This window comes from Triticum aestivum, chromosome 7B (assembly GCF_018294505.1).
Source record: "Triticum aestivum cultivar Chinese Spring chromosome 7B, IWGSC CS RefSeq v2.1, whole genome shotgun sequence".
Lineage (NCBI taxonomy): Eukaryota > Viridiplantae > Streptophyta > Magnoliopsida > Poales > Poaceae > Triticum > Triticum aestivum.
The window spans coordinates 537908219-537980307 of record NC_057813.1 but is presented as its reverse complement, the minus strand read 5'-3'; the positions used below and the strand labels follow the sequence as shown (position 1 = coordinate 537980307).

Here is a 72089-nt window from a genome sequence, read left to right as displayed (position 1 = left end):
GTTTTAATCTTGTTGAACATAATGTCACTTTATTTTTGCCATTTTCTTCTTTCTGTGTTCATCTCATTTTGCCACTGCCTCATAGTCTCTTGTACTTGTGTTCTCATCTTCTCAGTTCTCCCATCTATTTCCTCACTTTGTTTAAGGGACAAACATCCTAGAGTCACACCATTGTAATCCCTATCTTCTATCTTTGTTCTTTTCCTGTTGTCTTCTTCATCCTCTCTGTCTTCTAGATCACTGATGTCTTCATTTTTCCTCTTCTCCTCTTTGTACCATCTAATTTCCACAACTTTCTCAACTTCTGTTCCAATTCTAAACATGAGTAAATCAGGGAAGTGATTTCCACATGTGAAGGAATTTTCTCTACATCTCTGATTCCACACTTTGCCCTAATCTTTTCTTCATTGATGGTATCCATGTCAATTTCCAACACAGGTCCCACTACAGCAGCAACTTCATAAATGCCAAAAAAGTGTCTGAAGCAGTCAGGCACTTTGCTGAGTTTTATCCAAACTGTATGCATTTTTCCAATGGCTTGATGATCAAGAGACCATGGTTGCACTTTGATCACTACTTCTGTACCCAGCAAATTAAAATCATTAAACTTTGCAAGTTCAACCAGCTTTGCCTTTTTGGGAAACCTCATCATGTAGCAATTTTTCCCAAATTCTTTAACTCTCCATTGCCATCCCCAATCAAACATCTCCCCAAGGCTTTGATCAGTTTTGTCTCATTTATTTGTCCTTCTCTGATAACCACCACTCCCAGGGGATTTGTGTGTTCTGCCACTAGCATGTCTTTAAAACTTTGAACCAACAGAATTCCCAAGCCTTTAGCTGCATACCCCATATACTTTGGCACAGGCTTCATTTGTTTCAGCAAGTTGCACTCCCTGTGATGTGATTATCCCTTCCATAAATCAAGCAATGCCCCACTCTGCAATCTCTGGTAGTATGTCTGGGATCCTTACACTTGCCACAAACATGTTTGTTAAATCTGTCCACTCCTCTTTTATTCTCCTCCAGATTCTGTTGCCAATTGCCTCTTCCTTCTTGTCTTCTCATCCCCACTTTTTCCTTTTTTCTCTGATTTTCTCCTCCACTTTGCATGTCTGTGGGATTTCCCATCACTCCTTGTAATTGAACCTTTTCGTTGCTCTTCATTCCTTGTACCAGTTGAGAGAGCAAGGATGTTAATAATTGTTGCTGCTGATTTTGCGCTTTGCTAATCATCTGTTCTGCCTCTCCCTCTTTTTCTTCTCCAGATTTTCCTGCCTCTAGACCTTCTCTCCTCTTGGCATCTTCCACTGCCTCTTTTTCCCTGTTTTAGCTTGCCAAATCATTTTTTTCTCCAATATCATCACCAGCAAACACCTCCTCCTCTTCAATTCCTCTGCCTACCCCTGCCCCTACTCCAAATCTTCCCCCTCCTCTGCCAAAACCCCCAGATATGTCGAAAGAAGTGGTTCTGCCTCTGTTCCATCCATTTCCTCTCCCTGTGTTGTGGAATCTTCCTGCAGCATCTCCCACACCTCCTCCTCTATTGAACCTAGAAGCTCCATATCCTCTTCCAAAGTTTCCACCCATATTTCTCTCTGGCAGCGGTGTGGGGGAGGAGAAGGAAACCCTAAACACTGGGGCTGCATCTCTCTCGCCCCCATCTCCTGCTTTTTTATACCCACCTATCCCCCATTCTCCTTCTGGGCCAGGCTCTTTTTTAGCCCATCTCCCCTCCACCAGGAAAGGCCCAGGTCCACATCAATATCAACATCTCTTCTCACAGAGCCTCCAAAAATAATTGGAGGTCTCTTTTGGATATTCTCTGTTTCCTTTTCATTTTCCCCCTTTCTGGAACCGAATGTGGTCCAATAGGGGTTTTCTTTACTACTAATTCCCCAAAATCAATCCCATCTTCCTCATACCAAGGCAAAATTGATGGAACATTGCCATTTTCCATATGTTTTTTCACAATATTGGCATCTATCCCTTTAGGGTCAATTTTTTCACCAAATTTTTAATCCCAAAGTCTCTCACCCCTTTCTCTGCACTGAGAACATCATCACTATTGTTGTTCATCTCCACATCCCAGGGCTGAACCCTTTTTTGTTTCTAGCTTTTGATCTAGATCCTTTCATACCTTCAACTAAAACTAGAAGGTGACCTAATCTAACATATTTGGAACAACAACCAGCCAGATTCGAATGGTCCGAGCACCAAAAATCAACGGCGGAACATGCCGGCGGAGCAACAAGAAAACAGAGGGGGTGGGGAATGCGTTCCTCACCGTCGATTCAGAATCTAGAAGCCGGCCTAAACTAACCTAATCCAACCTAATGGGAACAAAAACCGGCCAGATTTGGAGGCTCCGTACACCAAAAATCAACGGCGGAACGGCGGGAACACACCAGCGGAGCAAAGCAGGAAGACAGAGGGGGTGCGGAAATGTGTTCCTCACCGCAGATTCAGACACCGTCCACCGTGAACTGGACCACGCCACCACCAGCAACCGTCGCGGACAAGGGAGAGGGGAGCGAGAACATAATTGAATGCACACCGCAGCGCGAGAGGGGGGAAGAAGTAATGCGGGTGAAGGGGAAGATGGGGGAGTGGAGAACGTGGGCATTGGGCGAGAGGGACGGTTCTGGCGGCCCCGCTTGTCATCGACTCCCAAACACTGTAACGGCTATCGCCACACGCGCTTCGCTCAGAACGGACTACGTGCGTCATTGGATTCCAATCGAACGGCAACGCGATCGTGCGGATATGTTACAAACCACCAGTCGGTAGGATTTTAGCTTTTATATATTTGTTTTGAAAATGCTTGGATATAAGAAAAAACAGAAAAGAAGAGGCAATGCAGCCTCTTTGCCGTCTGCCACCGACGGCAAAGGGCTCTTTGCCGTTCGCCACGGACGGCAAACAGTCCACGTGGCAGCAACCTCTGCAACCTGTGAGCTATACCATATGGTTCCTTTGCCGTCTGTGGCAGATGACAAAGGGAAGGCAATGTTTGCCGTCTGCCGGTAGATGACAAAGGCTGCCATTAGCCACCTAACGTGGCTAACGCCTATTCATTACCGTCCAGATTCTTCGTCGTCTGCCACGGACGGCAAAGGACTTGTTTACCGTCATCCTCTTTGCCGGGCAGCTTTACCGTCGGTGGTAGACGGCAAAGAGCTTTGCCGTCCGCTTTTGGTGCCTTTGCCGTCTGCCATGGCAGACGGCAAATAAGCTGATTCCTGTAGTGACATACGTCGATCGCCGGCATCTGCGTGGGCGGAAAGCCCTCTAGAATGGCCCAGCCGGCCGTCGAATCCTCCTCTGTCCCAATAGGGTCGGACGGCATAATCCGCGTCGACCCTCGGATGGAAGGGGTGCAGGGTTCCAGTCGCGGTGGAGGAGACAGCTGCTCCACCATGTCCGGAACTTCTTGCGACGCCGCCGCCGTCTCCCTCTCTCGCTGTCGGCGTCGCTGCAACTTTTGGGTGCCGTTCTCCGCCTTGCAAGACGGAGCGGACGAAGCGACGCCGAGGGCCGAGGCGGACTGCGTCTCCGTGACGGAGGTCGGGGACGGGCTGGACGACATCTCCGGCAGCAGATCGGGAGTGGTGGTAAGAATGGGGAGCAAGGGTGGAGGACGGCGAGGGCTCGAGCGCGGGCGCGGGAAAAGTTGAAGGGCGGCGGGAGGAGAAAGAAGGGTGGATTTGGTGCAATTTGAGGTGGGGTTGGGCTGTCGGGTTCGACGTGGCGGGCGTGCCCGGACGCCCCATATCCGTCACATATTTGGGCTGGATATGAAGAATGACGGTCAACCCGAACATTTGAGGCCCATTTAAAGAGTCTGTCTGAGTCGAAATTTTGTGACCGGTCAACGAACGGACGGTCCGACCGCACGTATGAGGCGGGTTTGAGGCGGCCGGCTTTAGATACTCTAAAGTATGCCAACCAACTAAACTAACTACTAACGAGCCCAACGGTTCCAACGTGCAGAAAAGCCACCTCCCCGATTGACAAGTCGCACACTTCCTATCCAAGAAAGAAACTTCTTTTTTAGATGGCCAAGAAAGAAACATTGAAGGGGACGCAGCGACCATGTCCATGGGGTGGGTATCACTTCGCGCAAAAAAAAAGGACCATGAGATGGGATCGATGCTTGTGTCCCCTGAAAGGTTTGGTTCCCTACCCGCAAAAAAAAGAGGGGTTTGGTTCCCAGCAGGAGCCGTCAGGCTTGAGAGTTCACAGCCGTTGAGGTCACTGTCTGCCGGCCGCGGCGCTGGTGATAACATTTTCAGATAGGGATCAGCCCTAATTAATTACCAGTACAATATACTCCAGAATGGGCGCTGGTATGCTTGCATCAGCAATTCAGCATGTTGCAGAACCGCGTTTGGATTCGGGGATTGATTTGAATTTTGTTTTAAAAATCAGCGTAGGAACGACGCGAAGGAACCTGGGGAATTGATCAATTTCGGAGGCGGAGGCGGAGAGAAACTTTGGTGCGGTCAGGTTCAGAGCATGTGGTCACGCCCCACTTTGAGCTATCCGTTCTGGAGTATAGTATTTTCCTCCATTCACGTGAGTCCCGTTGCATCGATCTCTTTCACCAATGTTGTCACTAAACCGACTGATGAAACCCGCAATCAAGGCGGTGCTGGAAGAGACACAACTTTTGAACTTTCAGTTTCTTCTGTACACTACTAGGGAGCGCCGTACCGTACATACGGCTTTGGTCCGCGGTCCTTGTTACGACTCACGGCAGGCAGGTCGAGAAATACCATTCGAAGTGTACCACCTCCAGTAGGACGACGCCCGTACATGCCAGCAGAGACATCTAGTAGGACTGAAGAAAAAGTGTGAAGGGTCAAGGGTGTGATACGTGCGTGCGCGTACATGCAGGGTACGGACAGCAGTACATCTTGGAAGCACGACCGGGTCACACCTACAGTCCATGCCCCAGGTGGGAAAGAAACGTAAGAGTAGCGAGTAGTACGTACGGACGGACACGGTTTATTATATTTTATTCTTGCCGTTGATCGAACACTGGACTGGACCCTCTGCTCTATGTTGGCAACGACAAAAACGTGGAATGCTCGATCGGGCGCATGAGGAGAAGAGAAGACCACGCGAAGAAACCTGCTTCGTTCGCCCACCGATCCGCTACAGCCGCGCTAGGTTGTCTGAGATGATTGGAGTCAACGATCGATCGGAGACATGGAGCACGAGGCGATCGACGTACGCTAATACAGTATGTAATTCCGTTCTGTCCTGGCGCCGCAAGATCGATCCAGCCTGCACTGCACGTGGTACGAGGATTTCGCGCGAACTCACGGCCCCCGATCCAATGCACTGTAAATCATTAAAAGCAAATGCGGGAGATGCACACTGTACTCCAATGACCTCTGCTGCCCTGCACAGGTAGCGCGCGCGCGCGCACGAAGAAGAAACCCACCCGGAGCCGGAGGATAGTACCACTTTCCGCTTCTCCCTCCCCGTACGTTTTGCGCGGCACACGGTTTACAGGCAAAAGCCTAGCTACAACGCCGCACGCGCAAAAGCCTAGCGCGATGACCTGATCGTGGCACACACATCCCCTCTACTGATCGTGGCACAAGTTGACAAATGCGGCGCAGCCAGGCAGTAGCACCACCGCACCGCATGCATGGCATTTCGTCCCGAAACAGGAGAAAGCAGCCGGAAAGTGAAAGGGAACCCCGTCGCGTCGCGTAGGCTGTAGGCTGATAGTACTCCCTCCGTTTCTTTTTAATCCGCATATAAGGTTTGGTCAAAGTCAAGCATTATAGAGTTTGACTAACTTTATATTAAAAAAATATAAACATTCACAATATGAAATCAATATATTCAGATGCACCATGAAACATATTTTCATACTATATAGTTTTAGTACTGTAGATGCTCATAATTTTTTATGTAAATTTAGTTAAATTTTGTGTAGTTTGACTTTGACTAAATCTTATATGCGGAGTAAAAAGAAACGGAGGAGTACAAACACGATACGCGCTGGTGGAGCGCGCACCAGCTGTGGCGGCCGACGGGCAGTGCCGCCGCTCGGGGCGCACAGCGCCGCCGCACCCCGTCCCCAAAAGCGCAAAGCGGCACACTGCGGCACTGCGGCAGCAGAGGCGTGCGGTGCAGCGGAGGAAAGAGAGAGAACCCGCGGTTTCGTGCGTGACGGGCTCGTGAGTCACTCACGCGGACCGAGCGAAACGCACGGTAATTAATAAGAGGGAAAAACACCGAAAAATATTGTATACCCAGTATACGTAGGAGTAGGTCGTACGTATGATAGTGCGTACATATCCGAAAACAAGGTGCGGCGATGCGTTCGGTTCGCCGCCGCGTCAGCGCCCACGCCCCAACCCCAGCATCCCAGCCGGCCGTGGTTGGTTTTTGCTCGCGCTTCGTCCGTGGAGACTTTGCGACCCGTTCCCTTCGGAGGTGCTATTTTACAAGATGAAGCAGGTGGCTTTCTTTCTTGGGGGAGAGGCTAGGCAAATTTGTAGTTTGAGTATGAATGAAATAAACTATAGTAAAATTCGCAAGGTTGACTTGGAAACAAAATATATTCGCTGGCCAGGCTGAGTTTTGTATACATTAACTAAAATTGTAGAGCTTTTCCCGAAAAGTTAAACTAAGGGTGGAGCTTCATGGGATGAGTCCGGTGTTTTGTACCACCCCCGCCCCACCCCCCCCCCCCCCACCCCACCCCCCCAGTGCGTAAATAAATATTTTCTCTGTTCCTAAATATTTGTCTTTCTAGAGATTTCAATAAATGACTACATACGGAGCAAAATGAGTGAATCTACACTCTAAAATATGTATATATACATCCGCATGTGATAGTCTATTTGGAATCTCTAAAAAGACAAATATTTAGAAACAGGGGAGTATAAGAGTATATGTTCTTAAATTTCTTTATTATAGATGGTCATCTAGCTGCTGAGATTAAAGCTCATCTGGTAGTCAGGAAGTTTGTTCCTCTAAAAGTTAGCGTATATCAAAATAGGGTAGCACATCAATCGGCACACTATAGCCACATTGAAGCTTGTATTGCGGTATGGTTAAACTCGATTCCTCCATGCTGTGAGGACTTGTTGTCTCGTGATTGTAATCCTCTCGTTCTGGAATAAAACTTCCTTTCTCTCGAAAAAAGTATTTTTTTACGTATCTTGTTTGCTGCAGGGTCGAGACTGTAACGCCCCGAGACCGACGCTCCAGAAGACTTTCAGTTATTTCGAGTTTTATCGTGTGATTTGTTTTGTTTGTGCATTCATCATGCCATCTCTTGCATTGCATCATGTCATCATGCCATCATTTCATTAATTTTTAAAACCTCAACTATATAAATTGCATAGATGGTTGATCTATTTAAATCGAGGGAAGAGTGACTTCTCTTTATAACATATCGTCCCAATATTAGGGAGCTATATTAAATATTTCTTTATTTTGGAAATCACCATAACACACTTGCAAATAAATCTCAATGCCTTTGTTATCTCAATTCTTGGTCTCAACTCTGCCCATAAATTCTTTCGTCACTTTCCGGAGCTCCACCAAAATCTCAACATTTTTGGACACTTTAAAAACCTAGTCCTAGTTCAAACCCATTTGAATTTCAAATGAGTTTGAATTTAATTCCTGCAATCATGTCCATGCCATTTTTCTTGGACCAAGCACATTTTGCGAGTCCGGGAAAATTAACCGCATGCCCAAATTCTTCCTCTAACCTTCTTTTCTCTCCTTTCCTTTCTTCCAGTTCTCTGTTAATGAAAAGAGTAGAGAGGGAGAGAAGAAGCCCAGCAGCCTTGCAACCCAGCAACCAGGCCGGCCCATTTGCATCATGGCCCAGCCGCACCCCGCTGTAAACCCTAGCCCCGACCCCCTCCTCTCGATCGCTCCCTCGTTCCCTCACAGCGCCGCAACCCCATCGCTCGATTCCCATCTCCCTCGCAGCCTCGCACCCGACCCCTCTCAGCCCCACGCCTTGCCTCCCATGGCGCCCGAAACCATGCCCCGTCGCCCCTCCGGTCGGTGAGTCCAGGCCGCCCAGCTCGCCCCGCCTCATTCCCGGATGGAACCGGTGTTCCTGCGCCTCCTCCTCGCCAAGTCCCCGTCGCCCGAGCGCTCGAGGAGAGGAGCTCCTCGAGCACCTGCGCCCGCATCCGTCGTCCTCTGCGCCCAGCGGGAGCCCCGCGCCGCTCGTCCCCTCCATTTGGCCGGAGTTCGTCGGAGCCCCAGCACCGGCCGCCTTGCACCCGCGAGGACCACCACCTCCAGCGCGCTTCAAGCCTCCTCCTGTGCGCCTCCACCCTGGTTCCAGCCTCAACGACCCATCCCCGACCTCCTCCTCGTGTGCCGCCTCACCAACAGCAGCCGCGCCGCCCGTGTGGCTTCGCCTCCCGCAACCCCGCGACGTCGCCTCGCCCTTGTCCCCCGTCACCTCACTGCCGCCTTTGTCCGCTGCTGTCCGCCTCCACCTTGGCCCGACAGCCCCATCTTGCTCATGGTTTGCCGCTGCCTAAACCATCTCCGGCCAGGGCTCCTTCGCCTCCTTGCTGCTGCCACTCGAGGCTCTGGTGTTGCTTCGTTTTGGATCGTCAAGACCGACTACACCTGCTGATGCGTCAAGTACTTTGGAACGTCTACGCCTTCGTGGATTTCGCCAAGTTCACCGAGTGCCTAGTACGACTACAGGGCCGGAACGCCAACTACATGGATACGCCAAGTTCTGCTTCGAACGTGTACCACTACCGTCGACCCTCGAAGATTCCATGATGCGTCAAGTTCCACTACCGTCGACCTGAACATCTACGAAAACGTGTACAACTACCGTCGCCACGTGAACAACTACTTCCACTACCGTCGCGAGAACGACTACTTCGTCTACGGCCCGTGTACCACTACTTCCTTCGTCAAACTCGACCCGCTCCGAAAAGGCACGCTTCGAAGGTATAACCCCGAGACAATGTCCGTGGACCGAATGCATGTGTTGTATGAGATGAATCGTATGTTTGCACCGTGCCCGTTTGATCCTTGCAAGTTCCTCCTCGTTTGCCATGCCCTCGACCCGTGGGAACCCGGTAACCGGGATCATCCCACCATCTTTTGCATGTCCCAAAAATCCACACTTTCTTTTGCACCGACATCCCGATGAGTTGTCGGATCATCGGAATGTTGCCGTGGCATCATTTTTCGATTCGTTGTCGTGGCACCCGTTTCGTTCCGCCATGGTGACCAAATGCTTCATAACATGCTCATGTCAGCATTTTCATAAAAATTGCATAAACCTTGATTATGTCATCTGCATCATGTTAACAACATTTAAATGGTTAAAATTGTGTTTGCTTTAAATTGCTAAATGACATATGGGGATTTTCCGGAATTGTTGTTTGTTGTTCCGGCCTCATTTAAACTTGCCTAAATAGTTAGTTTAATTATGCTTCACCTTTTGCCATGTTTAACAACATTTAATATTGATGAGTAGCATAAACGAGAGCGAACTAAATGATTGATTGTGGTGTTTCATCAATATGCAACTCGTTGCATATTGAGCTCCACTTAACTTGTAGTATTGTTTGTGTACTTTGCCATGCCATGCCTCTTTAAACCGGACATGCATCATACTTGATTGTGCATCATGCCATGATTATGCTTGTGTGTTTACCATGTTGCTTGCTTCTTTCTGGTTTGCTTCTCTCGTTAGCTTCGGTTTCGTTCCGGAGTTGTGAGGATTCGTTCGACTACGTCCGTTTGTCTTCTTCATGGACTCGTTCTTCTTCCTTGCGGGATCTCAGGCAAGATGACCATTACCCTCGATATCACTTCTATCTTTGCTTGCTATTTGCTTCGTTCTATCGCTATGCTATGCTACCTATCACTTGCTCTTCAAGCCTCTCAAATTGCCATGTCAGCCTCTAACCTTTTTCACCCTTCCTAGCAAACCGTTGTTTGGCTATGTTATCGCTTTGGCTCAGCCCCTCTTATAGCGTTGTTAGTTGCAAGTGAAGTTGAAGATTGCTTCATGACGGACATGATTATGTTGGGATATCACAATATTTCTTATTTAATTAATGCATCTATATACTTGGTAAATGGTGGAAGACTCGACCTTATGCCTGGTGTTTTGTTCCACTCTTGCCGCCCTAGTTTTCGTCATACCGGTGTTATGTTCCTTGATTTTGTGTTCCTTACGCGGTTGGGTGATTTATGGGACCCCCTTGACAGTTCGCTTTGAATAAAACTCCTCTAGCAAGGCCCAACATTGGTTTTAACATTTGCCACCTAAGCCTTTTTCCTTTGGGTTCTGCAGACTCAAGGGTCATCTTTATTTTACCCCCCGGGCCAGTGCTCCTCCGAGTGTTGGTCCAAACTAGAGCACCGTGCGGGACCATTCCTTGGCAACTTGGATTACGTCGGTACCTGTACGCTTAGCTTATCCGGTGTGCCCTGAGAACGAGATATGTGTAGCTCCTATCGGGATTTGTCGGCACAGTCGGGTGGTCTTGCTGGTCTTGTTTTACCATTGTCGAAATGTCTTGTAAACCGGGATTCCGAGTTTGATCGGGTCTTCCTGGGAGAAGGAATATCCTTTGTTGACCGTGAGAGCTTGTGATGGGCTAAGTTGGGACACCCCTGCAGGGTATAAACTTTCGAGAGCCGTGCCCGTGGTTATGTGGCAGATGGGAATTTGTTAATGTCCAGTTGTAGATAACTTGACACTTGACTTAATTAAAACGCATCAACCACGTGTGTAGCCGTGATGGTCTCTTTTCGGCGGAGTCCGGGAAGTGAACACGGTCTTGGTGTTATGATTGTGCGTAAGCAGTTTCAGGATCACTTCTTGATCACTTCTACCTTCTCGACCGTTCCGTTGCTTCTCTTCTCGCTCTTATTTGCGTATGTTAGCCACCATATATGCTTAGTGCTTGCTGCTACTCCACCTCATTACCACTTCCTACCCATAAGCTTAAATATTCTTGATCTCGCGGGTTTTGAGATTGTTGAGTCCTTGTGACTCACCACATACTATCACAACAGTTGCAGGTGCCGATGATACCAGTGCAGGTGATGCAACCGAGCTCAGTTGGGAGCTCACGAAGACCTTGGTCGTTGCTATGTTTCGTTTTATGTTGATCAGTAGTGGAGCCCAGTTGGGACGATCGGGGATCTAGCAGTTGGGTTATCTTCTTTTCTTTTGGCTTCGTCCATAGTTGGACTATGTGTGTACTCTGAATGATGTATGATTTATTTGTTCATTGTGTGAAGTGGCTTGTAAGCCAACTCTTTATCCCATTCTTGTTCATTACATGGGATTGTGTGAAGATGACCCTTCTTGCGACAAAACCACCATGCGGTTATGCCTCTAAGTCGTGCTTCGACACGTGGGAGATATAGCCGCATCGTGGGTGTTACAAGTTGGTAATCAGAGCCATCCCCGACTTAGGAGCCCCCTGCTTGATCGAATTGTTGGCGTTGTTGAGTCTAGATCAAAAATGTTTTGAGTCTTAGGATTATATATATATCGGAGAGTAGGATTCTTTTTACTCCTCAGTCCCTTCGTCACTCTGGTGAGGTCTCCTGACGTAGATGTTTTGACTTTCCTCTCCTCAAATTTCACTAATTTTTTTAGGATCACGCGGGTATCTTGGAATCGTTCCGATGGTTTTGTGGCGAGAACATTGTTCTTGGTGCCTCCTGTCTTTTATGTGGCAGTGACCCGGGGAGTTGAGCTTCGAGGTGTTGTCGTCATAATTTTATCGTTGAAGTTCTGGAATACCTGAGTTTTGCCGACATCAAAAATCTCTTTTATGCAGTTGTTGGTGAGATAACCTCGACGCCACACAGTACTGGGGCGGGAGTTCGGGAGTATTGCCATAGCTTGTATAACGGATGCTTTTCGAAGGTTGAGGTACACGATTTCCCAAGGTTTCTTGGTTATGTGTTGACGGATGGATACATCTTGGATGTAGGGATTGATAGTTTTGGGTGAGATATGTATTGCTTCCCCTGTATCCCCAACACCAGATTGCATAACCAGAAAGTTTCAGGAGTTTTATAGGTGGGAATTCAAGTAGCTCCTAGAATATCTTTCCGACAGATGCATGATATGAGATTGGGGTTCGACGTCTAGTGGTCCGCCTATCCACGGTCGTTTTTACAATGGTCTCGTTGTGTCTTAAAGAACCCTTGGCTATGTTGGTTCGGGGACACTTCGTATGTCATGTGCACTGCCTTGTACATGATGGTGTTGTACGATCGAGCCCGTGTGGGCCCCACCACGAAAACTTCGAACGAAATCTCTATCATATGTTTGTTCTGGCTTATTCTGCAAGCCAAATCCTTTGTTTTGTTTTATTTGTGGTATTCGAGTTGCTTCGATGTCAAATGTTGAATCCATACCTTTCCTAAACGTTGTTCTCATATTGCTATGTGAATACTAATCCTTCTTGATCATCAAGGTCGTCATGTTAATTCTCTTCCAACCGGCGTGCTTCTTTTCAAGTGGATCCAATCATTTCAATATTTGCGAGATCAATTCTAAGTTTTCTCAACGGTGTTTGTTTCATCCGTCCCAAGTTGTCTTTGTTTTCCCGCCCTCCCACCCTGTTTCTTCAAGGACTCATATATTTTAATCAAGTATCCATTTATTCATGTGAAGTCTCTTCACTCTTTGCAATCAATGTTCTTACCGGGTGATTCTCACGAAGATACTAACGGAGCTTCACGTTTATTATTCTTCCTCTCTTTTCTTCTCCGGTGGATTAATTTCAAGCTTTGGTGTTGATCATATCTCTTCCTTTTGTTTCACATATATTCCCATGTGAATTTTTTATCCAAGGCTCTCTTATTTATTTACCTCTCCCAGTTCATATCCGGAGTGTTGAAGATATCTCAGAAGAATCATGTTTCTATTCTTAATCCGCTCGAGTTACTTCAAGGTTTTTTCTCTTATTCAAGCTATTTAATTCTACCGGTGCAATCTCTATTTCAAGCAATCATTTCAACGGTGTTTCTTTTGAGTGGGCCCTAACCCACAGTTCTCTTCCCAGGATCTTACCTGACTCTTCTAATTATCAGGATCGATTCTCGAATTCATTTCCAAGTTTGACGTAAGAATGAATTTTCATCAGTCACATGCCTTCTCCAAGGTCGTTTTCAAATTCTTTTCATCTTTGGCTCATCCTTTTTTCTTTTAATCCTTCTGGAGTGTCTCAACAATTCATGGTGGTGTTTCTCGTCGTCATTCTCGATTTTTGAAGACTGAAGAAGAGTTCCTCTTAAATCCTTACCCGTTCTTCCAGAGATTCATGGTTCTAGTGTTATGCCATCCTCTCATAATTGCTTTCGATTGTGAGAATTCTTTTCAGCCATCCGGAGCAATTCAGGAGTCTTTTCAGTTTCATTCTCCACAGCCCATCTTCTCAGAATTATTCATTCCAGCTCTCAGTTCTCGTTCTCCAAATCTTAGCGGTGCATCGTTCAAGTTTACTCTAGTCACCTCATGATCTCTTTGTTCTCTTGTATCTAAATCCCCTCAAGTATCTTCATTCGTTTTCCAATTCTTCCCGGTGAATTGTGCCTTTGCTGCTTTCATTTTCAATTCTTACGGTGGTTCGTTCAAGATTTCACTTCCTTCGTTATCATATCAAATATTCGTTTCCAAATCCCATCGTGGTTCCATCAATACCTTGTCAAGTTTACGCTATGTGATCTAGTTTCTTCTTTCCAGAGTTGTTCATCATGTCATTTTTCTCGGTTCGAGATGCTTCATCTTTTCTTTTCCGAAGTTCCAAGTTCTCTCGGCTATATCATCACGAAGCTCCTTCTAAATCATCGCAAGGCTTCACCTTGTGTTTTCAACTTCTCTTTCTTTTTATCATCCTTTTATTACCGGAGTTCTTCATGGAGGCTCTACATGGTGGTTCGCCAAGGATTCCTTTCATCCTTCAATTGTTCTTCAAGATTTCTCTCGAAGTTAAGATCTGCCAAGCTATACTCTAAAATAAACATGGTGCCCAACACATGTTTTGTTTTCTGAGGAGTTCAAGTATTTTTCTTCTTGCATTTCGAAGTGCAATTCTTTCTACCTTATCTTTTGAGATGGTGATATGTCATTCTTGATAATTTCCCTTCATGTTTCATGATTCCCATGTTGTCAAGAATGAGGTATTTTAAATCCATTAATCTCTTCGTTGGAGTTATCTTGTGTCATATTTCACCTAAAGCCTTCCCTAAGGAATGTTGCTATTTGTGGTGCTTATCAATGATACGAGTTTTCTCCTATCCTCTCGGTGAAAGAAGTTTTCATCTCTTCTTTGATCGCAAGCAAGCAACTGTTTTTTGTTAGTGGCGGAATTTCACCTCAAGTGTTGAGATGTTTCCATAAGCCCACTACAAGCTTGTGTTTTTCGTTGTTGATTTTCCAACAATTCCGTTCAATCCTTCTTTGCAAGGGTGCTTTCCGAGTTCATTTGTGGCAGAAGTTGGCATTTTCTTCTCCATTCCTTTATTCCAATGATCTATCTTCTATTCTTTCTTCCGGAGGCATGGTAATATTGCTCTCTTCACTCATCATCTCGAATTGTGAGGATCGTGTTCTTTTCATGCTTATCCATTTAACCGGAGTGTTGTGTCATCTCTTCAAGTTCTTTTCATCTTATCAAGTTTTGCCTCTCTTTTCAACCCGAGTGCTGTCTGAAATCCTTCTTAACCATTGTGCCATTCTTTCAATAGTTCCGGAGGCAGTGTGTTGTTGATTTCATCAAGTATCATCCCATCTTCTCAAGTTCATGTTAATTCCTTCCATTTTCAGTCAGAGTACTATCCAAAATTATATCATTCTTATTCATTCTTATCTCGTTTCAACCTGAGTGGTTTCAATTCCTTCTTGTTCATTGTGCTCGTCATTCATAGCTTTGCAACCTCCAAGGTTCACATGGTGTTCTTTGTTTCTATTTTCTACCGCAGTGCTCTCAATTGTGTTCAACTCCGTTGTGTTCTTTCTTTCAACTTTTCAACCTCTCAAGGTTCTTTGGTTTCACTTATTTGTCGAAGAAGCAACTTAGTTTTACCTCTTCTCTTCCTCTTCTGTTTCTCTCCGGTGCCATCCTAGATCTCGGGACGAGATCCTCTTGTACTGGTGGAGTATTGTAACGCCCCGAGACCGACGCTCCAGAAGACTTCCAGTTATTTCGAGTTTTATCGTGTGATTTGTTTTGTTTGTGCATTCATCATGCCATCTCGTGCATTGCATCATGTCATCATGCCATCATTTCATTAATTTTTAAAACCTCAACTATATAAATTGCATAGATGGTTGATCTATTTAAATCGAGGGAAGAGTGACTTCTCTTTATAACATATCGTCCCAATATTAGGGAGCTATATTAAATATTTCTTTATTTTGGAAATCACCATAACACACTTGCAAATAAATCCCAATGCCTTTGTTATCTCAATTCTTGGTCTCAACTCTGCCCATAAATTCCTTCGTCACTTTTCGGAGCTCCACCAAAAATCTCAACATTTTTGGACACTTCAAAACCCTAGTCCTAGTTCAAACCCATTTGAATTTCAAATGAGTTTGAATTTAATTCCTGCAATCATGTCCATGCCATTTTTCTTGGACCAAGCACATTTTGCGAGTCCGGGAAAATTGACCGCATGCCCAAATTCTTCCTCTAACCTTCTCTTCTCTCCCTTCCTTTCTTCCAGTTCTCTGTTAATGAAAAGAGTAGAGAGGGAGAGAAGAAGCCCAGCAGCCTTGCAACCCAGCAACCAGGCCGGCCCATTTGCATCATGGCCCAGCCGCGCCCCGCTGTAAACCCTAGCCCCGACCCCCTCCTCTCGATCGCTCCCTCGTTCCCTCACAGTGCCGCAACCCCATCGCTCGATTCCCATCTCCCTCGCAGCCTCGCACCCGACCCCTCTCAGCCCCACGCCTTGCCTCCCATGGCGCCCGAAACCATGCCCTGTCGCCCCTCCGGTCGGCGAGTCCAGGCCGCCCAGCTTGCCCCGCCTCGTTCCCGGATGGAACCGGTGTTCCTGCGCCTCCTCCTCGCCAAGTCCCCGTCGCCCGAGCGCTCGAGGAGAGGAGCTCCTCGAGCACCTGCGCCCGCATCCGTCGTCCTCTACGCCCAGCGGAAGCTCCGCGCCGCTCGTCCCCTCCATTTGGCTGGAGTTCGTCGGAGCCCCAGCACCGGCTGCCTTGCACCCACGAGGACCACCACCTCCAGCGCGCCTCAAGCCTCCTCCTGTGCACCTCCACCCTGGTTCCAGCCTCGACGACCCATCCCCGACCTCCTCCTCGTGTGCCGCCTCACCAACAGCAGTTGCGCCGCCCGTGTGGCTTCGCCTCCCACAACCCCGCGACGTCGCGTCGCCCTTGTCCCCCGTCGCCTCACTGCCGCCTTTGTCCGCTGATGTCCGCCTCCACCTTGGCCCGGCAGCGCCATCTTGCTCATGGTTTGCCGCTGCCTAAACCATCTCCGGCCAGGGCTCCTTCGCCTCCTTGCTGCTGCCACTCGAGGCCCTGGTGTTGTTTCGTTTTGGACCGTCAAGACCGACTACACCTGCTGATGTGTCAAGTACCTTGGAACGTCTACGCCTTCGTGGATTTCGCCAAGTTCACCGGGTGCCTAGTACGACTACAGGGCCGGAACGCCAACTACATGGATACGCCAAGTTCTGCTTCGAACGTGTACCACTACCGTCGACCCTCGAAGATTCCATGATGCGTCAAGTTCCACTACCGTCGACCTGAACATCTACGAAAACGTGTACAACTACCGTCGCCACGTGAACAACTACTTCCACTACCATCGCGAGAACGACTACTTCCTCTACGGCCTGTGTACCACTACTTCCTTCGTCGAACTTGACCCGCTCCGAAAAGGCACGCTTCGAAGGTATAACCCCGAGACAACGTTCGTGGACCGAATGCTTGTGTTGTATGAGATGAATCATATGTTTGCACTGTGCCCGTTTGATCCTTGCAAGTTCCTCCTCGTTTGCCATGCCGTCGACCCGTGGGAACCCGGTAGCCGGGATCATCCCACCATCTTTTGCATGTCCCATAAATCCACACTTTCTTTTGCACCGACATCTCGATGAGTTGTCGGATCATCGGAATGTTGCCGTGGCATCATTTTTGGATTCGTTGCCGTGGCACCGGTTTCGTTCCGCCATGGTGACCAAATGCTTCATAACTTGCTCATGTCAGCATTTTCATAAAAATTGCATAAACCTTGATTATGTCATCCGCATCATGTTAACAACATTTAAATGGTTAAAATTATGTTTGCTTTAAATTGCTAAATGACATATGGGGATTTTCCAGAATTGTTGTTTGTTGTTCCGGCCTCATTTAAACTTGCCTAAATAGTTAGTTTAATTATGCTTCACCTTTTGCCATGTTTAACAACATTTAATATTGATGAGTAGCATAAATGAGAGCGAACTAAATGATTGATTGTGGTGTTTCATCAATATGCAACTCGTTGCATATTGAGCTCCACTTAACTTGTAGTATTATTTGTGTACTTTGCCATGCCATGCCTCTTTAAACTGGACATGCATCATACTTGATTGTGCATCATGCCATGATTATGCTTGTGTGTTTACCATGTTGCTTGCTTCTTTCCGGTTTGCTTCTCTCGTTAGCTTCAGTTTCGTTCCGGGGTTGTGAGGATTCGTTCGACTACGTCCGTTTGTCTTCTTCATGGACTCATTCTTCTTCCTTGCGGGATCTCAAGCAAGATGACCATTACCCTCGATATCACTTCTATCTTATCTTGCTAGTTGCTTCGTTCTATCGCTATGCTGTGCTACCTATCACTTGCTCTTCAAGCCTCCCAAATTGCCATGTCAGCCTCTAACATTTTTCACCCTTCCTAGCAAACCGTTGTTTGGCTATGTTACCGCTTTGGCTCAGCCCCTCTTATAGCATTGTTAGTTGCAGGTGAAGTTGAAGATTGCTTCATGATGGACAGGATTATGTTGGGATATCACAATATCTCTTATTTTATTAATGCATCTATATACTTGGTAAAGGATGGAAGACTTGGCCTTATGCCTGGTATTTTGTTCCACTCTTGTCGCCCTAGTTTCTGTCATACCGGTGTTATGTTCCTTGATTTTGCGTTTCTTACGCAGTTGGGTGATTTATGGGACCCCCTTGACAGTTCGATTTGAATAAAACTCCTCCAGCAAGGCCCAACATTGGTTTTAACATTTGCCACCTAAGCCTTTTTCCTTGGGTTCTGCAGACTCAAGGGTCATCTTTATTTTACCCCCCGGGCCAGTGCTCCTCCGAGTGTTGGTCCAAACTAGAGCACCGTGCGGGATCATTCCTTGGCAACTTGGATTACGTCGGTACCTGTACGCTTAGCTTATCCGGTGTGCCCTGAGAACGAGATATGTGCAGCTGCTATCAGGATTTGTCGGCACAGTCGGGTGGTCTTGCTGGTCTTGTTTTACCATTGTCGAAATGTCTTGTAAACTGGGATTCCGAGTTTGATCGGGTCTTCCTGGGAGAAGGAATATCCTTCTTGACCGTGAGAGCTTGTGATGGGCTAAGTTGGGACACCCCTGCAGGGTATAAACTTTTGAGAGTCGTGCCCGCGGTTATGTGGCAGATGGGAATTTGTTAATGTCCGGTTGTAGATAACTTGACACTTGACTTAATTAAAACGCATCAACCACGTGTGTAGCCGTGATGGTCTCTTTTCGGCGGAGTCCGGGAAGTGAACACGGTCTTGGTGTTATGGTTGTGCGTAAGCAGTTTCAGGATTACTTCTTGATCACTTCTAGCTTCTCGACCGTTCCGTTGCTTCTCTTCTCGCTCTTATTTGCGTATGTTAGCCACCATATATGCTTAGTGCTTGCTGCTACTCCACCTCATTACCACTTCCTACCCATAAGCTTAAATAGTCTTGATCTCGCGGGTTTTGAGATTGATGAGTCCTCGTGACTCACCAGATACTATCACAACAGTTGCAGGTGCCGATGATACCAGTGCAGTTGATGCAACCGAGCTCATTTGGGAGCTCAACGAAGACCTTGGTCATTGCTATGTTTCGTTTTATGTTGATCAATAGTGGAGCCCAGTTGGGATGATCGGCGATCTAGCAGTTGGGTTATCTTCTTTTCTTTTGGCTTCGTCCGTAGTCGGACTATGTGTGTACTCTGAATGATGTATGATTTATTTGTTCATTGTGTGAAGTGGCGATTGTAAGCCAACTCTTTATCCCATTCTTGTTCATTACATGGGATTGTGTGAAGACGACCCTTCTTGCGATAAAACCACCATGCAGTTATGCCTCTAAGTCGTGCTTCGACACGTGGGAGATATAGCCGCATCGTGGGTGTTACAGAGACAGCCACTACGAGGCATTATTTCGCAAAAAGAAAAAGAAAAAGAAAACACTACAAGGCATTGGGTTCATCCCATCCCCATGCCATCTAGCAAATCATGTGATATACATAATGCTTGTCATCGTATATTCGAAGAATATATAAGTGGACCGTCATTTACACCAGAAGTGGATCCAGTAGAATTTTTTTATTGGCTTCATCTTTCGTTAATTGGAATGCATGTGTTTTTTCCATCTTTGCACTTAGTATATTGGCCGGTTTATGCATTGAAATACCCTCTGGTTCCTAGGTGTATATATAGTTGATACAAAAAAAAATTAGTAATTTGAAAAAAAGTTGAAAATTCTAAACATTTTTTCAGAAATAAACTTGATCTTCCGTTGTACTTAAAATGTTTTGCGAAGGAAAAAAATTCCCGCTGACTTCAGGGGGACGAAATCTCAAAGAAAAAAAATGTCAATAGTAACTTCTATATAGTGTTTATGTTTCTCCACCAACAATACCATGGAATTTTTCCTTGGCTAACCTTTTTACACCAATACAACATAAGGTCGGGTTTATTTTTTAAAAAAGTTTCAGACATTTTTGACATTTTTTGTGGTTACTAACTTTTTACATATATAGGGGTGTATATATACCCAGGAACCAAACTTTTGTGTCCGGTTTCCATGTCAACATAATCTTTTCTGCTCCCATTGTACATAAATATGACTTTTTAAATCACTAAGTCTTATATTTCTTTACAGGGGGAGTAATTTCATATGAAAAATTTGCCGCAATCACACCATTTGCTTTCTAAGTGAAAATGTTATTTGCCGGGTTTCGAAGAACAAACTAGGATGTGTCTTTTGTTGGGAAAACTTCCAATCTATTCATTTTCAATCATGGCAGTACAAAGAACAACAGAGATAATAACAATTACAACCATGTTCATGAACCACCTAGCGACGACTACAAACACTGGAGCGAGTAGAAGGCGCATCGCCGTCATCGCCCCTCCTTCATTGGAGCCGGGCAAACCTTGTTGTAGTAGATAGTCGGGAAGTCATCGTGCTAAGGCCCCATAGGACCAGCGCACCAGAGTAGCAACCATCGCCGATGAAGAAAGTCGTAGATCAGAAAGGTCAAATCTGTAAACACTCAAACGAAAACGAACAAAAACTGTATCCAAACAGATCCATCGAAGACTAGCACCGACCGAATCCCGCGAGATCCGACGAAGACAAGCCTCCACGCGTCCTCCGACGATGCTAGATGCACCATCGGGATGGGGATAGAACGTGGAAGACACTATTGCAAATAAGGGACATCGCTGCCGCCGCACAGCCCCAACCAAGGCGTCCAATCTAACAAGAACGAGAACGGGCCCCTTCCGCCGGCAGGGGGCCAAGATCCTCCGCACCTCCATGGCCTAGAGGCCATCGAAGATGGGGTGGATCGGCGGCGACGCCAACGGAAGGAGAAGAGCTTTTCTTATAGAGGAAGAAAGAGATGGAAGAATTATAAACTAGGATGTGTCTAACTCTCACATGCTTCCTCCGTTCCTAAATATAAGTCTTTATTAAATTTTCGAATATAGAGTAGACATAGAGCAAAATGAGTGAATCTACACTAAAATATGTCACATCCATATGTACTTCTATTAAAATATCTAGAAAGACTTATATTTAGGAACGGAGGGAGTAGATGAGAAATATTATACTCAGGTACCGTTTGCGACATTTAAGTGGCAGAAAACAAGGTTGCTTTGGCAATAAATAAAGAAGGGAGTCCTCATTCCGTCACCATGAGAAACTGAGAATCGAGAAGGGCATCAAGCTCACAATAACACCAAAAGCAAGGGAGCGACGTGTAAAAGAATGTCAACAATTCGTTTCCAAATTAAACCCTTGTCCCTGGACTCCTACTGTCGTCCACGTTCGGCGCGTGGTCTATATATAGATCGTCTTTCCGCGTCCCGTCGTCACCAAACACCAAAACCATTCAACCTGTATTCAAAAAACTGTGGATGGGATCAGGTCTCTCTCACAACCACCGGAGCAGCGTCGCGCCCCAGCAGCAGCCGTCGTCGGCCCGCGTCATCGCCGCCGACGGCTCGCTGACGGAGTTCGCCACCTCCTCGCCTGTCAGCGTCTCCGACGTCCTGGGCGGCAATGCGGACGGCCCCTTCTTCTTGTGCAGCTCCGACGCGCTCTACTTCGATGAGGACGTGCCGGCGCTCGGCGGCGGCGAGCAGCTCCGTCCCGGCCAGATATACTTCGTGCTCCCCGTCGCGATGCTCGGGCGGCCCCTGTCGAGCGCCGACATGGCGGCCATGGCGGTGCGCGCGAGCGAGGCGCTGGCGACGAGAGCGCGGCCGCGTGGACGCGGCGCCGGCATCAGGAAGGTGCGGGTCACGCCGGTGCACCCCGAGAGCGGGCGTGGCGACGTGGACGCCCAGGTTAACGCGAAGCTCAACGAGAGGAGACTCGGGGAGTACTCTGTGAAAGCCTCTGGTAATCCGGCGAAAATCAGCAAGAAGGCTGCCGTGGCGGCATGTCCGCCGGCGAAGAAGCCGCTCAAGCCGCTCAGCACCATCAAAGAGGATGAGGAGTGAGGAAATGCTCATAAGAACATCGCCAGGCGACGCCGAGTGATAAAAATGGAAGGAAATTACTACAAGATTTTTGATAGGATTTTTTTGTCTTTTCTTTTTGTGTTATCCATTTTTTGGAACTGTGATGTTGGTGAGGAAGATTCAAAAAAGATAGATAAGGATGTCGGTTGTTGATTTGCCATTGTACATATATTTGGTAACAAAGGGAAATGAGATTTGTTCATACTTCTACTTTTTTTTTGTGGGGCATACTTCTACTTTTCTTAATTGTGTTGGGATAAAGGTCAAAGGCATCGGCTTTAGATCATGTGATAATATTCGGTTGACTATCGCGCATGTCTTCTTTTTTGTCACCGTTGCGCTGCCTAAGATTATTTTGTATGGATGGAGGAGACTTTAGAAAGGGGAAAAGGTTGAAGCATTGAGCATCTCTGGCGGCACAATTTCTGACGAGTACGGATCAGCTATGTCAAAATCATCTTGTGGACTTGCAACTGACGGAGGAGGCCTCACTGGTCAGCCAAACGGCAGGTGCACGTCGTCGGTGGAGCGCACAGGCTATTACACGATAAATAAACTTTATACGCAAAGTTTTCACAAAGTCAAGATGGCCGAGTTGGTCTAAGGCGCCAGTTTCAGGTACTGGTCCGAAAGGGCGTGGGTTCAAATCCCACTCTTGACACTTTTTTTTTTGTTTCGTTCATTTATATTTGCTTCACCTTTTCTTTTGAATGTATTAAGTATATGTCCTTTTATTTGACTAAATTGGTCTGTGCCGTCTGTTGCCGACCAGATTATACAACTCCGGATGAGAAAATTCGGTGCCAGGCTAAACGGGCACGGGCATCTCACCGACGCTATTATACAAAGACATCCAACTGGAAGTCTCAGCTGTAAAAAAGGCCCCCCTCCGTGATCACAATTCACAAAGTCGCAGTGCCAGTGGCACCAGCTCCTGGTCTTCCCAACATGCTACATGCATGCATGATTCTTTTTGAAAAAACTGGACACGAGAGAAGTTTGAAGGAGCTAGTTGCAAGTTGCCCGTTCTCTGACTGGGTTTCTCTTTCATGTCCATTGCCCTTGCTCGTGCTGGCGGGAGGGAGCACCCACTTCAGACTTGGTCGTGGCGCACACACACACAGGATGCACGGCGGGCGTTGTTCTGGAAGCCCTGGCTGACCCATTTGACCCGCGGTGAGTGGACAAGGGACAAGGCAGGCGTACGGGTACGGCTTCCGTCCCCGCATGGACCACGTCACGGTGAACTGCGGCGGCATCAGGTAGCGTTCACGTCGTGGCCAACAGGATCAGCCACGTGAATGACAACCTACCACTTCAGCAAACCAGCAGTGTCGTCTCTCCACGTCAACCGAGCTTTTGAATGAAACTCCGTCAGCGAATCTCTTCTAATCAACTTGATCTTTTCGCTAAGCTAGTATTATATCTGATGCCCCCAAATGGGCTCCGGTGAGCTAGTTGATGCGTTCAATTTAACACTTCCGGCTCATAACATAATTCAGCCAAGGCTCCGAAAATAGCGGAACCAGAGGAGCTATAACCAAAACTGTGCATCTTTCTCATTATAAATACCTCAAGTATTACAACTGTGAGCAGAAACAACGGTAGCAAAATCTTACGAGCCTATGATATTCATTATTTCACCGTTATTGTGTTACAATGAACTGTGCTACTTAGCCGTTGCACAACAATATCTTATAAGTGATCGATTCTCTACTGTCATCCTATCTTCTGCAATGACCTGAAGAATCCTAGTTACAAGTTACAACAACCGAGGAACCTGCAAGAATCAAATCGTTCACATTATACATGTGGACATGGCCTGGCAAGTAAACCTTTCGTTTCAAGGCCCTTGCCAACAATCAACTCAATGTTTCTCCGACAAAATGCAACAACCAAAGCTTTCTGTCGCAATGTGCATTGAATAACTATCGGCCTGATCCAATGAACCAGTGGGTGGACATTACCCGCTAGCAAACGACTGCCATTAGTCTAGTCTCCACATGGCAATACAGATCCCCTCTTCAGGAGCTAGGTTGATACTTGATACCTGTGTATGGGGCCAGTTATAATCAGGAAAAAAAAAGTCTGCGGATTTCACAAAAGCATTGTATAACACTGGATATAGCATGATTCAATTGATAACAATGTAACACACCTTGAGAAAGTTGGGACGTTAAAATGTGTAGAAATCATGTGGTTGGTCTGGTCATAGTAGATAGGCCCCGGCCTCCCATGGGAACCATACCAGGAAGCCCCAACTCAGGCTCATCATCTGCTGACAATTAAATGAAAAAGAAATGGATGAAACTACAAATTCTGATGTAAAAATGCACCTACCATATAGCGAACAAATAAACAATATACTGCCATTTTCATGTACTAACTTTGCTCAAATCCAAACAAGATTCATACAAACTGTGCAACTTTATCATCAATGTTCTCATTACGTACCGTTCACGTCTTCACCAGATTCGGCACCAGCAATCCCGATGCAGGCAAATAAAGATGAATCGTCAACTTTCAAGTGCTCATACGCAAGATACAAGTCCTCAATTGTGGCACTTTCATACAGTGTCGTCAATTCCTTAATACAGGATATATCCTGCATTTAATTGGAAGAGATGAACTACAGTAAAACAGTGATACAACAAGGGAAGAGGAAATGAAACTAGTATGGAAAATAATAGCACAAAAAACTAATGAATGATAAGATATGGACAGGGATCCAACAAATGATAATATCTAACACGAAAAAAATACAATTTATACAGATTTAACATGTGATCATACATTGGCAGCCAAACGTAATGCAAACTGCTGTTAAAAATTTCCTCTGGGAAAGGCTCTACAGCCCGAATTATTCAGAGGCAGGGTCCTGGCCAAGTCAGCATTTTTTAAAGCAGAAGGTTTAGTTATACTTGGTTCACTAAACACACTGAATACCCTGAGTGCATGGTCAAGTGTCAGCCAAACCATAGAGCAGCCTGGTGGAGTATAACCAAGAGCATAGAACATACTCCCTCTGTCCCCTCCCTATCTTTAATGCAATGAAACACAACGGTCCTCGGCGTTTTCTCAAAAAAAAGAAAAAGTACTCCCTCTGTCCCAAAATAAGTGTCGCCGACTTAGTACTCCCTCCGATCCGTTTTACTCTGCACCTAAGTTTTTTCGTTTTTTCCTTAATGGTCTGCGCGATCCTACTTTCCAGCAGCTGTTTCCAACTACACCCCTCCTTTTCTACCTCTGCTGCAGTGCTCTGCATTAATCTCGCATGTTTCCAACACTAGTGCATGCGGGAGGGAAGCACACGCATGCAGCGGCTGAGAGCCATGTATACCAGGCATGCAGGAACTTTGGCCAACCATGACGCCCGCATTTATCATGGTTCACACATGCAGATCACACAAGCTGCGGGGTAAAACCGTCCAATTCTTTTGCTTCGTTGGTGCTCCTTGGTATCCGTGATTAGAGTTATGCGCAAAGTAAATAGAATCGGAGGGAGTACAACTTATTTGGGACGGAGGGAGTAGATTTATTTGTTTTCCCTCTGCTACTCATACAGCAACCCCTGGAACTTTTTGATATATCAACAAACTTCTCAACCCAGAATTACATGATCATAACTATCATCGAGATGGTCGTGGGTCAGCAGGCTTTCAGAAGTTCGTCTAGAAAACTTGCATCAAGAAATCTAGTCAGAGTAACTACGTGGAGTTCACCACAGTAAAGTGGCACAAGGATGATGCAGCCGGAGTCTCCGTGAAACCAGGGCTTGGAGAGTCGGTCTATTTCTGTTCTAGTTTCCTATAGAATATGCACTTATAAACCTCACATACAGAATACCTTTCTCGGCACGGATGCAGACTGCAGATGGGCTAGCAAACCAAGCCAATAGGCATTTGTTTTTGTCTCTGCCTCATGTTTCATCAGCAGTGTCCTCTTTGCCTGAAACATGCAAAAAATGCTAACCAAATTAACAAAATAACAAGCAAAGAAGTATGTTCTCATAGTCAAGGGTACACATTAGAGCTGCAAAGTTACGTTTAAAGCTCTGAGCTTAGTAATACAATACATATGCATTTCTTTAAGATGTGGATTCAACTTGAGTACAGAAAAATTGAACAACATATGCAATCATTAAGACGTGCACTTCTGTTAGACTACCATTTAAGCAACATGGCCCTTATTAGCAAGAATTGTCACAGATGAAAATTAGTACTCCCTCCGATCCAAAATAAGTGTCGCAGTTTTGAACTGGGGTTAGTTCAAAACTGCGACACTTATTATGGCTCAGAGGTGGCACGAAATTTTGACTAACCCGATCCAGCTCCCTTTCAACAATTTTGTTGTGATGTAAACCTCTGAGAACACCTTTGCACGCATCAACAGCCTTATGGACCTGGCATCAAGATCGCAAAATGTGGATATTAGCAGCAGAAGAACAAAGTAAGACAAGCTCAAGATCACAGCTTTTACCTTGCTCGGAGTTGAAGTTACCGCGATCACGTACCAACCAAGATCCAGTTTGTCAAAAAGATTTAATTCGAAAGAAACATCATAGGTTAATCCCATTGAATCTCGCACTGTTGTAAATAGCCTGAGAGAAAAAGGTGCAGCCCATCATGTTAGTCCTATCAGGTAAAAACCAACAGAACATCAAAGTGAAAATCATGGCACGCAACCAAGCATCTCGTTCTATGGAAGAGCTTAATAGAAAAGTTGGTCCAGACTAATGAAGCAGGGACATCAATAAGACGTGAAACCATGTATGTCGCTTAATAGAATACATAGGGCATCATCAAGATTTTTGCATAACAACTCATGACCCAGTTATCCAAGGGAGGGACACAAAAGTAAGCACACCATGCACTTTGTAGCATATTAGCATGTACTGTGTATGGAAGAGCTTCACAATAATTTAACAAAAAAGAATTATGCGCGTACTGTGTATGGAAGAGCTTTACAATGATGTAACAAAAAATGCACTGAAATGCTTTACCTGGAATTTATAATTTCAGCCAGCAAACTCAAAGTGATGCCAAAGAAAAGAGGATGGTTGCGAACATTAATATGTGTCTTCCCCGAGTTAGCCGGTGCAGAGATTTCTGCTATGATGGTACGACAAATATCAGTGCACATGTTTATACCCACAAGGTCATTAACAGATGAGTAGTGGGAAAATCCTCAAACAAAAACAAAAATTAGGTCTAATTCAAGATATGGCACTTGAGATGGAGTCAGTCATGTGGCTCATGTCAGAGAATAGCACATATTAAATTATAGTTACCATCTGCGCTGGAACTCCGAATGTCATTGAAGAGATCTTTTCCTTCAGTAGCAAACCCCCATCGGTTAGGTGCCGGGCCTGCAATGTATGCACAAGCTCTCTCATCTGTATCCTTTATGTATACCTGGGAAAGAATCCACGGTTAAACGAATATGTCTAGATTTGGTCTTTGTTAGGATGGCTGCTGTTTTTTGGCATGTTAATTGCTCTTTGCCTATTAAATTCATTTTTCTTGCCAATGTTGGCCAGCTCATGGCAACCAAAACTTAGTCTAGCAAAAAAATTGGCAGGGCAAGCTTGGGCTAGAACCAAACATGCCCCGAGGCTTAAAACACATGATTTCAATGAAGTACCAAAATATCCGTCTTTTTTTTATGAATGCTTCAACATACTAAAAAGATGGTTGTGAAGGTTGCATGACAGTTCATACTTGCTGGAAATGCAGATCCGATGGGGATGGCAGGAAGGAAATCTTCTCAATATGTTCCTCTTTGTTTGAAGATTTTGCAGCACTTACAGTCCCAAGATAATCAAGAACACAAGATTCTACCTCTTCTTCTGTGAAATCACCAACTACACTGACCTGAAAAATATATTTTCAACATTAAGTTAGAAAGATGATTAAAAAAACGTTGGAACAAAGAGATGTAGAGAAAGGAGACTCAGAATGGACAAACTACTCAACAAACCTCCATGTTGCTACCCACAAACTGGTTCATGACAGCTTCTTTAACTGATTGAAGAGTCAACTTCTCCAATGAATGTGGTGATGGTTCTACAAACCTTTCATCATGGTTCAACATGGCTACCATAAGTTTGTGAGCCGTGGCACGTTCCAAACTTTTGGGAATAGACCGGTAGTAAGACAAATATAGTTGAGCAGCTCTATCGAATGCATCTTCTAGCCACACATTATGCTGTAACACAAAGTGAAATATATATGTAAGGGGAAGACCTAAATGCATCAGAAAACTTGTATTTTTATAGCAAGATAGGTGACATATGTAGTAAGCTAAACCCACACCTCAAGGACCATATGGAGGAGCTGGAAAGCAGCACGCATGCCATTATCTCTCAAAGCAAACCTAAATTCCATAAATATGAACTCCTCATTGGATTCCAGCGAGCAGTTTATAAGATTATTCACACAGAAAAGTTCAACCTGAAATAAAAATCATATGCAGATTATAAGAAAATGTTATCAAACGATTTCTCAGCGTTAATAAGACGAAAGGAAAACAATATGTGAACATCACAAGTGGATTACATGCATGAATATGAATATTATTAAGGCTAGTGGGGATGAACGGGATAGATATAAACAAAAACCATAGGCTATTGTAAGAAAATTAAACCATAGGGCATTGTATATTATACGATTTATGAATTATAATTTGAAGCTAGAATTACATAAAAGACTATATCATGTGACTAGTGACTAGTCTAAATGTTTATACATACATAATCAGTAAGTTTGAAGTTTGGGAAGCTTGACTGGCATGGACATAAAACTGAATAGTAGGGGGTACCTGTTCCCTCGAAAAGTTACCAACACAGCCACCTTCACTCAAAGTACGAACACCAACGATAACAGATCCCTTCGATTCAGAATCTTCGGTGGCTCTCCCGCCACCTACTATCAGCCGCATGACACCAACCCTAGCCTCATTTTGTGTGATCTATCATGAATCATCATTAAAATGTTAGTCTGGAACATGAGATAAAAGCTAAATTACATCAGAACTTCCATCTCTAGAAGTTAACTTAAGTACCTTGTAGTTGACGGAAATTCCATTAGAAAGGCGACGTTGTGTTATACCGGTTTCATTGTCAAATACTTTCACCACGCCATCCTCTTTGAAAGGAACAAATGATGGTCGGTGTCGCACTTTCAAGTCTTCAAGTTCTGATTGAGTAATCAACTCTTTTGGCACCTCAAGCTGCAATCATATTAACAATCAATAACATGTTGCTTTACGGTTATTAGTGACACCAAAATACATCTACAGCCAAGTTAGTATAGTTTCAGAAGCAAGAAAAGATATCAGAAATAACTAACATACCTCAGGCTCTGGGTAAATGGGTTCTTCAAGACCTGCCTTCATGGACTCGGTTATTTCTTCTGGGCTTATCTCAAAACTACTTTCACCTACTCCATCGATATGGACCTTTTTAGGTACACACGCCACGATAGCAGCAGGAAGTGGTGCACTGGGCTTCCCAAAGTCCGAAATAAATTCAAGTACTTCTGCACCAACGGTGTTAACCTACATATGGTAAAAATGTGTTTAATTATAGTATCATTAAAAGCTAATAGAGAGTAAAATGCATTTATGTCATTTGTTTCTAATATGACATATATATGAGAATGAGAAATGATCATGTTAGCACCTCTTCAAGTGTGACAGTTTCGGCAACCCCAAGCAAACTATCATGTCCCTGCAACTGATCCATGACAGTATGGCCAAGTGCATCACTCTCCATAATGAAGTCCAAGTTATCAACTGAGGGAACACTATCAATCATCATAGCCAGCTGCTCACTATCTTTTATCAGTGCATCCATATAACGGGTCATTTCTCCCATTGTGACACCAAACTCTTTGAGTCTCCGAACCTAAAACAGCACAAAGAGAAGTTGGTAAACAGTAAAGAAACATTTGCGACAAAATGGCTCAAGTAAAAGGTAAAAGGCACTTGTGCAGCACAAATCTCACTGTCAAGAAACTTTTGTGCATTGCGTCAAACCAGTAGAGACCGTGTACCTGCACATCCATCAGTTCTACTGATACAAATTCTTGAGTTGGCTTGAGTTCAAGCTTGACCTGGGTTAATGTCAAACTTGAACTGGCTACAGTTCGTTCAAAGCTCACATTTGGCCTGGATTTCCTAGATTGAACTTGGATCGTGCCATATTAGACTGGGCTAGTAGGCTTAGGCAGGTCACAGGCCAAACTAGGCTTGACTTGTGAAGCTGTCATGCTAGGACAACCTTGCTGTAACATTTCCCATTCAATTATCATTTCTTCTCTTCAACAAATGTTGTCCTAAAACATTTATTGTAGCTAAAAGGGTAATAGTTCTTGATGTACGTGCTAAACCAACACTTAATTTCACAGGACTTTCCTTGTATGCCAATTGCAATAGATAAATATATATAGTAGTGAACTGATTCAAACTCGTGTTCTGATCCATATTTGAATGACATAATACAGTCAGCTCAAATATATTTGTAGAACATACAGAGTAATTGAGCCATGAAGGCACAAACCTCATGAACAGCAACTTTGATGGCACTCTTCCAATTTTGGGGTTCAGCTGTTACTGTTAGAGTAGTGACAGTGCATCCTTCCCTTCCTGAGTCACTGTGATCCAGCTCAACTGATGTAAAGGGAGGATTTGAGCTCTGTATAATAAAAGAAGGAAAACAAACTTTATTCAGTCAGAGAAACCATGTAACTAACTCATATGTTTCATTTCCTCGTAAAATACATAATAGTGTGCTAAGTGCTAACGTGTGCAAATTCCTCACTGGAAATCTTGGATATTTGACTCGCATTTCAAGTCCAATATCCAGTATAATGCATCCTGAGTAGCTAATAGCTCAGCTAAAAGACCAAAGTATGAATTCTAGTATTTTGTATGGAGTGGCATTTAATGTGAGCTGTAGTAGACTGGTGGGCGTAAAGATCCTAACAACGAGAAAATAACATGTGCAAATGTGCATACATATGAAAGTATGAAGTGCTTCTTATGCGAGGATATAAAGTTATAAACCACAGAAAATATTATGTTCTGATGCAACAAACAAAATGGAAAAACTTGTACATATATCATGAACGTTTCTCCAAACCACAAACCTTGTATCGTGTATTGATTCGGAAGTGCAGAGCAGATAAAAATATCCGTTTCATCAGTACACTGCGCAGATCTTTGTATGTACGAACTTGGTTGACGGGTATCTGTCCAAAAATGGAAAGCAAGTTAGACATATGAAGCATGGTTAAGGAACTTCACAGACAGAAGCAGTAACCTAGCCACAGAGGCGCAGAACATAACTGTAAGAGTAAAGGGTAGCAGGCAACCATACCTTACAGAACATGTTGATAGAGAAACTCTGAATCAACTCATGTTGAAAAATCACTGGAGGCTTGGCAACCTGATCAACCTCAGGCAGAGACCATTTATGCTCTACAGGAGGTCTGACTGCCTGTCTTTCCCTTTTTATAGGTTTTAGTTTATCTGTGGCAGGTGATCTTTCACCAGTTAGGCTTGCAGCCAAGCCACCTGGTAGCTTTGGTGCAAAGAGGCTTGCCATGGCACCAAATGGACTTCCAGTCGACATAGGGGCTGCTTCGTTTCCTGAAAGTGTATGTTCAAACACAGCCTGCATTGAAATGAGTCAGCTAACCAGCCTGCAACTTAATCCTATAGGGGAATCAGCTAAACTATCAACAACAATACTTAAAAGGATGTAACTTCTAACTACCTCTATCTCCCGCACTGCTCTGGGAATATCATCAATTTCTCCTACCAGGTATAAAGTGGCATTGGCAGGGTAATACCATCGCTCATGGAATCTGCGGATCTTATCAGGATCCCATTTAAGTATTTGCTCCTCAAGTCCGATAGGAAATCTGTTGCTCAATTTGTTTTCGGAGTGTAAATGTTGCAACAACTACAACCATAGGAACCACAATTACTGATTGTTCAGAAAGATATTATCTTAATGATTCAATACTGTCCCAGGAACATGGCCAAAAAGAATAAGAACAAAAACTTACCTGGCAATCAACACGGTATTCGATTGTGTTCATCATCTGGAGCTCTGAAAGAATTGCTCTTCTCTCTTTCTCAACGCGAGACGATGAAAACTTAGGATGAAAAGCTATCTGAAAGGAATAAATTGAAGAACCTGTTCATATATCTACGTAATAGCATGAAGAGATTTGTCAAACAGACTAATATCATGCCCATTGCAGCATGCATCAAAATTTTAGCTACCAGTTTGAAGATGATGCTGTATCAAATAACATTAGATGACAGCAGTGGGTAGTCTTTAATTTGCTCCGACCATTTTGAATATGCTTGCTGTTTCATATATCTTTAACAGAAAGAATGAATACGCTTGTGGTTTCAAATATCTTTAACAAAAAAAAAGCCTATGGTTGGCATACATCCTATAACTCCAAATAGGAATGCAATTGAGTAAGATCTTACCTCATTTAAAGCATCCAACACAGAAGGGAGTAAAGATTCACCATATTCCTGCCACACGGAAGACAAAGTAAATGTCAGACCAAGGACAAACAAGAGAAGACATCTAATTTCAACCATCAGTATTCACAGAATATAAGTGTATGGCGGCCAACGTATACATTTTCAAATCCATTTGATGCAAGTGCTTGTCAAAGAAAATATGCAAATAGGAAAGCAATGATGGCCTCAAACAAACCACCAAGAGTTAATTTCCAACCCAAAATTGATACTGAGAAAGGCCACAAAAGTAAGGACCTTTGTTTTAGTTGGAGAATGGATATGGAAGACTGTATGGTGGAAGTCTGTATATGCATTAGACCTTGCACCTGTCCCCAAGAGTTTCTCACGCTTTTTACTCCCAAGAAATGCAACATGCTCGATCATATGTGCAATTCCCTGCTCATCCTCTTCCTCATCAATTGATCCAACATGAACTTCCATGTGAGCCTCAAACCTGCAAACTAAAATACTTAGAACCATAGTGCACATATTTAAATATGTATATCAAAGTAATTTTGCTTAGTCTGACTTAACTAAAGTTTAACTGTGGCATGAATTAAGCATGGTTCAATATTTACTGGCTGCTGCTTAACCATATACTGGAGCAGAATTTCCTTAACTCACCATTGTCCTGGTTAATTCTCCAACGGATTCACCTATAGTTCTTTAAAATGTCTCTAAAGTATAATAAAAAAAATAAGAGAGCAATGGAAGCCGCAATGTATGATCATGTATCCATATACAATACAAGCATGTGAATTCTATGGTCGAGAAATCAAGACAGGTTGAAACTATGTACTGTTCAACTATTTAAGAGTTTCAGCAATTATTCTGCCATGTATCTTTGAAAATGCATTAAAGCGAAACAGAAAAGACAACACAAATTGCTAGGTCACTGGGAAATTGTGGTTGTGAATGTAGAAAGGGTTCAATAAAAATTCAGTTGCAAGGAAATGATTGTGGCAGTATAGTCATGTCGTACCCACTTCTGGTAATTGTATTACAGTGTGTATAAAATGGGGTGAAAATGAAGCTTCCTCACCTGTCTGCTGGAACTTTATTAGGTAAAATAAGATATCTGAGGCCATTCTTCAATTGACCCCGTATTAGCTTTGGATGGGACGGAAGAGGGGTGTCCAGGACATCTTCAAACGCCTCGTTTCTTATAGTGGGATCGTAAGCTTTATCAAGAGCTGCCTCAGACCATGTTGGACTTGCAACATGTGGTTCGTCAGGTCCAGCAGCACGTAATATATGACTAAGCCTGGTCTGAAAACATCGAATAGTTAAGTCAATGCCTTCAACATTTAGCTTGCTGCATACTCAAATACCGGCAAGCAACTGCCTTCTCGCTATATGTTGCTCGGTACAATATTTGCCTCCCACTAGTGAAGCTCAACATTTAGCTTGACAGTTAATGAAAAAACAATCATGTGTAGGCTTTATGGACATGGAAACCAGGGACTCCTTTTAGTACAAAAACTACGGCTGAATTTTTTGCACTACCACTGATGGTCGACCCACATTTATTGTGCTGCTCATATGCCCCCCATAATACGCACCACTAATTAAGGAACCAAGCAGAACATATACTAGTAACAAGAGAAGCAAGGAACAAAACACTTTTCCCCAGCAGTCACCACATGCAATCTGTTAACAGAAAAATAGCTGCCTAATAATCCATCAACACAGATGAAACGAACCTTAGGCCCGCTGCACCGACTGTGCAGCGATAAGCCCGAGGTGTGAGGGAGCGCGCACGGCGCGAACCTGGCGAGCCCCGGTCGTCCCCGCCTCCGGCTCTTCGGGAAGCACGAGAGGCACCCGTCCCTCTCCTCACCGAGAATCCCAGCGGCTGACGCCGACGCCGCGCCGAGCCCTTGCGTCCGCCTCCTCGACCTGCAGGCACACACGCAGCGACGCGAATCAGCAATTCGCTAACAAACCCGGTGAACCCTCGCAGGCGGCGTGGGTCGATTCGTGCGTCCGTACTAACCTGGGCGTGACGGCGCGGCGGTGCGAGCAGCGGAGGGGGTTGGCCGGCGCGGCGGTGGCGGAAGGGCGCAGGGCGAGGGAGGGGCGTGGGCGGAAGGCGTGGGAGGAGTGGTGCACCGCGGCGGCGGAGAGGGAGAGGCCCGGGGCGAGGCGCGGGGGCGCGGCCGCTGCCGCGGCGACGACGGAGGGGGATGGGAAGGAGGCCATGGGGGTGGGATGGCCCGGAGGGGAGGGGAGGATAGGAGAGCGAGAGAACGCTGCTCTCTCCCTCTATTACTAGTCTTTTCTGGGTATTTTGGTGTTTTTGTGAGGGTAAAATAGGCTGGGGCCTATCGAGGAGTTGGGGGCCGGCACGGCGGCTTTCGCGGCTGCGAGAGGTGGAGACGCAAATATCCTCCTGGCTCGCGAGTTGGTGCCGGAAGGGCACCCGAGTTTGCATTCGGGTTCGGCCCCGGCCGCACTTAAGCGTGAACAGACTTTCTTTTCTTCTTTTTTTCAGGACCAACATTCAACAGACTTTCTTTTTTGAGGTTAATGTTGCCGCTTTATTTAGCCAACATGGCTAGGAATCAAATTGGGTGTTCAAGGATCGTTGCCGAATCTGACTGCTTAGAGGTAATCAATGCGTGCAATGGAATCTCAGATATATTGGCACCATATGCTGCTACTCTCATGGATCGTTTCCAACTCACACACGGTGTATCTTCGATTCGTTTTCAGCATTTGTTCGAGGGAAGCCAATAATTTGGCACACTATCTAGCTGGGCATGCTTATGATATTCAGTTGGTGTATTGATGGGACGATGAACAACCTAGTTTTCTTCTTCCACGTGTCTTGAAGGATGTAACTCTGATAATTTCGCAATAAAATGCCTTACAATCTCATCTCCTACGCCTATTTTTGCTAACTTATGCGCGACAATATTAGTAGAACAACGAACCCATGCAACTCGAAAATCCATGCGCATGTTGAGCATCTCCTTTATCTCTTGAACCCACAGCTCGACTGCAACTAGGTTCATCTGCGGATCATTGATCATTTGCACCACTGTCTTGTTATCAAGCTCCATATGGACTCAACCCCGTTCTCGATCGCTACCTATAATGCTCTCCTACAAGCAAGAATTTCAGCGGCCTCTGGATCAACAATGTTTTGGAAATAGTGGCTAACTCCAGCACAAAAGCTATATTGTGATCCCTCGGGGCGGCACCACCTCCACCTTTGTCACCAAACTTTGACATGGCTCCATCAGAGTTCACTTCCACCCAACCATCATCTGGAGGTTGTTGGAAATATGCCCTAGATACAATAATATTGTTGATGGGGCAAATTCCCGTCAGATCCCTCGGTAGGGGTCCAAGCGCAGCTAGAAGTCATGGATCAGAGATCACACAAGGGGTTTATCCAGGTTAAGGCCTCGAAGAGTAATAACCTACATCATGCTGGTTTCGATGACTCATAATGGAGGGATACCTCGTGCGACGGGTTACATTAGTGCATGAGATTGCTACCAAGAGTTCTCCTATCTGAAGATAGATGATCAATGAGTATCCTAGACCTCCCTTTATATAGATAGGAGAGGTCTGCGATTTATATGGTAGATGCGATCTGGGGCACTGCCGCCCTCTAGTCTTGGATGTTAAGAAGGTCGTCTTGCCTCCTAGGGTTTGCACTATGTCTTGGGCATGTTGGGCCCCTTGTGGATGACTGATACATCTTCAATGTTTCTATAATTTATGAAGTATTCATGCCATGTTTACAACAATTTTATACGGTTTTGGTGCACTTTTATATGTTGATGGACTAACCTATTGATCTAGTGCCCAGTGCCAGTTCCTGTTTTTTGGCTATTTTTGGTTTTGCACAAAAACTATATCAAACGAAGGCCAAATGGCAAGAAATTTTACCGTGATTTTTTATGGACAAGAAGAGACTCACAAAGCATAAGAGGAGGACTAGACAAAGTCCAGTGGAGTCACGATCCCACGGCCCCTCATGACGTTAAACCAACGTAAAAAATTCTTATAAATTGGGAAACCTCCAGAAAGAAACCTAGAACTTCCACGCCACCGCCGCAAGCCTCTGTTCCGAAGCGATCTCATCTGGAGGCCTTTTCCGACACGCTGTCGGAGGGGGAAACCATCACCGGAGACCATCTTCATCATCCCGACTGTCTCCATGACAAGGAAGGAGTAGTTCAACCTCGGAGCTGAGGGTATGTGTCAATAGCTATGTGTTCGATCTCTCTCTCTCTCTCTCTCTCTCTCTCTCTCTCTTGTGTTATTGACTTGACACGGTCTTGATGTACCATGAGCTTTGTTAATATAGTGGAATCATATGATGTTCTTCTCTCTATATCTTGTTGTGATGAATTGAGTCTTTCCTTTTGAAGTTTCATTACTATCGGATGAATGTTTTGGATTTGATGTATGTCTTGCATGTGGATACACATGGTGACAATGAGGTATTCTATTGAGTCACTTGATGTGTGTTTTGGCAATCAACTTGCGGATTACCGAGATGACAATGGGGTAATCTAGGCACATAGGTTGATACATGTTTTCATCCTACTTTCTCCGATAGAAACTTTTGGGTACTCTTTTAAGTTCTTTATATTGGATTGAATATTATGAATATGAAATTGTTTGATGCATATCAAATAATTGACTCACAGATACTTGTGGTGACATTGGAGTATCTGGGTAGCATTAGAGTTGATTGATGCGTATCATATGGTGTTATTGTAGTACGAACTCTAGGGTTGTTTGTGACACTTATAGGGATGGCTCAATAGATTGATCGGAAAGATAACTTTGAGGTGGTTTGCTACGCACAACAACTTCATCTTAAGTTCTCCCTTATTGATAAGAACTTTGGAGTGATTATTCGTCGCACATTGAGGGATTGTTATATGATTCAATTTGTTAGCACTGTTGAGAGATGGCACTAGTGAAATTATGAACCCTAGGCCTTGTTTCCAAGTATTGCAATACCATTTTGCTCATTGTTTACTACTTGTTGCCTTGTTGTTTTTATCATTTCACTTTACAAAAACATATATCTACTATCTATGCTACACTTGTATCACCATCTCTTTGTTGAACTAGTGCACCTATACGATTTACGATTGTATTGGGTGTGTTGGGGACACAAGAGATTTCTTGTATTTGATTACAAGGTTGTTTGAGAGACCAGCTTCATCCTACACCTCCCACAGATTGATAAACATTAGGTCATCCACTTGAGGGAAATTTGTTGTTGTCATATAAAACTCTTCGCTTGGAGGCCCAACAGAGTCTACAAGAATAAAAGTTGTGTAGTAGACATAAATGACGAGGACGGGCTCCCGAGCATTAGCCACGCCAGGTACATGACCCCGTTAGTAGCCCCAAAGTGTGGCGGAGGTTGCAGCGAAGGTTGCGAGACTTCCAGCGGGCTGTACTACTTGTGAGCTGCGTTGGGTTTTTCCCCGAAGAGGAGGGGTTGATGCAGTACAATAGAGATAAGTATTTCCCTTAGTTATGAAACCAATGTTATCAATCTAGTTGGAGAATTGTAACGCCCCGGATCCGATGCGCCAGGTGTCCTTCAGTTATTCGTCGCCGTTGCCATGTCATTTGCTTGCGTGTTGCATTTTATCATGTCATCATGTGCATTTCATTTTGCATACGTGTTCATCTCATGCATCCGAGCATTTTCCCCGTTGTCCGTTTTGCAATCCGGCGCTCCTATGCTCTCCGGCGTTCCCCTTTTGTCTCTCATTGTGAGTGGGTGTCAAACGTTCTCGGAATGGCCCGAGGCTTGCCAAGTGGCCTTGGTATAGCACCGGTAGACCGCCTGTCAAGTTTCGTGCCATTTGGAGTTCGTTTGGTACTCCAACGGTTAACCGGGTAACCGCAAAAGCCTCCTTCTCTTTGCAGCCCAACACCCCTTCCAAAGTGGCCCAAAACCCAGCTAACTCCCCTCCATGCTCTCGGTCGTTCGATCACGATCGTGTGGGCGAAAACCGCACCTCATTTGGACTCTCCTAGCTCCCTCTACCTATATAAACGTCCCTCCCCCTCCATTTTCGGGTCCAAACCCTAGCCCCGCTCCTCTCCGCCGCCGGACACGTCCGGCTCCGCCCGGACATGTCCACCCCGCTCCCCCGTCCAATCGCGGCCTGCCGCGTGGCCCGCGCCGCCGCCCCGCACCGCCGGCCCGCCGCGGCCCGCAGCGGACCCGCCCGGGCCCGAGCGACCCCGCCGCTCGTCCCCGCCGCCGGCGCGCCTCCGCCCCGCCGCCGGCGTGCGCCGCGCCGCCCCCACGCGCCCCCGCGCCGCCCCGCCTCGTCTTCCGACCCCGCCACCGTCGGGCTCCGCCCTCGCCGCCGCCCCAATCCAGGCCGGAGCCGCCGCGCCCCGCCGCCCGGAGCTTTGCCGCCGCCCGGAGCTCTGCCGCCGTCCGCCGGAGCTCTCCCGGCCCCGGCCTCCTATGCATCCCCCCGACGCCGCTCCGGAGCTCCTCCTCCGGCCGGAGCTCCCTCCGCCAGCCCCGGATCCGGCGCTCCCCGGCCGGATCCGCCCGTCTCCGGTGTCCCCGACGCTCTCCGGCGAGATCCGCGCCGCCTCGGCATCCGTGCCCGCAGGTTGACTTCCCCCCCCCCCGAAACCCACTAAGTCCCAGATTTTTGCAATAATCATGCCATGTTCATGCCATCGTATCTCTGCATCCGTAGCTCCGTTTCATGCGTGTAATATGTCAAATTGTTCGTCTCGACGAGTACATCATTTCATTCCATTGCATCATATTCATTTGAGGTCATCTTGATGCCTGAATCATCGTTGTAAGAGTGCTTCATGATGTTTTCTGTTGTCTGTTATCAGAACGAGCTCTTTTGTCATTTTTGCCATGATTGATGTGTGCATCCTATGAGGTTGATGCCTTCATGTGTTTTGAACTATGCCATGTCTTCTTTACAGAGGTACTTACCATGTATTTTTGTGATCAATATGGTGACTAGCACAAGCATGCAAACTAGGCATCGTGATGTTGCTAATTATAGTCCCTGTTCTGCTGTTATTTTGATGCCATGTAAACTTGATGCTACAGAGAGATCCATGCATATTTAGGGATACTTCAGTAAGGGTGTTTTGAACATGTGGTTATTGTCTATCCATGCATGCCCTTGGTTGAAATTATGGAGTAGTCTAGCATGTCTTTTTCGTGCTCTACTTTTGCTTCAAAATGTTTCCTGGCAGATTGTTTACATGTTATTCAATTTGGCCAAGCTTGCTATAGTTGATCCTTGCATGCTATGGACTTGTTCTTGACTTGATTTGTTACACAAACATGTCTTCTTGATGATGCTATGCTTATCTTATCATGAAATGACTTGTGGTGAGTGTATCAAGATTGTTAAGTAGTGTTCATGATGTTGCTGTTTTGCTAGGCTGAATCTGTTATTTCGTGATGCTATATAAACATGTTGCTACTAATCATTCTATGCATAATCTGGAGATGTTCTATAAACATGTTTTGATCTGCATGTCATCCTCTATCCATCCATGCCCCTGGTTGCATTTATAGGTTGTTATAGCTTGTTCATATCTTGCTCCAAAGTTGCTTCATAATGTTGTTGTCAGCCTGTTTACATTAAGTTCACTTGTTCCCATGTGTTTTGCTAGTGATCCATGCACCCTATGACCTTTCTCTTGCCATGCTTAGCTTAACAAACATGCCTTCTTACTGTTGGGTGCCTTGCCATGCCATGTATTGCTTTGTAGTGAGTTGCACAAGCTCATCTACATGCCTTCATAATTATGTTCCTGCCATGTATGAATCTGTTTAATAACTTGCTATGTTTACGTGGGTGCCATCATATTTTCTGATCCTTTTTGGCTTATGGTCAGTAAGGGACTTTTGATCTATGCTTTGAGTAGAATCATGCCATGCCTTTGTTTTCCTTTATAAGTTTCTGTAACGTGTTGTTCGATAGCTCTGGACATTGCATCGTGATGTTAATTTCTGCAAAGTCTGAAATTGTTATAACTTGCTATCTTACCATGTGTGTTTGAGCATGTTCTAGTGATTTCTGGAAATAGCTTAGTGTTCATGTTTTGATGTGCTTTACCTGTACATCATGTCCATGCCTTTTGTTATTATGTTAGGGTGCTGTAGCATGTTGTTTTGATGCTTGCTATATGCCTAGTTGCTGTTTTGGACAGATTGTAGCTATAACCTGTATAGTGTGCATGTGTTGAACCGTTGCTCCGTTTTGAGTGTGCTCTATATGAAACTTGCTTGATTTTGCATGTAGCTTCATATTATCATGTTGAATCCTTATTTTGAGGTGTTTTCTTGATGTTTGGGTGCATTTTGCATCAATGCCATGTTTAACTTGTTTTGCTCATATCTTCTAGGCCGTAGCTCCGAACTAAATGAACTTTATATGTAACTTGACTAGAATCTCGTGTAGATCATCCTTGTGCATCTTAACTTGCTGTTTAACAACTTGAACATAAGGTTTATTCAGATCTGGACCAATTTCGAAATATGCATATGAGGACTTACCGGAATTGTTATATGTTGTTCCCGGCCTCATTTAAACTTGCCTTGATGTGTTGCTCTTGTTTGCTTCATCTCTTGCCATGAGTAGCTTCATGTAGTCTTGTCATGCATCATGCTCGTGTGTGCATCATGCCTTGTTCATGTGAGGTGTGTTTACTATGTTGTGTGCTTCTTCTTGTTAGTTCCTGTTTCGTTGCGATCGTGAGGATTCGTTCGTCTACGCTTGGTTCGTCTTCGTGGCTTCATCCGTTCGTCTTCTTCATGGACTCGTTCTTCTTCCTTGCGGGATTTCAGGCAAGACGACCGCTACCCTGGATCTCACTACTATCATTGCTATGCTAGTTGCTTCGTTCTATCACTATGCTGCGCTACCTATTACCTGTTTATCAAGCCATCCCAGATTGCCATGAACCTCTAACCTTTGACACCTTTCCTATGCAAACCGTTGTTTGGCTATGTTACCGCTTTGCTCAGCCCTCTTATAGCGTTGCTAGTTGCAGGTGAAGTTGAAGATTTCTCCATGGTGGACAGGGTTTTGGTTGGGATATCACAATATCTCTTATATTATTAATGCATCTATATACTTGGTAAAGGGTGGAAGGCTTGGACTTTTGCCTAGTGTTTTGTTCCACTCTTGCCGCCCTAGTTTCCGTCATACCGGTGTTATGTTCCCGGATTTTGCGTTCCTTACGCGGTCGGGTGATTATGGGACCCCCTTGACAGTTCGCTTTGAATAAAACTCCTCCAGCAAGGCCCAACCTTGGTTTTACCATTTGCCTCACCACCACCTACCTTTTCCCTTGGGTCGGCCAACCCAAGGGTCATCTTTATTTTAGCCCCCCCCCCGGGCCAGTGCTTGTCTAAGTGTTGGTCCGAACTGAGCTGCCCGCGGGGCCACCTCGGGGCAACTTGAGGGTTGGTTTTACTCGTAGCTAGTCTCATCCGGTGTTGCCCTGAGAACAAGATATGTGCAGCTCCTATTGGGATTGTCGGCGCATCGGGCGGCTTTGCTGGTCTTGTTTTACCATTGTCGAAATGTCTTGTAAACCGGGATTCCGAGTCTGATCGGGTCTTCCTGGGAGAAGGTCTATTCCTTCGTTGATCGCGAGAGCTTGTCATGGGCTAAGTTGGGACACCCCTGCAGGGTATAATCTTTCGAAAGTCATGCTTGCAGTTATAGGCAGATGGGAATTTGTTAATGTCCGGTTGTAGACAACTTGACACCAGATCCGAATTAAAACGCATCAACCGTGTGTGTAGCCGTGATGGTCTCTTTTCGGCGGAGTCCGGGAAGTGAACACGGTTTCTGGGTTATGTTTGACGTAAGTAGGAGTTCAGGATCACTTCTTGATCATTACTAGTTGGCGATCGTCCCTTTTGCTCTCTTCTCGCTCTTATTTGCGTATGTTAGCCACCATATATGCTTAGTCGCTGCTGCAGCCTCACCACTTTACCCCCCTCCTTTCCCTTTAAGCTTTGCTAGTCTTGATACCCATGGTAATGGGATTGCTGAGTCCTCGTGGCTCACAAATTACTACAACAACAGTTGCAGGTACAGGTTTTGCAATGATCATGACGCGAGAGCGATGCTTGCTTGCGTTGAGTTCTTCTTCTGCTTCTTCGATCAGGGGATAGGTTCCAGGTCGGCAGCCTGGGCTAGCAGGGTGGATGTCGTTTGAGTTTCTGTTTGTGATTCATCCGTAGTCGGATGATGCTCTGATGTATTGTGGTGTTGTATTCGTGTGGCATTGTATGCCTGATGTATGTATCCCCATCTATTATGTAATGTTGATGTAATGATATCCATCTTGCAAAAGCGTTTCAATATGCGGGTCTATCCTTGGTGGGACCTTCGAGTTCCTTTTGGATAGGGTCGCATATTGGGCGTGACAAGAATCACGCAGCAACTCGTTAGCAGCACCTGCACACAAAATAATAAATCCTTGCACCCAACGCGAACAAGAGGGTTGTCAATCCCTTGGCAGTTAATTGCAAGATTAAATTGTATGGTGATAGATAGATAGATCGAACAAAAATACAAAATAGAATAAATAAAGTAAAATTGCAGCGAGGTATTTTTAGGATTTTTAATATATGATAGAAGTAGACCCAGGGGCCATAGTTTTCACTAGATGCTTCTCTCTTGAAAATAGTATATGGTGGGTAGACAAATTACTGATGGGCAATTGATAGAAAAGCAAATAATCATGACAATATCGAAGACAATGATCATGTATATAGGCATCACATCCAAGACAAGTAGACCGAAATGATTCTGCATCTACTACTATTACTCCACACATCAACCACTATCTAGTATGCATCTATGATATTAAGTTCATAAAAAATGGATACACCTTAAGCAAGATGACATGATGTAGACAAAGTAAACTCACGCATGAATAAACTAACCCATCTTTTTACCCTTAATAGCAACGCTACATACGTGCCATGTCCCTTTCTGTCACTGGGATTGAGCACCGCAAGATCGATCCCATTACAAAGCACCTCTCCCATTGCAAGATAAATCAATCTAGTTGGCCAAACCAAATCAATAGATCGGAGAATACGAAGCTATAGCAATCATGCATAAAGGAGTTCATAAAAAACTCAAATAATATTCATGGATAATCTGATCATAAACTTACAATTCATCGGATCCCAACAAACACACCGCAAAAAGTCATTACATCGGATAGAACTCCAAGAACATCAAGGAGAACATTGTATTGAAGATCAAATAGAGAGAAGAAGTCATCTAGATACTAACTATGGACCAGTACGTATGTAGTAAACTACTCACGCATCATCGGAAGGGCAACAAGGTTGATGTAGAGCCCTACTACGTAGTATTTCCCTCAGTTTTTGAGAATCAAGGTATCAATCCAGTAGGAGGCTCCTCAAAAGTCCCACGCACCTACATAAACAAACAAGAACCTCGCAACCAACGCAATAAAGGGGTTGTCAATCCCTTCACGGCCACTTGCGAAAGTGAGATCTAATAGAGATAATATGATAAGATAATATTTTTGGTATTTTTATGATATAGATTGGAAAAGTAAAGATGCAAATAAAAGTAGATTGAAAGCTTATATGATAAAAGATAGACCCGGGGGCCCATAGGTTTCACTAGTGGCTTCTCTCAAGATAGCATAAGTATTACGGTGGGTGAACAAATTACTGTCGAGCAATTGATAGAAAAGCGAATAGTTATGAGATTATCTAGGCATGATCATGTATATAGGCATCATGTCCGTGACAAGTAGACCGACTCCTGCCTGCATCTACTACTATTACTCCACACATCAACCGCTATCCAGCATGCATCTAGAGCATTAAGTTCATAAAGAACAGAGTAACACATTAAGAAAGATGAGATGATGTAGAGGGATGAACTCATGCAATATGATATAAACCCCATCTTTTTATCCTCGATGGCAACAATACAATACGTGCCTTACTGCCCCTGCTGTCACTGGGAAAGGACACCGCAAGATTGAACCCAAAGCTAAGCACTTCTCCCATTACAAGAAAGATCAATCTAGTAGGCCAAACCAAACTGATAATTCGAAGAGACTTGCAAAGATAACTTAATCACACATAAAAGAATTAAGAGGAGATTCAAATATTTCTCATAGATAAACTTGATCATAAACCCACAATTCATCGGATCTCGACAAACACACCGCAAAAAAGAGTTACATCGAATAGATGTCCAAGAAGATCGAGGAGAACTTTGTATTGATATTCCAAGAGAGAGAAGAAGCCATCTAGCTAATAACTATGGACCCGAAGGTCTTTGGTAAACTACTCACAACTCATCGGAAGGGCCTTGGAGATGATGTAGAGGCCTTCTGTGGTCGATTCCCCCTCCAACGGAGCGCCGACGAAGGCTCCAAGATGGGATCTCGCGGATACAAAAGGTTACGGCGGTGGAAATAGTTTTTCGTGGTGCTCTCTGAAGGTTTCAGGGTATGTGGTATATATAGGAGGAAGAAGTAGGTCGGTGGATGCTCGAGGGGCCCACGAGGGTGGGGGTGCGCCCACTTGTAGGGGGCGCGCCGGGCACCCTCCTGGCCGCCTCCTCTGTTGCTTGACGTCCACTTCAAGTCCCCTGGATCACGTTTGTTCCAAAAAGATCTCTCCTGAAGGTTTCATTCCGTTTGAACTCCGTTTGATATTCCTTTTCTTCGAAACACTGAAATAGGCAAAGAAACAGCAATTCGGGCTGGGCCTCCGATTAGTAGGTTAGTCCCAAAAATGATATAAAAGTGTAAAGTAAAGCCCATAAACATCCAAAACGGGTAATATAATAGCATGGAACAATCAAAAATTATAGATACGTTGGAGACGTATCAAGCATCCCCAAGCTTAATTCATGCTCGTCCTCGAGTAGGTAAATGATAAAAATAGATTTTTTTTATGTGGAATGCTACCTAGCATAATTCTCAATGTAATTTTATTTATTGTGGCATGAATGTTCATATCCAAATGATTCAAAATAAGAGTTCATATTGACATAAGAAATAGTAATACTTCAAGCATACTAACAAAGCAATCATGTCTTCTCAAAATAACATGGCTAAAGAAAGTTCATCCCTGCAAAATCATATAATTTGGTCATGCTTCATTTTTGTCACACAAAAATGCTCCCATCTTGCACATCCCTGATGACAAGCCAAGCAATTGTTTCATACTTTAGTAATCTCAAACTTTTTTCAACTTTCACGCAATACATGAGCGTGAGCCATGGATATGGCACTATGGGTGGAATAGAATGTGATGGTGGAGGTTGTGTGGAGAAGACAAAAAAGGAGAAAGTCTCATGTTAACGAGGCTAATCAATGGGCTATGGAGATGCCCATCAATTGATGTCAACATATGAGGAGTAGGGATTGCCATGCAACAGATTCACTAGAGCTATAAATGTATGAAAGCTCAACAAAAGAAACTAAGCAGGTGTGCATCCAACTTGCTTGCTCACAAAGACCTAGGGCATTTTGAGGAAGCCCATCGTAGGAATATACAAGCCAAGTTCTATAATGAAAAAATCCCACTAGTATATGAAAGTGACAACATAAAAGACTTTCTGTATGAAGAACATGGTGCTACTTTGAATCACAAGTGTGGAAAAGGATAGTAACATTGCCCCCCTTTTTTGGGCCTTTCTTCTTCTTTTTTGGCCTTTCTTTTTTTTATTTGGCCTTTATTTGGCCTTTCTTCTTTTTTTTATTTGGGGACAATGCTCTAATAACGATGATCATCACACTTCTATTTATTTACAACTCATGAATTACAACTCAAAACTAGAACAAGATATGACTCTATATGAATGCCTCCGGCGGTGTACCGAGATGGGCAATGAATCAAGAGTGACATGTATGAAAAATTATGCATGGTGGCTTTGCCACAAATATGATGTCAACTACATGATCATGCAAGGCAATATGACAATGATGATGCGTGTCATGATGATGAACGGAACGGTGGAAAGTTGCATGGCAATATATCTCGGAATGGCTATGAAAATGCCATAGTAGGTAGGTATGGTGGCTGTTTTGAGGAAGATATAAGGAGGTTTATGTGTGATAGAGCGTATCGTATCACGGGTTTTGGATGCACTGAGGAAGTTTGCACCAATTCTCAAGGTGAGAAAGGGCAATGCACGGTACCGAAGAGGCTAGCAATGATGGAAGGATAAGAGTGCGTATAATCCATGAACTCAACATTAGTCATAAAGAACTCATATACTTACTGCAAAAATCTATAAGTCATAAAAAACCAAGCAATACGTGCATGCTCCTAGGGGGATAGATTGGAAGGAAATACCATCGCTCGTCCCCGATCGCCACTCATAAGGATGACAATCTAAGAACACCTCATGTTTCAAATTTGTTACATAACGGTTACCATACGTGCATGCTACGGGACTTGCCAACTTCAACACAAGCATTCTTTAAATTCACAATTACCCAACTAGCATGACTCTAATATCACCACCTCCATATCTCAAAACAGTTATCAAGTATCAAATTGATCATAGCATCCAATTCACTTCCTATGATAGTTTTTATTATACCCAACTTGGATGCCCATCATTCTAGGACCAATTTTATAACCATAGCAAATACCATGCTGTTCTAAGAGACTCTCAAAATAATATAAGTGAAGCATGAGAAATTAACAATATCTACAAAATTAAGCCACCGCCATGCTCTAAAAGATTTTAAGTGAAGCACTAGAGCAAAACTATCTAGCTCAAAAGATATAAGTGAAGCACATAGAGTATTCTAATAAATTCCAATCAAGTGGGTTTCTCCCAAAGGTGTGTACAACAAGGTTGATTGTGGTAAACTAAATAGCAAAGACTAATATCATACAAGACGCTCCAAGCAAAACACATATCATGTGGCGAATAAAAATATAGCTCCAAGTAAAGTTATCGATAGACGAAGACGAAAGAGGGGATGCCTTCCGGGGCATCCCCAAGCTTAGGATTTTGGTTACCATTGAATATATTGGGGTGCCATGGGCATCCCCAAACTTAGGCTCTTGCCCCTCCTTATTCCATAGTCCATCAAATCTTTACCCAAAACTTGAAAACTTCACAACACAAAACTCAGTAGGAAATCTCATAAGCCCCGTTAGTGCAAGAAAGAAAAACCACCACATAAGGTACTGTAATGAACTCATTATTTATTTATATTGGTGTTAAACCTACTGTATTCCAACTTCTCTATGGTTCATACCCTACATACTAGCTATAGATGCATCAAAATAAGCAAACAACACATGAAAAACAGAATCTGTCAAAAATAGAACAGTCTGTAGCAATCTGTAACTCTCAAATACTTCTGGAACTCTAAAAATCCTACCAAAATAGGAAGTCCTGGGCAATTTGTCTATTGATCTACAACAAAAAGAATCAACACAAAATCACGTTTCTGTGAATTACTAAAATTATTTTCGTGCGCGCAAAGTTTCCATTTTTCAGCAGAATCAAATTAACTATTACCATAGGTTATCCTATAGGTTCTACTTGGCACAAACACTAATTAAAACATAAAAACACATCTGAACAGAAGGTAGATGAAATATTTATTACTAAACAGGAGCAAAAAAATTGGGTTGTTCCCAACTAGCGCTATCATTTAACGCCCCTAGCCAGGCATAAAAGCGAGGATAGATCTAAGTAGTGCCATCTTTGGCACTCAATTCATAAGTAGCTCGCATGATAGATTCGTAAGGTAATTTAACTTTCTTTCTTGGAAAGTGTTAAATGCCTTTCCTTAATGGAAATTGGAATCTAATATTCTCTTCCTTCATATCAATAATCGCACCAATCGTTCTAAGGAAAGGTCTACCAAGAATAATAGGATAATAAAGATTGCAATCTATGTCAAGAACGATAAAATCTACGAGCACATAATTCCTATTTGCAACAATAAGAACGTCATTGATCCTTCCCATAGGTTTCTTAAGGGTGGAATCCGCAAGGTGCAATTTTAAAGAGCAATCATCAAGATCATGGAAACCTAGAATATCACATCAGGTTTTCGGGATCGTGGAAACACTTGCACCCAAATCACATAAAGCATAACACTCATGATCTTTAATTTTAATATTTATAGTAGGTTCCCATTCATCATAAAGTTTTCTAGGTATAGAAACTTCCAAATTAAGTTTTTCATCATAAGATTGCATCAAGGCATCAACAATGTGTTTGGTAAAAGATTTATTTTGACTATAAGCATGAGGAGAATTCAACACGGATTGCAACAAGGAAATACAATCTACTAAAGAACAATTATCATAATTAAATTCCTTGAAATCCAAGATAGTGGGTTCAATTCTATTTACAGTCTTGACCTCTCCAATCCCACTTTTACCAAATTTAGCATCAAGATCTAAAAACTCTGAATCATTGGGACGCCTTTTAACTAAAGTTGACTCATATCCAGTCCCATCATTATTAAGATTCATATTGCAAAACAAATATTTAATAGGGGACACATCAATAACTTTTAGATCTTCATCATTATTTTCGCGGAAACTAGAAGAGCACTCTTTTACAAAGCAATCTTTCTTCGCACGCAATCTAGCGGTTCTTTCCTTGCACTCATCAATGGAAATTCTCATAGCTTTGAGAGACTCATTGATATCATGCTTAGTAGGAGTAGATCTAAGTTTCAAAGAATCAACATCAAGCGAAAGTCTATCAACGTTCCTAGCCAAATCATCAACTTTAAGCATTTTTTATTCAAGCAAAGCATTAAAATTCTTTTGAGAGATCATAAATTCTTTAACACTATTCTCAAAATCAGAGGGCGTCTTATTAATATTACCATAAGAATTATTGTAGGAATTTCCATAATTATTAGAGGAATTACTAGGGAACGGTCTAGGATTAAAGTTTCCTCCATAAGCACGGTTACCAAAATCTAAAATTATTCCTACCAACAAAATTCACATCCATAGATTCATTATTATTCTCAATCAAAGTAGACAAAGGCATATCACTGGGATCAATAGGAGCACTCTTAATAGCAAACAATTTCATAAGTTCATCCATCTTTCCACTCAGAACATTAATTTCTTCTATAGCATGCACTTTTTTACTAGTAAATCTTTCGGTGTGCCATTGAGAATAATTAGCCATGATGTTATCAAGGAGTTTAGTAGCTTCTCCTAAGGTGATTTCCATAAAAGTGCCTCCCGCGGCCGAATCTAAAAGATTTCTAGAAGCAAAATTTAATCCGGCATAAAATTTTTGTATGATCATCCATAAATTCAAACCATGAGTAGGGCAATTGCGAATCATCAATTTCATTCTTTCCCAAGATTGGGAAACATGCTCATGATCAAGTTGTTTAAAATTCATAATATCGTTCCTAAGAGAGATGATCTTAGAGGGAGGAAAATAATTTGAGATAAAAACATCTTTGCACTTATTCCATGAATCAATACTATTATTAGGCAAATACAAAAACCAAAATTTAGCACGATCTCTAACTGAAAATGGAAATAACTTCAATTTAACAATATCATTATCCATATCTTTCTTGTTTTGCATCTCACACGAATCAACAAAGTTGTTTAGATGGGTAGCGTCATCTTCACTAGGAAGGCCGGAGAATTGATCTTTCATAACAAGATTCAACAAAGCAGCATTGATTTTACAAGGCTCAACATCATTAAGAGGAGCAATCGGAGTACTAAGGAAATCATTATTATTGATATTGGAAAAGTCACACAATTTGGTATTATATTGCGCCATCGCGACAAGCAATCCAACACACAAGCAAACAAAAAGGCAAGCGAAAGAGAGAGGAGATTGGGAAAGAGAGGGCGAACAAAACGGCAAGGGTGAAGTGGGGGAGAGGAAAATGAGAGGCAAATGGCAAATAATGTAATACGAGGGAGATGAGTTTGTGATGGGTACTTGGTATGTCTTGACTTGAGCGAAGACCTCCCCGGCAAGGGCGCCAGAAATCCTTCTTGCTACGTCTTGAGCTTGCGTTGGTTTTCCTTGAAGAGGAAAGGGTGATGCAGCAAAGTAGCGGAAGTATTTCCTGCAGTTTTTGAGAACCAAGGTATCAATCCAGTAGCAGGCTCCTCAAAAGTCCCACACACCTACACAAACAAACAAGAACCTCGCAACCAACGCAATAAAGGGGTTGTCAATCCCTTCACGGCCACTTGCCAAAGTGAGATCTGATAGAGGTAATATGATAAGATAATATTTTTGGTATTTTTATGATATAGATTGGAAAAGTAAAGATGCAAATAAAAGTAGATTGAAAGCTTATATGATAAAAGATAGATGTGACGCCCGGATATTTAAGCTACAGTAAAACTCTGCTAATGATGCCACGTCACCTTTGTTATGGTTGCTAATCTCTCGTTAGTTCAAAACCTATTCAAATTTAAGTTTGAAATTAAGTCAAATGATAGAAGTTTTCAAACATTAAAATAAAAATGTTCAGTTTGTGCCCAATATTACATAGTTAATTTGGTGAAGAAAGCACATGCTTAGAAAATGCATAAATATTTTAAATTGAATTAAAACAGAAAAGGGAAATAAATAAAAGAAAAAGGAAAACAAAACTAACAAAAAAAAAGAAAAGAAAAGCAATCACCCCCCACTAGGCTCCGGCCCAGCAGGCCACCGGCCCAACTAGGCCACGACCCATCAGGCCGGCCCAACCGGCCACACCCCCACTCCCTTATCCCCTCTCACACCCCACCCGAAACCCTATCCACTCCCCACTTCCCCCCATGTCGCTCTCCCCTCCCCCTCCCCCCGATCCAGATCAGATCGGGCACGCCGCCGCCATGCGCCGCCGCCTTGCCCTCGTCTGTCGCCGCTTGGAGCGCCTCCTTGCCGGCCTGCTTCCTCTCTGCCGTCGTCCCCGTCGACCACCCTGACCCCCGCTGCCCTAGTCCCTAGAATCACGGTGAGGCCCCATGCCTCTTCCTTCTCTGTCCCCGCGGTCACCGTGCGCCCGCGTCGTCTCGTGCCCGTGCACACGCTCACATGGTCGTGCGCGCCCGTGCGTCGCATCCACCGCGCCTCCCCGCGCTAGCGCACGCGCCCTCGCTCGCTTGCCGTCGCCCACGCCCGTGGCCGCACTCCGACGACCTCCCTTGCCTCCTTGCCGTGGCCAAGCCCGCTCGCGGACGCTGCTTGCCGTCCACGCCCGCCTGCCTCCGCCCCCGATGTCGCGTCCGCCTGCTGTGTCCCGTCCTCCTCCTGCCGTTGTTCGTCGATCGGCGTCCTCCGCCGCCCAACCGCACTGCCTTCCCCACTCCGCCCCCTGGCGCTAGCGCCGTCACCCGCCGGCGCCCTGCCTAGCGGCTGGACTAGGCAGGCGCCCTGTCCACCAGGCTACGCCCAGCGCCCACTCGAGCCGCCCAGTGCCCGCTAAGGCCCGATGGGCCAATGACAAACGGGGCCCACGCCCGTGAGAACGAAAATGAAAAGAAAAGTAATTTATAAAAATAATAATAATAATAAGAAATAAAAATATTAATTAATTAAATTAATTAACTTAATTAATTATGTTTAATTAACCTAGTTAACTAATTAACCTAACTAAATAATGTTAACAAGCTATTTAGTCAATGACCAATGGGACCCACACGTCAGTTTGACCAAGTCAACACCTCTGTTGACTGTTGACGTCATGCTGATGTCATGATGGTGTCATCTTGTACTATTATGGATAATGTTGATTTAAAATAATTAAATAAATTCTAAAAATAATTAAAACTTTAGAAAATCATATAAAATAAACCATAGATCACATGGAAAAACTTGTACATGAAAGTTGCTCAAAACGACGAGACGAATCTGAATACACAGCCCGTTCGTCCGCCATGCATCCCTAGCATAGCAAACACGCAACTTTCCCCCTTTGGTCCGTCCGTCTGAAAACGCGAAACACCAAGGATACTTCCCCGGATGTTTCCCCCCTTCACCAGTATCACCTACTATCGCTTTAGGGCACACCTAGCACCGCTCATTGTCATGTCTTGCATCGTCATGCTTATGTTTGCATTGTATTTATTGTTTCTTCCCCCTCTTCTCTTCGGTAGACTACGAGACCGACGCTGCTGCTGCCCCGTTCGACTATGGAGTTGACGACCCCTCCTTCTTGCCAGAGCAACCAGGCAAGCCCCCCTGATCACCAGATATCGCCTATTCTTCTCTCTACTGCTTGCATTAGAGTAGTGTAGCATGTTACTGTTCGGTCACTCCTATTCTGTTGCATAGCCTGTCATTGTTGCTACAGTCGTTGATGCCTTACCCGCAATCCTAAATGCTTAGTATAGGATGCTAGTTTATCACCATTTGCCCTACATTCTTGTTAGTCTGCCTTGCTATACTATCGGGTCGTGATCACTCGGGAGGCGATCATGGGTATATACTATACATATATACATACTATACAGATGGTGACTTAAGTTGGGTCGGCTCGTTGAGTGCCCGCGAGTGATTCACGGATTGGGGGCTGAAAGGACATTTGTCCCGACGACCCTCTGTGTGGATCTTTGTGGCGGAGCGACAGGGTAGGTTGAGACCACCTAGGCGAGAGGTGGGCATGGCCCTGGTCGGCATTTGCGGTTACTTCATAATAACACGCTTAACGAGATCTTGGTATTTGATCTGAGTCTGGCCACTGGCCTATACGCACTAACCAACTACGCGGAAACAGTTATGGGCACTTGATGTCGTGGTATCAGCTGAAGCCTTCTTGACGTCGGCGACTGAGCGGCGCGCGCCAGACTGGACTAGAACGCCTACTCTTGTATTAGGGAGGCTAGGTCTGCTTCCGGCTGCCCTCGCAATGTGCAGGTGTGCAATGGGCGATGGGCCCAGACCCCCGCGCGCATAGGATTTAGATCGGCATGCTGACCTCTCTGTTGTGCCTAGGTGTGGCTGCGACGTGTTGATCTTTCGAGCCCGGGCATGACCGAGGAAAGTGTGTCCGACCAAAGGGGATCGAGCGTGTTGGGTTATGTAGTGCACCCCTGCAGGGAAGTTGATCTATTCGAATAGCCGTGTCCCTCGGTAAAAGGACGACCCGGAGTTGTACCTTGACCTTATGACAACTAGAACCGGATACTTAATAAAACACACCCAGACAAGTTCCAGAGACAACCCGGTGATCACTTTCCCACAGGGCAACGAGGGAAGGATCGCCGGGTAGGAATATGCTATGCGATGCTACTTGGAGGACTTCAATCTACTCTCTTCTACATGCTGCAAGACAGAGGCTGCCAGAAGCGTAATCTTCAATAGGACTAGGTATCCCCCTCTTATTCTGGCATTCTGCAGTTTGGTCCACCGATATTTCCTCTTTACACATATACCCATGCATATGTAGTGTAGATCCTTGCTTGCGAGTACTTTGGATGAGTACTCACGGTTGCTTTGCTCCATCTTCCCCCCTTTTTCCTTTCTTCCTGGTTGTCACAACCACATGCCGGAGCCCAACGCCACCGTCGACGATGACTCCTACTACACCGGAGGTGCCTACTTCTACGTGCAGACCGCTGACGATGACCAGGAGTAGTTTAGGAGGATCCCAGGCAGGAGGCATGCGCCTCTTTCGATCTGTATCCCAGTTTGTGCTAGCCTTCTTAAGGCAAACTTGTTTACTTATGTTTGTACTCAAATATTGTTGCTTCCACTGACTCGTCTATGATCGAGCACTTGTTTCGAGCCCTCGAGGCCCTTGGCTTGTATTATGATGCTTGTATGACTTATTTTGTTTGTAGAGTTGTGTTGTGATATCTTCCCGTGAGTCTCTGATCTTGATCGTACACGTTTGCGTGTATGATTAGTGTACGATTGAATCGGGGCGTCACAAGTTGGTATCAGAGCCAACTGCCTGTAGGAATCCCCCTTCAACACTCCTTTGCCGAAGTCGAGTCTAGACATTGCAAAACTTTTGACTAACATGGTTGTGTGGCTTACGGGCCCACGTCGCCATTGGGTGGTATTAGGATCTTTTATTCCTCATCTATACTCTGGGACTCTTATCTCTCTTCTACTCGGGTTAAATGGTTTTACTAACTCTAACTCTAGGTTCTCGTAACTACTTCCTCCCGGAGAGCCACTCGATACAGGTGATCGCCTGATGCACTTGAAGATTCTGAAGTTACTCTCTGATGTTCCCTCAATACTTTGTGCCGTTGCTTTTGCAATTCCCTACCACCGATACATTATCCCTTTGGATAAATACTTACACCTGTCCTTCTTACTTCCATTCCCAGCTGCTCTTGTTATGACAAGATGCATCATATTATTCTTCGACTATTAAGAATCTCTTGAGCCACTCCCTTACAGATCTTTGTCGCACGAATACCCATATGGATAATTCCTCACACTTATTGAGGATTCGTTCATCCCCAACTAATCATGTGTTTCACAAAAGTCTTTGAAATACCATTCGGTCTTCTGAAAATCCTGAGCGGTTAATTGCTCTTGAAATTCTTGCTTGCTTGCATTATGGTTGATTCCATAAGTCTCGTAATGTTATTGGCATCCCTTGTCTTTATCATTTTAAGTCCGTTAATTCAATATGTTAAAGATGCTCGCAATCCTCAATTAGATCCTAGAATTCATCCTTCCGGCTCAGACGTCATTTTAAACCTGGGCTGGATCTCGACCAGTCTAATTGCCATCGATTGTACCCCTAAGCCTACTCAACTTATCCATCCTTGATCAGAGCGTTTGCTTCTGATCCCTTGAGTTGGAAATCATAAAATTTCTTTGCATTAAGCTTTGAATTAGTCAGTTGTTTCTATAATCTGATGCCTTGGCATTCCTTCTTCCCCTGATTGAGTACCGATACTCACATCAGCCCCGTTGTGGACCGCCATACCCATTGCTGGGTTATTATCCGACAGTGTCCTTCACAACCAAAATTCTTATGAGTTCTTTACCTGATACATAATGCCTTTGGTAAATTGTAGCCTCTACTTTTGTTAACCATGCTCTGCTTTTGAGCTTGTGTTATTTACTCCTGAAGTTCATGGTATATGTTCTAAGAAGCCCCGATGGGTTGAACCTATGCCTTCCTTAATCTGTGTGAACCCGAAAGTTTTCACGGGTCATACTGATACGTCCATTTTGCATCATGCTTTTATATCAATATTTATTGCATTATGGGCTGTTATTACACATTATATATCAATACTTGTGGCTATTATCTCTTATTTTGTAAGGTTTACCATGAAGAGGGGGAATGCCGGTAGCTGGAATTCTGGCTGGAAAAGGAGCAAACATTGGAAACCTATTCTGCATTGCTCCAAAAGACCTGAAACTCCACGAAACCTATTTTTGGATTTAATAAGAATTATTGAGCGGAATAAATAGCTCAGGGGGCCCACACCCTGTCCAGGAGGGTGGGGGCGCCCCCACCCCTACTGGGCGTGCCCCCTTTCTCTTGGGCCCCCTGGTGGCCCCCCGGTGTCCATCTTCTGCTATATGAAGGGTTTTGTCCTGGAAAAAATCATGGGAAAGCTTACGGGACGAAACTCCTCCGCCACGAGGCGGAACCTTGGCGGAACCAATCTAGAGCTCTGGTAGAGCTGTTCTGCCGAGGATACTTCCCTCCGGGAGGGGGAAATCATCACCATCGTCATCACGAACGATCCTCCCATCGGGAGAGGGTCAATCTCCATCAACATCTTCACCAGCACCATCTCCTCTCAAACCTTAGTTCATCTCTTGTATCCAATCTTGTGTCCAAAACCACAAATTGGTACCTGTGGGTTGCTAGTAGTGTTGATTACTCATTGTAGTTGATACTTATTGGTTTACTTGGTGGAAGATCATATGTTCAGATCCTTAATGCATATTATTACACCTCTGATTATGAACATGAATATGCTTTGTGAGTAGTTACATTTGTTCCTGAGGACATGGGTGAAGTCTTGCTGTTAGTAGTCATGTGAATTTGGTATTCGTTTGATATTTTGATGAGATGTATGTTGTCTTTCCTCTAGTGGTGTTATGTGAACGTCGACTACATGACACTTCACCATTATTGGGCCTAGAGGAAGGCACTGGGAAGTAATAAGTAGATGATGGGTTGCTAGAGTGACAGAAGCTTAAACCCTAGTTTATGCGTTGCTTCGTTAGGGGCTGATTTGGATCCATATGTTTAATGCTATGGTTAGGTTTACCTTAATACTTTTGTTGTAGTTGCGGATGCTTGCAATAGGGGTTAATCATAAGTGGGATGCTTGTCAAAGTAAGGGCAGTACCCAAGCACCGGTCCACCCACATATCAAATTATCAAAGTACCGAACGCGAATCATATGAACGTGATGAAACTAGCTTGACGATAATTCCCATGTGTCCTCGGGAGCGCTTTTCTCATTATAAGTTGTCCAGGCTGATCCTTTGCTACAAAAAGGATTGGGCCACCTTGCTGCACCTTATTTACTTTATTGCTTGTTACTCATTACAATTTATCTTATCACAGAACTATCTATTACCTACAATTTCAGTGCTTGTAGAGAAAACCTTACTGAAAACGGTTTATCATTTCCTTCTGCTCCTCGTTGGGTTCGAAACTCTTACTTATCGAAAGGACTACGATAGATCCCCTACACTTGTGGGTCATCAAGACTCTTTTCTGGCGCCGTTGCTGGGGATTGTAGCGCTTTTGGTGAGTAGAACTTGGTAAGGAAACATTTATATAGTGTGCTGAAATTTTCTGTTACTTGTTACTATGGAAACTAATCCTTTGAGGGGCTTGTTCGGGGCATCTTCGCCCTGACCAGTAGAGCAAAGAGTTGCTCCTCAACCTACTGAACCTACTGAAAATGTTCACTTTGAAATTCCTTCGGGTATGATAGAGAAACTGCTAGCTAATCCATTTGCAGGAGATGGAACATTGCATCCCGATTTACACCTTACCTTTGTGGATGAAGTTTGTGGATTATTTAAGCTTGCAAGTATTCCCGATGATGTTGTCAAAAGAAAGGTCTTCCCTTTATCTTTGAAGGGAGATGCATTGACATGGTTTAGGCTATGTGATGATACGGGATCTTGGAATTATAAGCGATTGAAGTTGTAATTTCACCAGAAGTTCTATCCTATGCATCTTGTTCATCGTGATCGTAATTACATATATAATTTCTAGCCTCGCAAAGGAGAAAGCATCGCTCAAGCTTGGGGGAGGCTTAAGTCAATGATATATTCATGCCCCAATCATGAGCTCTCCAGAGAAATGATTATTCAATTTTTTTATGCTCAACTTTCTCTCAATGATCGCACCATGCTCGATACTTCCTGTGCTGGTTCTTATATGCTGAAGACTATTGAATTCAAATGGGACTTATTGGAAAGAATTAAATGCAACTCTGAAGATTGGGGTTCCGACGATGGTAAGGAGTCAGGTATGACACCTAAGTTTGATTGTGTTAAATCTTTTATGGATACCGATGTTTTTCGTGGATTTAGCGGTAAATATGGACTTGACTCTGAGATAGTAGCTTCTTTCTGTGAATCTTTTGCTACTCACGTTGATCTCCCTAAGGAGAAGTGGTTTAAATATAATCCTCCCATTGAAGTAAAGGTAGTTGCACCTATTAAAGTTGAAGAAAAGACTGTCACTTATAGTGATCCTATTATTCCTACTAATTATGTTGAGAAACCACCTTTTCCTGCTAGGATAAAGGATCATGCTAAAACTTCGACTGTTGTTCGTAAGAGTAATACTAGAACTTATACACCTCCTGAGCAAATCAAAGTTGAACCTAGTATTGCTATGGTTAAAGATCTCTTGGATGATAATTTAGATGGGCATGCCATTTACTTTTGTGGTGAAACTGCTAATATTGCAAAACCAGATGCTAAGATACATATACCTATTGTAGGCATGCCTGTTATTTCTGTTAAAATAGGAGATCATTGTTACCATGGCTTATGTGATATGGGTCCTAGCGCTAGTGCAATACCCTATGATTTATATAAAGAAATTATGCATGACATTGCTCCTGCAGAGTTAGAAGATATTGATGTTACTATCAAGCTTGCTAATAGAGATACTATTTCACCAATTGGGATTGTTAGAGATGTTAAAGTCTTGTGTGGGAAGGTTAAATACCCTGCTGATTTTCTTGTTCTTACTTCCCCTCAAGATGACTTTTGTCCCATTATATTTGGTAGACCCTTCTTGAACACTGTTAAAGCTAAGATTGATTGTGAAAAGGATGTTGTTACGATTGGATTGGATGATATGACTCATGAGTTTAATTTTGCTAAATTTCATAGACAACCCCGTGATAAAGAATTACCTAGTAAAGATGAAATAATTGGTCTTGCTTCTATTGCCGTGCCTCCTACTGATCCGTTAGAACAATATTTACTAGACCATGAAAATGATATGTTTATGAAAGAAAGAAGGGGAATAGATGAGGCAATCCTCAAACAGGAACCTATCCTGAAACATAACTTACCTGTTGAAATTTTAGTTGATCCTCCTCCACCCAAGGGTGATCCCGTGTTTGAACTAAAACCATTACCTGATAATCTTAAATATGCTTATCTTGATGAAAAGAAGATATATCCTGTTATTATTAGTGCTAACCTTTCAGAGCAGGAAGAGGAAAGATTATTGAAAACTCTAAAGAAGCACCGTGCTGCTATTGGATATACTCTGGATGATCTTAAGGGCATTAGTCCTACTCTATGCCAACACAAAATTAAAGTGGAAAAAGATGCCAAACCAGTTAGAGATCCTTAACGAAGATTAAATCCTAAGATGAAAGAAGTGGTAAGAAATGAGATATTGAAGTTCCTCGAGGCAGGTATAATTTATCCCGTTGCTGATAGTGAATGGGTAAGCCCTGTCCATTGTGTTCCTAAAAAGGGAGGTATTACTGTTGTTCCTAATGATAAAGATGATTTGATTCCGGAAAGAATTATTATAGGTTATATGATGGTAATTGATTTCCGTAAATTAAATAAAGCTACTAAGAAAGATCATTACCCTTTACCTTTTTTTGATCAAATGCTAGAAAGACTATCCAAACATACACACTTCTGCTTTCTAGATGGTTATTCTGGTTTCTCTCAAATACCTGTATCAACGGAAGATCAATCAAAAACTACTTTTACTTGCCCTTTCAGTACTTTTTCTTATAGACGTATGCCTTTTGGTTTATGTAATGCACCTGCTACCTTTCAAATATGTATGATGGCTATATTCTCTGACTTTTGTGAAAAGATTTGTGAAGATTCCATGGATGATTTCTCCATTTATGGATCTTCTTTTGATGATTGCTTAAGCAACCTAGATCGAGTTTTGCAGAGATGCAAAGACACTAGTCTCGTCTTGAATTGGGAAAAGTGCCACTTTATGGTTAATGAAGGCATTGTCTTGGGGCACAAGATCTCCGAGAGAGGTATTGAAGTTGATAAAGCTAAAGTTGATGCTATTGAAAAGATGCCATGCCCCAACGACATAAAAGATCCTACGCAAGTGTCACTCTGAATCATATGGAGCACACCACGCTGTAGACAGAACTGCACATAAGGTATTGCAATCCGGTTTTTATTGGCCTACTCTCTTCAAAGATGCCCGTAAGTTTGTCTTGTCATGTGATGAATGTCAAAGAATTGGTAATATTAGTAGACGTCAAGAAATGCCTATGAATTATTCTCTTGTTATTGAACCATTTGACGTTTGGGGCTTTGATTATATGGGACCTTTTCCTGCCTCTAATGGTTATACACATATTTAGTTGCTGTTGATTACGTTACTAAGTGGGTAGAAGCCATTCCAACTAGTAGTGCTGATCATAACACCTCTATTAAAATGCTTAAAGAAGTTATTTTTCCGAGGTTTGGAGTCCCTAGATATCTTATGACTGATGGTGGTTCACATTTTATTCATGGTGCTTTCCGTAAAATGCTTGCTAAGTATAATGTTAATCATAGAATCGCGTCTCCTTATCACCCAGAGTCTAGTGGTCAGGTAGAGTTGAGCAATAGAGAACTCAAATTAATTTTGCAAAAGACTGTGAATAGATCTAGAAAGAATTTGTCCAAAAAACTTGATGATGCATTATGGGCCTATAGAACTGCATGGAAAAGCTTGTCATTTACCTCTAGAACTTGAACATAAAGCATATTGGGCTATTAAAGAGCTCAACTATGATTTCAAACTTGCCGGTGAGAAGAGGTTGTTTGATATTAGCTCACTTGATGAATGGAGAACCCAAGCCTATGAAAATGCCAAGCTATTCAAAGAAAAAGTCAAACATTGGTATGACAAAAGGATACAAAAGCGTGAGTTTAACGTGTTATTATTCAACTCTCGTTTAAGATTTTTTGCAGGAAAACTTCTCTCTAAATGGGAAGGTCCTTACGTTATCGAGGAGGTCTATCGTTCTGGTGCCATAAAAATCAACAGTTTCGAAGGCACAAGTCCGAGGGTGGTGAATGGTCAAAGAATTAAACATTATACTTCGGGTAATCCTATCAATGTTGAAACTAATATTATTGAAACCGTAACCCCGGAGGAATACATAAGGGACACTTTCCAGAACATTCCGGACTCCGAAAAGGAATAGGTATGTAGTATGGTAAGTAAACCGACTCCAAAACAATTCTAAAGGCAATTTCTATTAGTTTTGGATTATTTAAGAATTTTAGGAAGAAAGAAGTAGTGAGGGGAGGACACGAGGCCTCCACGAGAGTGGAGGGCGCGCTCACCCCTACTGGGCGCCCCCTGTCTCATGGACACCTCGTGTGCCTCCCGGACTCCGTTTTCTTGCAAGTTACGTATTTTAGTCGGTAAAAATTCATTATATAAGCTCCCGAAGGTTTTGACCACCGTATCACGCAAATATCCTCTGTTTTCGTTTCAAGCCATTTTCTGTTACAGATCTAGAGCATCATGGCATCTCCAAGCGCTCCCAAGGACAAGTTTTTCGACAGGGTTATCAACCCCTATCCTGCGGAGGTGCTGCAACACCCTCAAACCATTGAGATGCGTGAGGGGGTGCTACACATCCGTGATGTGGAGGGACCAAGACGTACCGGAAGCGTGGAGACAAAGCTCGAAGCCGTGGAGCAGCAAGTCTTCAAGTGCCAAGGGATGGTGGAGCGTGGACTCAAGGCCAACCAGATGATGATCACAGAGTTCACCAACAACCACAAGCTAGATGCCAAAGTCATTGGGGAAACCATCTTCAAGCTTCAAGAGAAAATCGAGCACCTCCAAGCCCAGATCTATGACCTGCAAAACCAGAATTGTGAGTATGAATATAGATTCAAAAGGATGAGTTTGGCTGCAGATTTAAGGATCCCGGAGACTCGATCATCCTTCTATGATGGTGAACCTATGCCTTGGAAGATGGACGACAAGCCTACGTCATCAACAATTCCTACTTCACCACCTCCGAGGGCATAATCACATGGGTATGGGCACTCCCCTTGGCAACTGCCAAGCTTGGGGGAGGTGCCCCGGTATCGTATCACCATCACACTCCTATCTTTACCGCTTTATTTAGTTCGATCCTTTTTAGTAGTTTCTTGATCTAGTAGATTGAAGTTTTGATATCAAGTAGTTTCTAGTTTTGCTTTGTGATCTCTTTATGTAATCAAGTCCGTGAGTTATCTATAATAAAGATTAGTGTTGAGTCAAGGGCTTTGCTTTCTTGCTATGATCTTGAGAAAAATAGAAAGAATAAAAAAAATAAAAGACTTCATATTGATCTTATGGATGGTAATAACTTCACACATAGAAAGTATGAGGCTTAAAAGTTGTTGAGAGATGATAAGCATAGTCTTGGTCATCTTTGCAATTAATAGGAAGTAATAAGGAAAGAGAGGTTTCACATATAAATATACTATCTTGGACATCTTTTATAATTGTGAGCACTCATTAAGTATGACATGCTAAAAGAGTCGACGTTGGACAAGGAAGACAACGTGATGGTTTATGTTTTCTCACATCTCAGTTAAAGTATATTGTCATTGACCTTCCGAACATGTTGAGCTTGCCTTTCCCCCTCATGCTACCCAAATTCCTAGCACCAAGTAGAGATACTACTTGTGCTTCCAAATATCCTTAAACCCAGTTTTGCCATGAGTGTCCACCATATCTACCTATGGATTGAGTAAGATCCTTCAAGTAAGTTTTCATCGGTGCAAGCAATAAAAATTGCTCTCTAAATATGCATGACTTATTAGTGCGGAGAAAATAAGCTTTATACGATCTTGTTATGGAAGCAATAAAAGCGACAGACTGCATAATAAAGGTCCATACACAAGTGGCAATATAAAGTGACATTCTTTCGTACTAAGACTTTGTGTATCCAACCCTAAAAGCGCATGACAACCTCTGCTTCCCTCTGCGAAGGGCCTATCTTTTACTTTATGTTCTTACTTTATGTTTTTACTTTATGCTTGAGTCAAGGTGACCTACACCTTTCCCTTTTTCATTTTATCCTTTGGCAAGCCCCTCGTGTTTGAAAGATCATGATGTATATATCCAATTGGATGTTCGTTAGCATGGACTGTTATTGTTGACATCACCTAAAGGTGAATACGTTGGGAGGCAACACAATAAGCCCCTATCTTTCTCACTGTCCGGCTGAAACTCCATAACCACAAGTAGTGCGTGAGTGTTAGCAATTGTAGAAAGATTATATGATAGTTGAGTATGTGGACTTGCTGAAAAGCTCTATTCTTGACTCCTTGTGATGTTACGATAAATTGCAATTGCTTTAATGACTGAGATTATAGTTTGTTAGCTTTCAACAAAGTTTCTGAACCATACTTGACATTGTGAATTGATTGTTACTTGCGTATAAGAACTCCTATGGCAAAATCTATTTATGTTGCTGTTATAAGAATGATCATGATGCCCTCATGTCTGTATTATATTTTCTATCGACACCTCTATCTCTAAACATGTGGACATATTTTTCGATTTCGGCTTCCGCTTGAGGACAAGCGAGGTCTAAGCTTGGGGGAGTTGATACGTCCATTTTGCATCATGCTTTTATATCAATATTTATTGCATTATGGGCTGTTATTACACATTATATATCAATACTTATGGCTATTCTCTCTTATTTTGTCAGGTTTACCATGAAGAGGGGGAATGCCGGCAGCTGGAATTCTGGCTGGAAAAGGAGCAAACATTGGAAACCTATTCTGCACTGCTCCAAAAGACCTGAAACTCCACGAAACCTATTTTTGGATTTAATAAGAATTATTGAGCGGAAGAAATACCTCAGGGGGCCCACACCCTGTCTAGGAGGGTGGGGGGCGCGCCCACCCCTACTGGGCGCGCCCCTGTCTCCTGGGCTCCCTGGTGGCCCCCCGGTGTCCATCTTCTGCTATATGAAGGGTTTTGTCGTGGAAAAAATCATGGGAAAGCTTACGGGACGAAACTCCGCCGCCACGAGGCGGAACCTTGGCGGAACCAATCTAGAGCCCCGACAGAGCTGTTCTGCCGGGGATACTTCCCTCCGGGAGGGGGAAATCATCACCATCGTCATAACCAACGATCCTCCCATCGGGAGAGGGTCAATCTCCATCAACATCTTCACCAGCACCATCTCCTCTCAAACCCTAGTTCATATCTTGTATCTAATCTTGTATCTAAAACCACAAATTGGTACCTATGGGTTGCTAGTAGTGTTGATTACTCCTTGTAGTTGATACTTATTGGTTTACTTGGTGGAAGATCATATGTTCAGATCCTTAATGCATATTATTACACCTCTGATTATGAACATGAATATGCTTTGTGAGTAGTTACGTTTGTTCCTGAGGACATGGGTGAAGTCTTCTTGTTAGTAGTCATGTGAATTTGGTATTCGTTCGATATTTTGATGAGATATATGTTGTCTTTCCTCTAGTGGTGTTATGTGAACGTCGACTACATGATACTTCACCATTATTGGGCCTAGAGGAAGGCATTGGGAAGTAATAATTAGATGATGGGTTGTTAGAGTGACAAAATCTTAAACCCTAGTTTATGCATTGCTTCGTTAGGGGCTGATTTGGATCCATATGTTTAATGCAGTGGTTAGGTTTACCTTAATACTTTTGTTGTAGTTGCGGATGCTTGCAATAGGGGTTAATCATAAGTGGGATGCTTGTCCGAGTAAGGGCAGTACCCAAGCACCGGTCCACCCACATATCAAATTATCAAAGTGCCGAACGTGAATCATATGAACGTGATGAAACTAGCTTAACGATAATTCCCATGTGTCCTAGGGAGCGCTTTTCTCATTATAAGAAATTGTCCAGGCTTATCCTTTGCTACAAAAAGGATTGGGCCACCTTGCTGCACCTTATTTACTTTTATTGCTTGTTACTCGTTACAGTTTATCTTATCACAAAACTATCTATTACCTACAATTTCAGTGCTTGCAGAGAAAACCTTACTGAAAACCGCTTATCATTTCCTTCTTCTCCTCATTGGGTTCGACACTCTTACTTATCGAAAGGACTACGATAGATCCCCGACACTTGTGGGTCATCACATACTCCTCTGGTAATTCACGAGGTAGGTTTTGACACTGAAATCATTTTATCTAGAGCAGTGAATGAAAGGTTATGCATTGAAGAAGTGGGAGTCGACCTTGAACTTTGTGTTCATGACCATGGACAGGATGTAGATCTTATCATTAAAGCTTCTCTTAAATTAATTATTCCTTGGGTATAAGTTCATCTTATATCTGGGATCTAGCCTTTTTGCAATCGTGGTTCCGACCATGTTCTCCTTTAAATACCATTTCTCGTGCAAGTTTAAGCACTTGTCTTCTACAGAGCAATACCCTAGTCTAACCTCTAATTTGATTTGTCTTCGAGTATTACCCCCTGGTATCTCGAGATTATATTGGAACTGCGTAACTTCCTATGAGTTCTTCATCAAGTACTACATTCTCACTAATTACAATTTTTCATGGGCTCTGAGTTATTAAACACCCAAAGACACTGATAACTCAACCAAGTTTGCACTACGGTTCAACAATTCTTAGTAATCCTCTTTAAGTACGAGTTTATACCCGATCACACCATTCCTAGCGTGTTTGGCTATATCATTGTCATGATGATTTTAACTGTGCTACCTGGTCATTATTCCCGGAGCACCACTTTCGACGATGAGCTAAGCTTACATCCATTTTCCTCGACATATCATTTTTCCTTGAACAACAAGCTTAATTTCGAGTTTGTGTCGTACTCGTGGTTCAAATAACCTTTCGCTTCATCATTCCTTTGACTTGATGTCATCGCTGATTGATTACATCTTCATCAAATCTCTCGACAATTGTGTCGTGATCATCATCAACATTCTGAGCTCTTTCAGGATGTCAATCAAATTCATGATGGGAAATACCATCCTTGCCCCTCGATGATTGTGTTGTCATCGAAGCCTTCCCTCCAACACAAACTTGATCGTGTTCCGTGTTATACCTTGAGTTCCTTGCTATCCATCATTTGTTCTTCTTTACCTTGGATGATTACCATCTTTTATGTCAAGAATGTTGTGAGGATTACTCCACCTCTTAATAATTCTTGGTATAATGATACTTCTCACCATCACCATTCTTCTTGGTCCCCGTGTTGTTTCTAACCGGAATACCGGCAATTGAACTATGATGTGTGAATTCAAAACTTCTAGCAACCCTATTGCTTTGAAGTGAATGGTCGATTGATTTTGTTTCATTAAGTCGCCGTTATAACATTTATCGTGCAACCCATCCCATATTTCGGGTGCACCTGTCAACCAATGTTTAATTGTGGATGTTTTCCTCGAACATACATCATTATATCATTTGATCTGACAATTGTTATCTCCTTGTTCACATAATTATGGAAATCCATCTTTTGTTAATCCCGATAAATTGTCGTTGAGTCCATCAGCCACATTCTCTTCCTCTCCTTGGTTACTGATGAACTCTTGTTTTGGAACTTGCTTCCATAGTTCATTTCCCCGAGAATCTTACAATGTCATCCCGACAATTTGTGTCACACCTTTCTCTTCTCAGGCATCCTGACTCTGAGGTATCCTAACACCAATCAGATCTGAATCTCGGTCAGATATGATGGTTGGAACATATTTCCAAGAGTTATAACATTGGTCTTTAACCCGATAAGGTGATGTCATCCTAACACACCTGCCCGGAGGGCCTATTGTTATAGTTTCCTTTTTAGCAATGTTAGCCATTTTTCCATGAGGAAATTGTAAGACTTATTCTATAAGTTGTTCCTGATGGATCCTCTGTGTATCCAAAGTCTGATCTTTACCCAGTGACCATGTCAATGCTATCTCAAAGCTTGTCTATGGTACTCCTGTTTTCAACAAGAACATTTGAAGCCCAATGCTAAAATGTGTCCTGCTCAATTACCCAAACACCACTGTATGGGCAATGTCATGAAATTTCTCTCACCTTACCTAAAGAGTTTTCTACATTATATCCAGTCATGGATATCATGCTCTGATTGTCCTTGGGAAGGATATACCCTTGAAATATGTGTTTAAACACATTTTCCTTTCCATTGTTCTGCTTAAATCTAATAATCATATTTCCCTTTCCGTTGTTTGGTTTAAACTTTCTTGTGATCTATATGATCTAAGCAGTAATATTCTCCTGCTTTTGTAAACACCTCGTTCTACAATTTTACTAGAAAGACCCTGTTACTTTTGTTGATGACATTCCGGTAACCACCGATGGATGAGAACTTTGCCTATTGGTCTGCCTTGTTTCAATGAGCAGGAAAATGGTTCTCTTCGTCCCTCACCCTTTGTACCGCTATTGTTGCCGACATAAATGTCAAGCTATCCTCTGACTTGCCTTGCTTACATGATCACGCAAGACGTCTCCGCCCTTCCTACTTTTAACCCACATGGTGGGCCCATAACCCACAGTTCTGCAGGATCGAAACCTGACTCTCCTGTACAAACCCAGTTCTAGTGGTTATTCCTCACGCTTGGCTTTGTATTTATTTTACGGGCCACCTTCCTAGTGCTCTAATCCGTTATCAGACGCAATACTTACGCTCGCTGCTCTGAACCCCTTTCTCACTCTGGTTCAGACTTTGAGCAACTATCTATCCGCTTGGAACCTCTTATTGTACCTTCGTACCTTACTCTCGATATATTTTATATGTTCAACTCGAGAGATACTCATATGATCATTCATGGGTTAACCCCAGATTGTTTCCCTCATAAGCACTCTGTCGTAGCCGAGCTGCCCCTTACCTATTCGTGAGTACCATTAAGGTTCGGAAGGAAGGACAACAACTTCATCATGGGGCATTGATACCGAAAAATGAAGACATCAAACGCTATGGATCAACCTCTTTGAGAAGAGCAACCAAGACCAAGAAGAATCGTTAGAATTTTGTAACCTATTCTTCCCCCTTGCTCCGCTCTTAAATCTAGGGACGAGATTTCTTGTAGTGGAGGAGAATTGTGACGCCCGGATATTTAAGCTACAGTAAAACTCTACTAATGATGCCATGTCACCTTTGTTATGGTTGCTAATCTCTCGTTAGTTCAAAACCGATTCAAATTCAAAATTGAAATCAAGTCAAACGATAGAAGTTTTCAAACATTAAAACAAAAATGTTCAGTTTGTGCCCAATATTACATAGTTAATTTGGTGAAGAAAGCACATGCTTAGAAAATGCATAAATGAGAAAAGGGAAATAAATAAAAGAAAAAGGAAAAACAAAAATAACAAAAAAAAGAGGAAAAGAAAAGCAATCACCCCCCACTGGGCTCCGGCCCAGCAGGCCACCGGCCCAACTGGGCCACGACCCACCAGGCCGGCCCAACCGGCCTCACCCCCACTCCCTTATCCCCTCTCACACCCCACCCGAAACCCTATCCACTCCCTACTTCCCACCATGTCTCTCTCCGCTCCCCCTTCCCCCGATCCAGATCGGATCGGGGCACGACGCCGCCGTGCGCCGCCGCCTCGCCCTCGTCTGTCGCCGCCCGGAGCGCCTCCCCACCGGCCTGCTTCCTCTTCGTCGTCGTCCCCGTCGACCACCCCGACCCCCGCTGCCCCTGTACCTATGAATCACGGTGAGGCCCCAGGCCTCTTCCTTCTCTGTCCCCGCAGTCATCGTGCGCCCGCGCCATCACGTGCCCGTGCACGCGCGCCCGTGCGTCGCATCCATCGCGCCTCCCCACGCTAGCGCACGCGCCATCGCTCGCCTGCCGTCGCCGACGCCCATGGCCACACTCCGACGACCTCCCCCGCCTCCTTGCCGTGGCTGAGCCCGCTCACGGACGCTGCTTGCCGTCCGCGCCCGCCTGCCTCCGCCCCCGATGCCGCGTGTGCCTACTGTACCCCCTCCTCCTGCCGCTGTTCGCCGGCCGGCGTCCTCCGCCACCCCCAACCGCTCTGCCTTCCCTACTCCGCCCCCTGGCGCTAGCACCGTTGTCCGCTGGTGCCGTGCCCTGCGGCTGGACTAGGCGGGCGCCCTGTCTGCCGGGCTACACCCAGCGCCCGCTAAGGCCCGCTGGGCCAATGACAAACGGGCCCACGCCCATGAGAACAAAAATGAAAAGAAAAGTAATTTATAAAAATAAAAATAAAAATAATAAGAAGTAAAAATATTAATCAATTAAATTAATTAACTCAATTAATTATGTTTAATTAACCTAGTTAACTAATTAACCTAACTAAATAATGTTAACTAGCTATTCAGTCAATGACCAGTGGGACCCACACGTCAGTTTGACCGAGTCAACAACTTTGTTGACTGCTGACGTCATGATGACGTCAGCTTGTACTATTCTGGATAATGTTGATTTAAAATAATTAAATAAATTCTAAAAATAATTAAAACTTTAGAAAATCATATAAAATAAACCGTAGCTCAGATGGAAAAACCTTGTACATGAAAGTTGCTCAGAATGACGAGATGAATCCGAATACGCAACCCGTTCATCCGCCATGCATCCCTAGCATAGCAAACACACAACTTTCCCCTCTGGTCCATCCATCTGAAAACGTGAAACACCGGGGATACTTTCCCGGATGTTTCCCACCTTCACAAATATCACCTACTATCACGTTAGGGCACACCTAGCACCGCTCATTGTCACGTCTTGCATCGTCATGCTTATGTTTGCACTGTATTTATTGTTTCTTCCCCTCTTCTCTTGGGTAGACTACGAGACCCATGCTGCTGCTGCCCCGTTCGACTATGGAGTTGACGACCCCTCCTTGCCTGAGCAACCAGGCAAGCCTCCCCCCTTGATCACCAGATATCGCCTATTCTTCTCTCTACTGCTTGCATTAGAGTAGTGTAGCATGTTACTGTTTAGTTACTCTTATTCTGTTGCATAGCCTGTCATTGTTGCTACAGTCGTTGATACCTTACCCGCAATCCTAAATGCTTAGTATAGCATGCTAGTTTATCACCATTGGCCCTACATTCTTGTCAGTCTGCCTTGCTTTACTATCGGGTCGTGATCACTCGAGAGGTGATCACGGGTATATACTATACATATATACATATTATATAGATGGTGACTGATACGTCTCCAATGTATCTATAATTTATGAAGCATTCATGCTATTTTATTATCCGTTTTGAATGATTACATGCTTTATTATACACTTTTATATTACTTTTGGGACTAACCTATTAACCAGAGGCCCAGCCCATATTGCTGTTTTATTGTCTGTTTCAGTATTTCGAAGAAAAGGGATATCAAACGGAGTCCAAACGGAATGAAACCTTCGGCAGCGTTATTTTTGGGAAGAATATCACCCAGGAGACTTGGAGTTCATGTCAGAAGAGCCTCGAGGAGGCCACGAGATAGGAGGGCGCGCGCCCCCCTGTCTCGTGGACCCCTCGAGCACCCCCGACCGACTTCTTTTGCCTATATAAGCCTACGTACCCTAAAACCATTGAATATCAAGATAGATCGGGAGTTCCGCCGCCGCAAGCCTCTGTAGCCACCAAAAACCTCTCGGGAGCCCTTCCCAGCACCCTGCCGGAGGGGGGATCCTTCACCGGTGGCCATCTTCATCATCCCGACGCTCTCCATGACGAGGAGGGAGTAGTTCACCCTCAAGGCTGAGGGTATGTACCAGTAGCTATGTGTTTGATCTCTCTCTCTCTCTCTCTCGTGTTCTCTCTCGTGTTCCCTCTATGGCACGATCTTGATGTATCCCGAGCTTTGCTATTGTAGTTGGATCTTATGATGTTTCTCCCCCTCTACTCTCTTGTGATGAATTGAGTTTTCCCTTCGAAGTTATCTTATCGGATTGAGTCTTTTATGGGAACACTTGATGTATGTCGTGCCATGCTTATCTGTGGTGACAATGGGATATCATGTGCCACTTGATGTATGTTTTGGTAACCAACTTGCGGGTTCGCCCATGAACCTATGCATAGGGGTTGGCACACATTCTTGACTCTCCGGTAGAAACTTTGGCACACTCTTTGAAGTACTTTGTGTTGGTTGAATAGATGAATTTGAGATTGTGTGATGCATATCGTATAATAGCGCTCACGAGAATAGCTGCCATTTTTTACTGGAGAGTAATTTTAGGTTGATTCTTTTTGTAGATGATTAATAGACAAATTCCTCAGGTCCAGCAATTTATTTCAGAATTGTTTGAGTTCCAGAAGTATACGTTTGATACAGATTATTACAGACTTTTCTGTTTTTGATAGATTCTGTTTTCATTATGTTGTTTGCTTGTTTTGATGAATCTATGGCTAGTATGTAAGGGTATGAACCATAGAGAAGTTAGAATACAATAGATATTACACCAATATGAATTTAGAATGAGTTCATTACAGTACGTAAGTGGTGGTTTTATTATCTTATACTAACGGAGCTTGCGAGTTTTATGTTGAGTTTTGTGTGGTTGAAGTTTTCAAGTTTTGGGTAAAGATTCGATGGACTATGGAATAAGGAGTGGCAAGATCCTAAGCTTGGGGATGCCCAAGGCACCCAAGGTAATATTCAATGACAACCAAGCAACTAATCTTGGGGATGCCCCGGAAGGCATCCCCTCTTTCTTCTTCGTTCATCGGTAACCTTACTTGGAGCTATATTTTTATTCACCACATGATATGTGTTTTGCTTGGAGCATCATTTTATCTTGTTAGTATTTGCTTGCTGTTAGTTAGAATAATGTTTTGCATCTTTAGTTTCAATAAAAAAGTCAAGGATAGCCTTTGCCATGCTTATTTTGCTAGTATACTTGTTGCTGTTTAAAAACAGAAAGTTTACCGCTGTTGCAAAAATTCCCTAGAAGAGTCAGAGAATGGTATAATGTTGAATCTTTTTGCATATTGAGATATGATAAATTTATTACAGTCGGAATTTTCTCTCATAATTTTTGGAGTCAGGGAAGTATTGATAATCTTGCATTCTTTACAGACTGTACTGTTTTGGCAGATTGCTGTTATGTTTGCATTGTTTGCACATGTTTGCTTGTTTAATGATTCTAT

General features: G+C 43.8%; 2 protein-coding genes and 1 non-coding gene across 6 annotated transcripts; 2 read left to right on the top strand and 1 right to left on the bottom strand.

Annotated features, from left to right (window-relative positions):
* The first annotated feature begins 21366 nt into the window (after positions 1–21366).
* Positions 21367–22213, top strand: LOC123159303 (uncharacterized). Its single transcript, XM_044577131.1, has one exon. It carries the CDS (start codon positions 21403–21405, stop codon positions 21988–21990), a length of 588 nt encoding a protein of 195 aa, XP_044433066.1. The 5' UTR covers positions 21367–21402; the 3' UTR covers positions 21991–22213.
* A 378-nt stretch (positions 22214–22591) lies between these two features.
* Positions 22592–22672, top strand: TRNAL-CAG (transfer RNA leucine (anticodon CAG)). Its single transcript has one exon. It is a non-coding gene; the product is annotated as a tRNA-Leu (tRNA).
* An 876-nt stretch (positions 22673–23548) lies between these two features.
* Positions 23549–34858, bottom strand: LOC123159301 (stromal processing peptidase, chloroplastic). 4 transcript variants are annotated; one of them, XR_006479624.1, is made up of 26 exons: positions 34556–34858; positions 34263–34458; positions 33602–33828; positions 32815–33013; positions 32521–32568; positions 32085–32192; positions 31790–31978; positions 31391–31687; positions 31161–31262; positions 30572–30706; positions 29693–29917; positions 29365–29568; positions 29074–29241; positions 28831–28980; positions 28326–28463; positions 27991–28218; positions 27732–27884; positions 27302–27425; positions 27014–27122; positions 26491–26611; positions 26333–26413; positions 25858–25959; positions 24466–24616; positions 24170–24286; positions 23979–24061; positions 23549–23791 (listed from the first exon to the last, which is right to left on the bottom strand). XR_006479624.1 is itself a non-coding variant. In XM_044577129.1 (25 exons), exons 1-24 carry the CDS (start codon positions 34759–34761, stop codon positions 24204–24206), a joined length of 3744 nt encoding a protein of 1247 aa, XP_044433064.1. In that variant the 5' UTR covers positions 34762–34858; the 3' UTR covers positions 23549–24061; positions 24170–24203. The 4 variants fall into 4 exon arrangements, 2 of the variants coding, with proteins under 2 accessions (XP_044433064.1, XP_044433065.1); XR_006479625.1 differs by having other exon boundaries at positions 27014–27119; XM_044577129.1 differs by having other exon boundaries at positions 23549–24061.
* Positions 34859–72089: the final 37231 nt, after the last annotated feature.

Coding starts and splice junctions, on each gene's coding strand:
- LOC123159303 (XM_044577131.1), top strand. CDS start 21,403: ATGGGATCAGGTCTCTCTCACAACCACCGGAGCAGCGTCGCGCCCCAG.
- LOC123159301 (XM_044577129.1), bottom strand. CDS start 34,761: ATGGCCTCCTTCCCATCCCCCTCCGTCGTCGCCGCGGCAGCGGCCGCG. Junction 32,193..32,520: donor TGTTGGATGCTTTAAATGAG/GTAAGATCTTAC, acceptor TATTCCTTTCAG/ATAGCTTTTCATCCTAAGTT. Junction 29,242..29,364: donor CCATTTACCCAGAGCCTGAG/GTATGTTAGTTA, acceptor ATATGATTGCAG/CTTGAGGTGCCAAAAGAGTT.